Genomic DNA, 72089 nt, shown 5'->3' with positions numbered 1-72089 from the left:
ATCAAGTAGAAAACATACAAACTGAACAAAACCATACAAACTGAATAAAACCCCATCCAAAATTCACCTCACTAATTCATTAGCACTTTACTGATAAGGATTAAGAGAAACCAGTCACCCAATAAATGTCAGAAGTAACACTTTTAGCTGAAAAAAAGAAAATGGCAGAACTTGTGATTATTTCATCTGAAGATTGAGATTCTTAGAACTCACAGACTGAAAAAAACCCCCCAACAACCAAAAAAAGTTGCTGCCTAAAGGAATCCAAGTTAGAATGTAAACAACTGAAGAGTACAAAAAACCATTGCATAGCCTCTTCTATTATCTTCCATTATCATGCTAGTGCACTGGCCTTGTCTGAAGATCTAATCTTTTGGATAGGCTTTCAATTCTGACTCTTTAGTTGACCAGAATTTATGAAGACCAATCATCTGGAAGGCAGGATAGTAAACTAGGGATTTGAATATATCAAAAAAATAAAGGGGAAGAGCAGGAAACTTCAAAACCTGTAGCTTCCCAGCAGTTCCTCTAGATTCATTGGCACTGATACAAGGGAAGGGTAATATCAGGTAATGACAAGCTGGCCTCACACACTCAGAGCTATTAACATCAAACAAACCTGATGCTCAATGTAAAGCACAACACATTTCTAGCAGAGCACTTCTTGGTTGATATTGATTGCACTAGAAATGAGGAACAGGGAGACTAAAAGGAAAAAAATATTAAGTTCAAGGGTAGTGACAGTCAATGAATAAAGAACCAGATTCACATTTGCATGCATTTGTCGTATTTCAGCTTGATAAGTACTTACCAGGCCTGCTACATCATCAGTCCGTCACAGTGTGCTACAGTCAATATTAAAATGGTGCTTTTTTTTCTTTCATCTAGTACAGCAAAGTCCTTCACCGCCCCAGCTATTCACTAAAATAGATCACATAGAATTTCATGCCCTAGAACAAGTCCTCACTTGCTTAAAAACCCAAAAGTACCTGGAAATATCAGGTTAAAATACTTTTAACAGACCTTTTCCCCACCAGTTTGTCTAATTTTCCTTTGAAATAATTTGAATTCTTTATCACTTTCTAATTGGATAACTTTTCAGGACCTTCGTATCATTTTGGTAAGACAGATATAATCAAAAGAAAACAATCCATGACCCCACGACTAACCTGGGTGTTTGCTCTTTAGAAGAACAAAAATCAGGTCTGATCATTTGTTTCCCAAGGGATTTCAACCTGAATACTTATTCTCTGCTTACACAAAATCAATGCATTTTCCTGCAGGAATTGTTATCTTATATCAAGCAAAGCAGGAGGAGAGTAAATACAATTACAACGAATCTGTAAAGCATAAACCCCAGATTATGCTCTGGGAACGATGTTATCATTTCCTTGTCATATGGAATATGAGTTCTCCCCTCACTCACCACTCATGCTGTATTTGTCAGGAGCACAAGAATAGCTTCCAAAAAAATAGAACTGAAGACCTAAAAACTGTCTTAATTATGGTGACTGAGTTTCAATGAACAGAAGCACCTGCCTTTTGGCACACAGCGTGCATGGGAGCTGTATGTGTGGATACAATGCATTGCATCAAAAGGGACAAGTGTCTCAATCAGCTGTTTGCTGAGACCACAGGAGCATTTTGACAAGCTGTGCTAACACACTGATAGGCTGGGCTAGGGACACTGGCGCAGAACAGGCCAAATCCATGACAAGCAAACTCAATTAGGGAGCATTTAATTGCCAGGGTCTTGTTTGAGCAGTGAGCACTGACTGTCTATCCTGTCACTGGATGTGGTAGGGCCCAGCACTGCCAGAGAGAAGCCAGGTCACATCACACCATGCTGAGCAGAGGGCTGGTGGGGTCTAGGGGGACTGCTGGTAGGGGTTCTCCAGGGAATCAAAACTGAGAGGAAGCAAACCACAAACCCCCTCTGCCCTTTGAGATATTCCTGCCTAAAGTGTCTCTTTCTTAACTCCACCAGCCAAAAGACCCATGCCCATGGGCAGCTCTGGCCCTCTGAGATGGAGGTCTCACCTGTCCCCATCCCTACATCCCAGCCCTGCCATCCTGGGGCTGTGTCGGACACCGGTTCCCCACAGCAGGGTCTCATCCAGACCCCCCACCCTGGGCAGGTCTCAGGCAGGAGCTGTCATGAGAAGCCTGGTTTTCTGTCCAGCCCCCCCCTGCCGAGCACAGACCTGTGGGGACAGGCCATGGCACATACCCTGCTCCCCTGAGGGGCCAGCTCACGGTTGGATTCCAGAGGAGTTGCCTGGTGCTCCCCAAAAGTTTGGCAGCCATGAGGGGGGAGCAGGGCCTGTGTGTGGAGCTGAGAGTAGCACCCTGCTTTGGGGCTGCTGTGGGGGCCAGGCTGCATCCCTGTCCTACAGCAGGAGCAACAAAATGCCCTCTCACTGGAGTGGCCTGAAATCCCTGCTTATACAGCAGCCTTTTGACTCGGGCAAACAGTTTTGTGTTGAGTTGCAAGGAGCCAAATGCCATTTTCACCACAAACCACCGGCCACACATTCCGTGCCTGGTAGCAATGCCATTTATCCTGCCCTTACACACTCCAAAAAGGTGTTTGGAAAAAACTCTGATACGTTTCCTAAAGTCTGCAGGATTGTACTGTTAAGTAAGTAGCCATTTTGGTCAGTGCTACCTGAAAAAAAGAATTAATCCACACACATATGATAACATTGCTGTCTTTTATTGAATAGAAAAATAGCGATATCTTAATTTTTAAATAACTTACAAACCATTTCTGGGCAAGAAAATTAATGGATTGCATGTTATTAATACTCCCATAGTTTCTTCTTTGTAGGACATAAATTTGGTGATGATACTGCTTTTATAGGGTCAGATTTTATACTTCCTTATTACTTTCAGCATGCTGCACCAGTCTTTCTAATAGGTGGTTAATAACAATATCTCCCAATGAGAAAGTGTCATCAAATGAATAGGTAATTCAAGAAATAGTGGGAAAATCACTTTGAAAGACTTGAATTTCATAAAATGTGAGTTTTGAATTATATGTTATCACAGTTGCCTATCTTTGTGAAACATTAGCATAATCCTTGATGCTAAGCTTATGTACCAATTCCCAATCTGTACAAAAAGCAAACTGATGTTAAAGTAGAATAAGATGATGGAATATAACATATAAAATGCCACCTAAAAGATTCATACATCTGTATATATTAGCCATACTAGTATTCATGTCCTCACAGGTCTTTTTATTGTAAATGTCAGGTTACACTGTAGCCCTACTACTATACTAACTGCTGCAAGAATCAGAAATGTGGGCACCCCAGATGGCTTTGGGGAGAGCAGCCCACAGTGTCAAAGGCCAAATTCTTCTTTGGTGTACATCTGTTAGTTCACCCCCATCTCCAAAATCTGCTCGTGTAACTGCTTCACTCTTAAACAGTTCACACCATTTACCAATGTTGGAAATGAACTTGGTAGCTTGCATCTGTTTGTTACAAACTTGTTGCCTTTCTGAGCATTCGTCAGCAGAGTAGCAAACCTTTAAACCTATGATATGATTGTAATATATAAACATATATTTTGCTTTTTCAATAAATATTCTGTTATGGGATCCATATTGCTTGTTGCACAGATATGTTGCTAGAGTAAATTTACTTTGCTTGTGCATTTGAGCTTTAGTAACCCAGGAAAAATGCTTGGGATAGCTGCAGAGGTTTATTGGTTTGGGTACAAATCCTTAAGGTCAATTTTTAAAGTGAAAAAATTCATATGTACTTTTTATTAAAAATTATATTTTGCAGGAGCAGGCAAATTTTTTTTTAAACATCATCTGGCTGGAAGAATGAAATTCAGCAGTGTTATTTTAATCAGATAGCACAATTATTGTTTATGCTATTATAAAAATTCTGTTGCATTTTTTATGTGATTATTGTACTCCTTTAACTAAACATAATCTTAAAAGTGCACTCCCCCCCCTTTTATTTGCTTTTTTTTGGTCTTTTTTTCCCCCCAACTTAATCCTTTAAAATGTTTTCAATGGACATAAACAAATATTAGATATTTATCTGCTCTGTTCCTTTTATTCTACAAGAGGTAATTTGGTTATTCTGCTGGACACCCTGGGACTTGAGTGAGACACGTGAGCCTTACTTCTGTTGCACCTGCACGGGAGGGAATAGCTGCCCTCCTGAGCACCCGGCACAGCTCCTGCTGAAGGACTGGCTTTTCTCAGTCATGCCCTCTGTTCCTTGTTTTTCCTCTTCCTTCCAGCCACGGTGTAAGCAAGACTCACACTTATTTAATGACCCAGATTTGCAAATAGTCCTATAGTTTTTCTATGTATGTACCTTGGAAGTAAGCATTTAGGGACCTCAGATTTGGATTTTTTTAATTGCTTTTCTTTGGCCTTTATTTTTTTACTTTCATGACCATTTTTTGTCAAGCTATTAAAATAATAACTAGGATAATGAAATATATAATATCTAGATATTACAATAACACATCTTCTTAATGCACTATAACTTGTTTTTTCTTTTTTGTTTACTTTGCATCTTGAGCAGATGTCATCATTCTCCTGTCTTTGGAAATACAGACAATAGCTTTTTGCTTGCCTCTATAAATATAATTCAGAACCTATCTCATGCAATTTAATGTTTTCCCTTTAAAACAGGATATACTCAAGTGGCTTGTAGTATTACATTTGCTAATACCAGTGTTTCTGGAGTGCCCCAGAATTTTCTCTAGTTCCATAAATGTGAAACACTATTCTTTGTTCAGATTTTCCACTGTCCCTGAAATATTCTGATATTCTACCTTGAAATACTCTGATTCTAATTAGTTTTTAGACTATTTGTCCTGGCAGTTGGACTGAGTCAGATGCAGATTCCTTTCTCCCATCACAATACCTACTTAGTATTAGAGACATGTCATGGTTGCTGCCTCCTGCTTGCAATTGTTGGTGGTAATGAGCTGGGAATGCAACTGTTTGGGCTTTTTTCAAGCATTTGAACCTCTTGGTTATTTTCAAAGACATTATATGCAGAGGTAGAAATGTGAAAGGTACTAAATTTCCACAAATTTTGTGAAGATAAGTGCGTGGAAGAGAAGTGTGCCTCAGGAGGGAAGGGCCAGCTGTTCCCTGGCCTTTTAGCAGCCTGTCCAGCCACTGCCAGCTTAGGGTGCTCTGGACAGGGGGGAAGGGGCAGTGCAGGAGAAGGGCATATTAAAAATGTGGAAAACGGGATTTCACAGTGGCCTTGCTATGGTTAAAGAAAGGAGTTGAGACTATCTGAATGCTGAATATTGGTTTAGGCTGTCATTGTGAAGAAGGGGGATGGAGTACCTGCCCCTGGAACTAGCAGGGGGTCTGGGCAACCCAACTGCTGGCTGGACAGCGAAATCTCTGCAGAGACTGGGCAGACAGACCAAGGCACAGCCTTTTCTGCTACTGTGGTGCATGAACTGTGGATGGCTGGCTAGGGACCTTGAGATGTGGTACCTGGAAAGCACACAGGATGCCTAGTTGGAGAGCCCACTCCCAGGGAAAATCAGAGCTGGATAACCATAAAAACAAGTCATAAGAGTGGGGAAATTCCTTGCTACTGCAAACACAGCAGCCCTCATGGGATAGGGCTGTGCATGCCTTTGAATCCTCCAGGCATGAAGGGGCCCCAGCTGCGTGTGCGGAGAGGGAAGCGTGTGGTGACTGTGTTCATGTCAAAGAAGGCATTTGGGGTGACGTGGGCACATTGCCCACTTTCTGTGGAGCTGTGGTATAAGGGGACTATTGAAGTGGGCTGGCGTTGGAAACACAGCTGCTGGTTTAAAGTGATCCGTGGAACTTGGTTGAAAATAATTCTAATTTCAAATTCAGGCAGCTAAATAATCTGGATATTTTGGAAATTTTATCTAGGAGGAACCTAGGCTGTTTAAGATACTTGAGTACTTTTCTTCCCTTCAGAAGAATACTCTATTCCTACAATAACAACTCATACACTTTGACTATCACATATTCTCCTACTGCAGTTTACCATGACAATAGGATTATCATGATGCTGCATGCATTTGCTTACACATTTCTTGAAAAATCAGCCTTAAAAATTTCCACTTTACCATGCATCTGAAAGGAGACCAGTGCTTCCCTTTTAAAAGTCCCAACCTACATCCAGTCTTTGACATGCAGTGTCCCTTCCTCTCTGTGGTCCTGTTCTACATTGTCTCTGCTTCCAGAGGCCCCATTTAGCTCTGTGCTGGAAACAGCTTACTACAGTTATTACTGTTGCCAAACAGCCGTGATACAACTCCTCTCATGAGCTCATTTGAAGTTTATCAAGATCAAGAGAGTGATGGCTTTACTGTATTGACCTACTTCCTACAGAGCCGATGTTGTATATTTAATGTGTAACTCTCCAGGGTTCAGAGAGAGAGCAGCATGACTTCCCTCCAGCAAATCTTAGCTCAAGCCAGCTTCCCTGCAAGAAAGATTTGCTTATGATGGGTACTTGGTGGGAACACAAAGTACATTTAATACCTTTTTTTTCTGTCAGACAAACATTTGCTTGGACCATAAGCCAAGATGACTTAGACAAATGAATAATGCAGTCCTTCACATTCAACATTAAATCCACAAGATTTGTTTGGGTGTTGAAGTAAGGAAGTTTCTAACATCTGCTGGTCGCATGGTTCTATTCCTGCTGTCCTCAAGGGTAAGAATGTTTCAAAAAAGATAATGAACAGGCAGACACATCAAGGGAAGAATGTTCTTGAAAAACCTTTTTATCACACACAACAAAATAGTTATTCCATGTTTGGGCACTTTTAGCCGATTAGGTTACATATAAATTAAAATAATATGTATAGAAAAATATTCCATGATGATGTTTCACTTTTTTAAATGTATTTTAATCTGTAGAACAGAAATACATGTTGTGGAGGAAAAAACCCAGCTCAAGTTCTTCCATATATTGCCAAAGCACGTTTATATTTTTCAGACTGAATTCTTCCATGTGATCTTTCTATTAGTTTCATCTACTTCTGTAGCTCTGGGTACACAATTATTTTATAATATGTAACTGTAAAAGAAGAGAGTGACGTTTTATGTTGGAGACCTGGCAAATCAAGATTTACTTTTGTCTGATTTTAAATTTTAACCATTTTTCCTGCAACTAATCAGTTGTGCAAATTCTATCAGGATCTGAAAGTTAAATCTATTCTAGCTCATATCTGAACATCAGGAATAACAATATTGCAATTGCAGCTTACTGTCATTTACACTTGATATAATTAACACAACATGAGGGTAAAATTGATTGGGAAACAATGTTTGGACAACAGTATGTATAGAGCAGTAGTTTAGTTTCAAATTGGAAGAAGGTTTTGCAAAACTTGCTCTGGGTCCATATTTTTATTACTAACTTGGATGATAGGATAGAGAACACAGTTTCAAGTCTGCAGATGACCCCAGACAGTCAGTTATGGCAAAGATGCTGAAGGACTAGAATTCAAACAAAAATGGATATGGGAAAGGGGTCTGAAAAAATAGAAACAATTCAGCAACAATACATGAAATGGTACATAGGCACTAACTGGAAGCACTACAGTTTGGGTAACAATTTTGCAAGAATAGAATTTGGCATTGATGGCACATGAAAAACTGAAGATGAATCTACAGTGTTTTAAAATGGTAAGCAAGCACCAACCCAGAAACTAAAGGAACGGGATGTGTAGATAAGATATGGAAAATAATCATGCTGCTCCATGCTCTATTAACAACATATTTTCTGTGTCACTGTATCTGATTTTGAGCACCATACTTGAAAGGAAAATAAAAAGTGGACCAAGGATCAAGCACAGTCTGGAGCATGGTAGAGCAACTACTGAAAGTGTCACATATGGAAGGGTATTTTTCTAGTCTGGGATAGCAAAGACTGAGATTTGCTACTGTAAAAAATACCTCCCTTTCAAAAAGAAAGGGAATATTCTGTTCTCCATATTCAGCATGTCTCAAATGCAAACAATGTGCCTCAGCTGTAGCAAGGGAGAATTAAATTAAGCATCTGGGAATATGTTTAAAATTAAAATGTTCTTCAATAGGTTGACTGGGACAACTGTAAAATCTAACACTTGAAATTCATTAAAGCTTGACAAAGTTCTCCATTTGCTTATCATCATGGGCTGTGGTTTGGGGATTATAATTCTTGTTATTGCACAGACCTATTACATGGTGTCAAAAAAGGACAAGGTCTTCCACAAATTAGGTGAAATATTTCTGTAGTTTTGGTTATTTATGCAAATTTATTAAGCCTTAGACATCCAAGAAGGTAGAAGAGCTAAGGGCAGGGATAGAGCTGTGAATAAAGAAGTTAAAATCCTGACAGAATAAAGGGATCTTTTTTTTCTTAGAGGTGCTAAAATATCACAACACTTGCTGTTTACCCTTTGGATCTATGCTGCAAGTCTGAGGAGGTGTAAACTCTGACACCTTCTCAGCTGATGGAACATTCAGAACATCAGTCTCTCTCTGTGCCTCACTTTCTTTACCTCCTGACTTGCTTTGTGTGGCTTTTCTTGTGTCTAACAGGTTGCGAGCCTGCCTCTCAGACCTTTTCTTAGGTAGGGTGCCAACATTTATCAAAAGGGGTAGGATGTTGATTCTGTGTGAGATGTCCTCCCTTTTGGCAATTTTTTTGGAAACTGGCCAATGTGTAAAAGAGAGCAGAGACATATGGACACATATGTGCAGTCTGAACCTTTGCACTTTTCTTCCATAATACATCAAAAATGCTTTAAGAACATCTTATCACTGCCTCTGATACTGATGTAAAAAATTTCACTCAAATGCCTATGAATAAAAAATAATAAAACCACATCTTTATCATTCCATTTAGCAAATGAGGTATGGCTCTGATTTTTTTTTGACAGAGACCACTTCCCAGTGCAATGTTCAGCAGAGACAAACCCCATGGTATATTTGGCTAGCAGAAGGATTTGATGAACTGAGATAAAGATAAATGGAAAGAAAAAAAGGAGGGAGAAGGATCTTGTAGGTGTGGACTGAGAGAAGAAAGCTGAGGGAAAGAATGAGCTGACACAAACAGTCAGCACAGAACAAAATCTACCCTTGTAGAACAGAATGAATTTTCATGGAAAACATGTTATTTGTCACAGTTTTTTCAGCAGAGAAAATGATTCTTAGAGACAATAATCTGGATACTTTCAATTTTAAGCAGGTCTTCATCAGAAGTAGGTTATTATTTTGTAGACCAAATAATGGTCCCTGGGCAATAACTTAGCACAGAACACGGTACTGCATGAGTAGAATTAGCATTTGCACAGCTGGTGGTAAAAGCAAAGTAAAAGGCTAGTATCATTTCTTTGGATTATTTTGTGAAGTGGAATTAATTCTTGTGAAAAATGCCAGATAAAGAATCCAGAAGCAAAGTCTTAATTGATTTCAGTGGATCAGAATCCACTCCTGAGTGAGAACTCTCCAATGTGCAGAGCCAAGCCACAGTGCCATAAGTTGCTTGCTAAAAGGGTAATGACCCTGCCTCGGAGCCTAGGGCAGACAGACTGACCTTTTCAGTCCTTGCCATCTCAATTAAGAGTGCCAACAATAATGATACCTAGGGATCAAAATACCCATCTGCTATGTATTAGATTGAGAAAAGCAGCTACCTGAATGCTATTTATGAAGAAATGTGTTTATCATAGAGCTAAGTACTTGCCTAAATAAAATAGCTCAGAGAAGGGGCTGTGACTTTCTCTTGGTACAGGGTGCTGGTCAGTATTTCATATGAGAAGGGCACTTTCAGTACACTGTGAACAGATTGCTACATGCAGAAGCAGCATTACCCGGCAAATGACAGATATTTGCACAGAGAAGGGCAGGAATTAGCTAGGCCTGCTTTGGAAAAGGGCTTGGAGACTAGATGGCACCCACAGGCTCACTGCAGCATTTAGAACAGATGAACAAATATAACTTTAGAGTTCTTGGTTTTGAGCTGTGACTATTCACTAGTAAGACCAAACCTCTTTGGTGAGCTGGAGAAATTAAACTCTGATGTAAACTTCAAGTTAGGATAAAGAGGAGGATTTCAGCAGCTCCAAGAGATACATATAAAGGTTATGTAAGGTTATTTTCATTTTTTTTCATGAGCATCTGTTTCTTCTAAATATATCAAAAAGCAGGGTTAAGTTTTCTCAGATAAGACTACAAAAAGTAAACACTGACAGTGTTCTATGGCTTTAAAAGGGGAATAGCTTTGAAAGACATTTCAAAAGATAATGTTTGAAAACTAGGCCATCTTGCCTCTCTGTGAGCTTCTGCATGTACACCTAACAGGAAATCCATTTGAATCCAGAAACTGTACCCTTGCTTGGAAAGAGTTGATTCTGCCTTTCATCAAAGTTGCCCTTTATAAAAAGCTAGGCAACCTGAGGAAAAAAGTATTTAATTTAAAACATATCTGACTATCATGCCTCTCAAAATCTTTGCAGATTTATATTATTTATTCTATTATTGCAAATAATTTCAAATAATAAAAACTGCAGGCAAATATTAGAGTGAAACTGTAGAAAACCAGAATATAACTTAGGGCATCTATTCCACAAGGTTGTTTTTACATTTACTAACACCCTTAAAAGTCTGTAGTGACAGGGTTTTTCTCTGGTTTGACATGAAACAGCTCTTTAAACACAGGTCACATCAAAAAGCTTCTGACTACTTGGACCTGAAGTGCCATTCTTTGTGTTCACACTGTGTTTCTCTTAAATCTAATAAAAAATAAGACTGTGTTGGTCCACAATGATGAGCAATGGCTTTAATTTTCCTAGTGAATTGTGACCTTGTAAGCAATAAGCAGAGTATTGTGTAGGCATTGTTGCTCGTAGATGTTTGGAAAATACAGAACAGGGAAGGGATTGCATTCTTATTTCCTGGATTAAGCAAAAAACTACTCTGAACATTCTCAAATAGGCACATTGTACTTGGCAGTATTTTCTACCCAGGGGAAAGAAAACACTTGGTGATTCTCCACAGCTTGTACATGAAATTGGACAAAATAACTTCACTACTTCTTGAAGAATCTAAGAAATTACTATATCAGCCGAGTGTTAGTAATCTAAATCAAAACAACAAGAGATGCCAACTGTATTACTTGAAATGCTGACCCTTCTCTCAGCTAAGGCTCACTGAGCTTCTGTTCCCAGAGTGGGGACATCAGCGGGTCACACAAACAGCTCCACTTCCACAGTTGTTGGAAAGGAGTCACCCAAACGACTTAATACCCTCCATCTCCAGAGAAACTTTATTCAAATATAATGTTAATCAAGAAGCTTTTTTCCAAACCTGACCTCTTTCTCTTGATTAATTCAGTCTGCGAAATGGAGCTGCTTTGGTTTTCATGTCCAGCCCTACCTTCTCTTTGTTCTCTAATTTATAAATGTGTCAAATATAATTAAATCTGTCAAAGGCCAAGATTAAATCAAACAAACTGTAAACATTGCTTGTGTTATTTGGTTGATGCAAAGCTTTAACCATAAAAGGCTTTTAGATAAATGAATTCAGCTATTAGAGTGCTGCAGCACTGAAACTTTGCTCCAAGTGTTTGAACTTTTCAGGGACACTGTCAGGTCAGCTTAGATTCAAAACTTAATATATGGCTGGGATTCTGAAATTGCCTAAGGGAATCAGGTACCTGACTTCTACTGAAAGTCAATGTGTGGTGGGAAGTGAATTGACTTTCAGCAGGAATTAAATGCCTTTAAAAAGTCTATTCATGTCCTTGCAAAAAGAGATCCATGTCCTTCATGGAGATAAATTAATGTAGCTGCTTTGACATCTACATACCCAGCAAAGCATCTGATGCACAAATGTTACAAAACCTAAACTAGGCAGAAAATCCTAAGAGCTATCTTTACTTATTTGATTGTATTTTGGTTAGCAGTAGATATTTCCTTCCAATGTGTAATAATTATATTGTTCAATAATGATATTATTAAGTTGTGGCATAACTAAGGCTAACTTCCAGTAGATTACTCCTTTAAGGACTTTGAGCTTCAATCTGCCAGGTTCCAACCTGCAGATTAACCCACTGATTTTAGCGGTACTCTTCAAGTGCTGACCTCTTAAGTGCAGATTCAGAGGCTCAATACATCCAAGGTTTCCACCAAAGCATTTTTGCCTTAAAACCCCACACCCATATCACATTAGCCATCATGCAAATTCATAGCAGGCAATAGGGAAACTCATTAATTGTGAAAGTAGGTTTCTGTTGTTGACTGAGATTTTAGTGTTAAACAATATGGCATTAAAATTTACACAGCTTTGAAATAAGATCTCTTTCCTTTAATTCCTCATTGCTACTTTAAAAAGTAATGCAAGAAATGCGATGTTGTCTGTATTTTTGCTGTAACTTATTTTTCACACAGGATGGGCATTTGTCATTCCTATGCTAAATTCTGCTCTTTTTTGGCACATTTAAGTTTATATCTCCACATGTTTTATGAATTTAATAACATGATGCTACATTATGCACGGAGCTTTTCAGGATTTCTCTGTCCAATGCCTTTAGAAAAAAACACTGTAGTAGTACCATGGGACTGGAGTTAGAAATTTCCCTCTCTGATCTTAAAAGTCTTATTATTTATCCCCAAATATTCTCTAAGAATATTGGTCTCCTTGGTAAAGCTACCTCATTTAATGTATAGTGTGGCTGCTATAAGACAAACTCAATGGCAAAATCAGAGGTCTTTTAGGGACAGGATGACATCATTATACAAGATGGCACAGGGACAGAATATGCCAGTCCTTCGTCTCTGGAACAGCAATTCACATCTGAATAGAGGTGATCAGTGCAGTTATTCCCTCATTATCTTCAGTGGACATGAAATCCAACCACAAAACCAGTGCAAAGATCCTTTCAGCTGGCAGGCTTGTGTCATGAGGAAGGCACTGCTTGAGAGAGCAGAAGGTCAGGACTCAATGAAAGTAGAGTTAGTGTACAACAGTGATCTCAGACAGCCTTGCCAAATCTCTTTGATCAAGACTATTTATTAGTCCCTTGCTTTTGCAACCATAGATGCTTTCAGATCTGTTGAAAATAGCTGATAAGATTCCTCTGTGATGATGAATAACCAAGGCTTGGTACCACAAAGAATGAAACAGAGCAACATAACTGTCTCATATCTTGAGAGCAGTTGAAACCATCTAAAGACCATCTTAATGATTGCTCAAGCAATGGGTCAAGTCCTAAACTATTTCTGCTAGTTGGCAGCATGAGGAATACATCAGTAACAATTAGATCTTAGTATTACAGGCAGTGAACAGAGGCACTGCTGGATGAATTTGAAAAGAAGGCTTCAGAGTAGTACTTTTCTCTTTTTATATCCAAGTATTTTTATTCAGTGAGGTTGAGACAAAGAACGTCTTGGGATGAAAAAAAAGTGTAACAATGTAATGGATCTTGGGTATTATAATACCATCTAAATTAACTCTGTGGCAATTTTTGCTAATACGTAACTCCACAAAAAACCAAATAAGACTGCTTTTCTCACCAAAGTTAGGGTTTGGGAGCTGGTTCAGATTTTACATGGATGCAAATATGAAGGGATACTGCTAGGGCTATTCCACTGCTGCACAGCTGAGTTGATAAATATCAGAATTTGGACTAATGACTTCAGCTTTAAGCTTTCCTTGTAACTAAGGACAGTAGGATGTGACTTTAAATTAGGATTTTACCTCTAATAAAGTCAAAAGAGACTGCAATTCTTTTCACTGGTTAAGTACATTTGTTGAATATCTGGGGTTAGTTTATTATATGAAAGAATTCCAAGCTTTTGTTTTCAAATTCAAATATTGCTTTAAATGCTCAAAATGTTATTCTACAGTATTAGAAACCTAAATAAAAGAACTTTTGGCCAGAATGAAGAAATAGGATATGTTATTAATTCCCAACAGAAATTAAACTGAAGAGGCTATTTGCATTGTTCTGTATGAGAGAAAATGAGAACTGCATATGGTGTTTTAAATTCCCTAAAATTGTAGTATTCTGAAAGTCTTTCTGGCTGTGAGGCAACATTTAGTCCTGATGCATGTACTATTCCTTTCCAGTCCTTTGTGACCAACTCCGCTTATTTACTCTCTCATATACTATTTAGCTTTAATGCATTGCATGGATAAAGGAGAATCAGGAATTCAGCCCAGTCTGCCTTAAATTCTTTCCAGACTTTATGTTAATTTGATCCCTTATTTCTCCAGTTACCTATTAAAAAGGATGATTTCACTGTCATTAAAGATCACCTCTTTTCCTGTTTGCATGTTCTTCTCACTGTAATTACTCTTCTCATTGAAATTTCTTTTCTAGTCATAATGAACACTCAGAACATTTCATTGAGAAAAATGAGGAGTTAAACATTTTCTACCTCCCTAATCAGGACCCTGTCATTATCATCACCAAAAGCCAGAGAAACAGGGGAAGAATTACAGAATTACATGAAAGAGAAAAAGGACACTGCCAAAGTGATTCTGTGATCACAGTCATTTATAATAATACCTGGATGCTGACATGACAATCTAATTGCATACTAAAGCCTGTTGCATAAACTCAGTTACTGGTTGCACTACACAATGCTGATACTCAATTGCTTCAGTCACAATTGAGCCAAATATGAACAGAAAGTTGAAAAGTCTCAGATTGCTACTGTCGAATAATTCATACACTCATAAATACATCAGTTTTTAATTTAATTTGATATTTTTGAAACAGAAAGCCACAGTGATTCAATTCTAGAAGAAAAAGTAGCCTTGGAAAAAAAATCATGTTTTGCAAATGAAGAGAAGAAAACAAAAGTAGGATAAATTTTTATTCTATCACTTTTGACAGTATCCTCTTAAAGGAAAGACTAAATTAAATTCTAAGGCCAAAATTCTCTCCTCATTCGCATCACAATAACCCCAAAATATACCTACCAACTTTCATACTATTTTTCATTAAATTAGATCTGCAATATCATAGAGAAAGGCTTATTCCTCTTTTGGTCTCAGATGAACTACTTTCAGGAAACAGGTATGATGAGAATAAGACAGAAAGCTCAAAAAAAATCTTTGAATTAAGGATGTGTTCAGTAGACACACTTGGTTTCTTCCCATCCCACATATTTCTTATCCTGAAATCTGTGTTTCACATAAATGGAAAAGAACAGGACATGGAAATTTGATCTGGAGGCTAAATTAAATTCCTTCTGCAGTGACCTGCTTGAGAAGCAGAGGGATGGGAAATAAGGAAGGCTGGGACTGGTGCAATTCAAAAACATTAAGTGACAGCCCCAAAAAAGTGTCAGAGGTCTTCCATCAGGAGGTACGCCCTTCACATTCATCCCAGCCTCTGCTGGCACTCTCTCCCTAGCTACTTCCACTTGATTCACATTGTTTCAATACTTGTTGAAATGGCTCACACTGTTTCACTGTTATTACTGTTACAATTTTACCTATCCACACTTGTCTCTGCCAGTCTGTTATTCATAATTGCCAGGGCTCCAACCCCACCAGAGAATCCGTTTTGCTTTGAATTACAGCTCATTTGCCTTGGATACCCATTAGCAGTTTCTGACAGCTGTTTCTGCATGATGGCCAATGAGACTTTATTTGAGGCCAGGAAGTCTTTCATGGAGATCATCTCTCCTGACAGACGGCGTCCGTCTGTGTCACTCTCATTGACAACATCAGTCTCGATGGAGATGTTTCTCTGGCTGCGCACATTTCCAGGCATTACCACGTTCCTCCTTGAACGAAATAATCTTCTTTGGCATCTGTGGCAGCACTTGCAGGACAACTTCTTTAATATCCAGTTTATGGATTGTTTGATCACAATAGAGATCACATTGAATAAGGAATAGATGCAGCACACCCCCATGAGTATGAAGACAAAATTGCCAAAGCGGTAAAGGCCTTGGTTTTCATACTTGATGTTCTGGCTACTGACCAGGTCACCAAAACCTATGGTGCTGAAGGCCACGAAGCAGAAGTAAAGTGAGTCAAAGTAACTCCACCCTTCAATTGGTGTATACATTGCAGAGGCACAGCAGGAAATGATGAGTGATGCTACACATAAAATCAGCATGACATAGTACACAGAGGGCTTCCAGCCCACGAGGCTGTCCACCTCAGACGTCCCTGAGCCCCGACGGCCGTTGTGAGGGAGAACGCCTTTCCTCCTCAGCTGTCTTTCGTGGCAGGACTTCATGACATAAGCTATGACTGTGATCAAGCGTTCCAGGAACAGGTTAAAGAACAAAATGGTCCCTGCACATCCTATAAGGCCGTAAAATATCAGAAAAATTTTGCCTCCAACGGTGGCTGGGGTGGTCATACCAAACCCTGGAAGATAAAGCAGAACAGTTGAAAAAAAATAAACCTATAGTTACCATGTCAGGAGTTTCATCCCATGCAAGATCGACAAACTGGCAGCAAATCCCTGTAGTACAGCTCAGCTCTGCAAAAAAGTGAGGACACTCTCCCCAGGTGTAACCCACTTGTGCCTGACCTTGTCCCAGCCATAAGGGGAAGGAATGCATGCCACTATTTCCTCCACAATCAGAATTAAACAAAAAGCAGAAGAAAACATGGGAAAGAAAAGAGAGTTTAGTGGAGAGTTTTGGTTCACTCTTTCTCTCCTTGTGCCTCAGATCGCTTCCAGGCTTTGGAGTTATCACACCTGCTTTCTTCTCTCAGGTGCTGTTCTGCACCAGGGGTCTGTCCTGGGGGTGGCTCTTGACTTCCAGGGGTCTATCCCTACCAAATCTTTGTAACACAAGGTGAAATTTTTCTGAGGTTCACCTGGCTCCTGCGGTAAGTGCAAGTGGTGCACCACCCAGCACTCAGTACCCACTGTAGCCTTGCTGTGTATGCCTAGGCTGGGGGCACACACCAGCCCCCAACAGAATCAGCAGACCCTCAGGAAGGTCCCCAGTAGGCGTTAAAGATGCCCTGCACATGACTCTGGTGTCTGTCGCCCATTACCAGCCCCTTTTTAAATCAGCTTTGCTGAATTTTTCCTATTTCTCTGTGTCCCACTCCACAGTTCAAGCCTGTATGTGAGTCTTATCAGAAATCTCTCTGGTCTGATTCCCTGTAATGGCCAGAGGTGCTTCAGTCTTCTCTCAAATCCTTCCCACCCTAAAGCCTGAAAATAGTAATTTTGTTTCAGTTAAAGCTGTTGATAAGACAACCTTGTTTTGATAAGATATTGCTACAGAATGAAAAGTATGTTCAGAACACCATTGAGCAAATTGGAGTAACACTCATGATAAATCTTTGCTGCTGTTTTAATAGGATTAATAAGAGATTACATAACTGAACAACTAAGCCAAAACAATCTTGCTGAGAGGACAGAAAAATCATACAGGACATGAGACATTATTTGTTTCTTTCTCTTTGTAACTATGAGATGCTAATTATGAAATAAAGATTTAAGGTTCTTGGAAATAAAGGAAATTGTATTTAATGTGATACACTTGTGCTTGGAAGACAAGATAAATGCAGTGTGAAAAGACCATGTTTCCATCAGTGCTGAACTATTTTCCTCTTCCCTTCACTGGAGACCTGCTACCAACACAGATTCCTTTCTAACAATGGTCCTCACACTGTTAAGTGACAGCCCTCAGCTTCACCCCTCCAGCACAATCCCTGCTAATAACAGCTCCAAATGTGGGTTCCCAAGGGTCACTGCACTTTTGCCTGATCCACAATCAAACTGCAGCATCAAGTAGTCCTACAGGAGTCTCCAGCCTCCTCATTAAATTTCTGTGCTAGAGAGAGCTGGACTGCAGCTCTGTGTGGGTGGCACATAACAAGAGACAAACCACAAAGGCAAAATGTTCTTTGTGACAAGATGATCTTTTAGCTGTTGTTCCCCTTGGTACACAAATATTTCCAATTGCTTTCCACCTTCCCATTCTGCTCCATGATCTGATGCCTCTATAATCCTAGCTTTGATGCTTATTTTCTGTGCAGGCTGGCTTATACGCAAGTCATGACCTCCACCCTGTGGACAGAGGCGTAAGGACCAATGGACAAGAGGAATCTCTGCAGCCTGGTGGAATCTGCCCAAAGCAGCAGTGGGAAGGGCAGTGAGGGGCTGCCACATCCCGGCCCCCCCTTTTCCTTGAAGAAGAGAAGCAGATGAAGGCTGGGCAGAGATGGAAAGGTGGGGACCCTCTGGCACAGGCTTTTGGCCTCCTCCCACAGATTCCTCTCAGGATCCTGCCGCTGGCATCATGGCCAGAGTCTGAGCTCCTCATGTTTGTTTGTTTAGTTAACTGGATTTCACTGCTGAGTTCAGTTCTGTGTGGGTAAAAAAATCACTAGCAAAGACTTTACAAAGGAACTCAACAGGCATCGGGAAATCATGGTGAACCATGAATAGCAAAAGATGCAGGACATTGATCCAAAGAAGCAGTGAGTCTCAAGGTGACTGTCCCTTGTCATCTCCTCCTCTTCAGGGCATCACTCTTTTTTACCTTCTGGATTAAATGTAAAACTTTAATTCGTTTTTCTATTTACAGACCTCTATATGATAGCAATCGATACTAACATTTCCAAAGAAGTGCTATAATAGAAAACCTGAAAGCAGTATAAAGATATTAGCTTAACAAATTTTCCTTTAAAGATAATGAGCTGTAAACTTTTAGTCCCAGAAATTATTTCATTTCCTGAAATGCCTTGTATTTCAATGTATTGGGCCACATTATGCCTGGTTAACTTTGACCATCACCATATTACAACTGGGATTAATTTGTGATGCCATATTATAGATCAGTATTTGTTTGACAGTAAATGCATTTTTCCCCAAATGGACTTCTGAGGTGTCTGAAACACATATAAATCCAAGTAAATCTAGTGAATTGCTTCAGCCAAGAAATGCAAGACGGAAAAACTGTAAAAGGTTGACACAGTTGAAATTAAATTAAATCTATTCTTTTGGAATTTTTATGATAAAACTTTTCATTTCAAAATATCTAAACCACAAACTCCCTATTTTTCTTATAAAATGCCTTTTTTTTCTTTTGTTGTAGAAAAGAAGAATGGAGTGTGGGTTGCCACTGAAATATTGTGGAATTTAATTTTTTTTTCCAAAATGTAATGTGAGTAAATGTCTGGCAGGTTTCTGCATAGCAGCTGAGGCTCTCTCTGACATGTCACTTGGGATGCTGAGTACCTTACAAACTGAACCAGGGATGAACAGGCCTTCCATGTTTCATTACAATCAGGTTTATAGTTGACTATCCTAAGGAAATGTTGTTATGTATTTATCTCTTTTCTTATATTTTTTATGACTGTTAAAATGTGCAGTTGTCAGCAAAGAACCTCAGAGACTTTGCTGTTTATCTGCCTTCATTTTGAAAACTGACTATTGATACCTAGACTTTTCTGCTATTCTTTTTAAACAATTCTTTATCAACAGTAGAACTCCACCTTTCATCCCATTAGTTTTATTTCTTGATTTCTTTAGAGGCTTTGGTGAAGACATTTGTGTAAAAGCTTTTTGAAAGTCCAGATACACTGTAATTTTTGTGAGATGTGACTTCCCTCTGCAAAAGCTGCAACACCTTTTTAAATGTCCTGACCTATTATATTCTTGTTTACACTTCCCTAATGTGCCTCTATTGAAGACAGACTTACTGACCCATGGTTTCCAGGAACATCTTTGCAACCTGTTCTACAAATGGTTGTCACACTTGCTACCTTTTCTTTTCTGTGTACCAGACCTGATTTTAGGCTATAAAGCACACTCTGTTATGCAGCATTTTCATGTTTGAGTTCTTTTGAAAGTCCTTCACAAAAAGCTTTGGTCCTGCCAGTTTGAAAGAGACTACTCAAGTACAAGGAATAGAAGAGAAACCAACAGTCAAATGTATCAAAGGTAAATGACTTAGTGAACAATGTCAGTACCAGCCTGACCCATAGAGCAAAACAGTGAAAGAGAAAGAAGTTACATTGCAGACTGGGAAGCAAATACAGAATGAAATGATGAAATTGTATAAAAGAGGAAATAAAACCAGTGGCTGATACTTGGAGACTCTTTGAAAATACAAAATTGCTTCTCGTGATGAAGAAATAAAAACAGGAAGCAACTTCAGGAAAAAAATGCTGATGATTTTATGGTATGAGAGAATGCTGATCAAACTTAGTGAATTTCATTTTACAAGTTGGGTGACATTTCTTGAAAGAGTTATTTTGAGTAACAATTGAGATTACAGTTAACCAAGTGGGAATCAGATCCTTCTGAGTTGGAAAAATTGAATGTTTTTAAGGTACTAAAAAGTGTTTCAATCAATTTGTTAGACACATCTGCAGACATGGCATTGTAATACCACCATTGATAGAAATGTATGACAAATCCTAACTTTACCAGCCCAGCAATGAAGGCAGCCTTCTTAGCAAAAATTTCAGGTTCCTATTTTGAAATCAGTATGATACTGATTTGCCTGTGTCCCATGATTCACTGACCACTATAAACGGTTTTATCTTTCCTAATATTCAGCTGAACTGAGCAAGTACATTCCTTGTACCTTCAATTTTCTTTCAAGTTGGAAGGAATTTACACTCCAAGTAGAGTCAGTAAAAGTTTTCTAAACACACCTCCTATGGAAAATAAATTTTCAGATTTTATTTTGGCAGCGAAATTTCTATTATGAAGTCTGTTAGTGCAAACCATTATAAAATCCACCTGTGTGTTCAGTCTATATTGTGTGGACATTCCAAAACGATACACTGATACAAAAGAAAAATTAAAAAGTGAAATCACATCGATAGTATCATATAATCATCCTTTATGATTTCCTGAAGTAGGTACTGGGTATAAATGGAGAAAAGCAAGCAGCTGTAATTCTTATCAATAGCCAGTTCGATAAGAAGGACTGAGGCCCAACAGGAAATTCTCCTAAAGCAGAATCCTCCAACAGAGAGCAAACAGTGAAAAATGTTAAGTAGATATCAGTCTGAATCTAACAGTAAAATGATTATATTGAAATCTAACAAAAGGAAACAGGCATCAACTTTTTATAATTAATCAATTCTACAAAAAAAAAAAATCTGGTTTCTCTATTTTCTTTCCTCAATACCTTGATCTACCAGCCCCTGAAAATCTAGAAAAGGTGAATTAAAACACCTCCCTCCTCCAACAGCCATCCCTCTGCTATGAGGCTGTGCAGTATTCCCATCCAGCCCTTCTCACTCTGCCCAGGTCCCCCAGACCCATCACATCCCATTACCCAGACACAGCCAGGGTGCACAGCTCAGGGGACTCACACCACCCACATCCTGGCATGTCACGCACACAGCACTCAGCTCAGAGAATCCAACTGCCGATTTCAGGCCAATCTCAGGTCATTTCATCTTTTCTGTTCTGTAAACTGTTTCAGTGCTACCAACCACTGGTATTTTTCCTGGATCATTACCCACACTTATCTCTCTCTGCCTGGTGATACATGGTTGGACATTTTGTGTTTTAATTCTGTATGTCCTGACATTCACAGGTTGCATTAACTAAAACTTGAGTTTTCATTTCCCGGTGCACTTGGTGCCATGAAAGGGTATGAGAAACAGTTCATCAAACCTAATCCCTCATGAATGAAGCTTGGAGCACCTCATATAGTGTGCATGTGTAGGAAGACTAGGACAGACATATAGATTTCACAGCTAATTTTAGATCACGAGATTGGGTCTTTCCATTGTTCTGCAAAATATCTCTCTTTTCTGAGAGTTTTCATTTCCTTTTTGAATGTGTGCAGTTTGCTACTCCTGCTCTTCGCACAAAGAGGAAGTGGGTAGAAAGAGGGGGCAATGCTATAGCAACAATAATGAATCATTGTGAAGTCAGAAATATAAATATCATCAGAAAACAGCATTCCAAACAATCAGAGCTCTTTGTGATATTGTGTCTGTATTCCTAATGTATTTTATGTTTATTTGTTTATCAGCTCTACTTTGGAAGTGATTCACCAGGGAAATTATGAATTTCACCAGTGGAACAGAAACACAAGAAAATGATTGAGGATCATGACAGTTGTGAACAAAACTAAACAGGATCAAGACTTTCAACTGCAGTGAAAAAATCATCAAGAAAATAGTAATTAGGAAAGAGAAATATAGGAAGTCTTAGATACCTGCAAAGATACTGATCCTCCTTCCCTCAGACACATTCTGCAGAGAACTACGTACATAAGGATGTTTTGTGCTTCTAAAACAGAGACAGAAGAAATGACTCTAACAGAAGCTATGCTTCAAAGACTTGAGAAAATGTCCTGTACTGTGCACAGTTCTGACAGTGTGCAGACACTAATAATTTGGCAAAATTCACTTCTGCCATAATAGCCTAAGTCTGCTCTCTGAGCAGAATAGGTTGTCCTAGCAAAACTAGTTCTACTGGAGTAATTCTCATCTGTAGAGACTCTAGAAGGAACAGCTAAAGTACGCCCAAATATTGTCACATCACTGCCCTTATGACATTGCTGTATCAGCAAGCTTGTAACAGTGTCCTGTTCCAGAAAGGAATGAGGACATTAAGTCCTTTTTTCCAGGAAGAGAAGAAAAAGATTCATTTCTGTGAGACTTCCACTGTGTAAGAGGACACAACCACGGAAGCAGGTGCAGTGCTGTCACAAATAACAGCAGCTAAAAGCTAAAAGTTTGTTGATGACAGCAACAAACCTGCACTTGGGTCCAATTTCTGATATGAAAAAAAATCTCGTGTCATTTATTTTGCTAAATCGATGCAGAAACACACACACACACACATCTGCACACAGACACCTCTCTGATTTCCCATCAGTGGAAGATCAGCATCTGAACTGCATGGCTGGTGAGACACATCCATACATGTTGTCACAACCATTAATTTCAACACCTTGATCCTCTCTCTGATAAGGAGGGGAGGATGAGCTAGCCATGAAACTTTCCTTTAATGCAACAATTATTTGACAAAACAATATTTTCCTGGGGACAGCCTGGTGTGTGGTAGCATTTATTTAATTAGCAATGCAATTTTTTGTGCAGATGGCTACGTGGGGAAGAAAGGCTCAGCCTGTCCAGGGAGGCAGGGATACATGGCTATAACAGCACTTCTATGTGCTGTATGCTCTTCTGTTTCCAGATCTACCCGCCTGAGTGAGCTCTGCACCTCCTGCCTGGGCATCTCCAGCACTCCAGAGCTGTAAAAGCTGGAAATGTCTCCAGGGCTATTACAGCTGAGTCATATCTGCAAACAGATTGCTATGATGAGTGCTCAGCTGCTTGGTGACCTGGGACCTCTGCTGAGTACTGTGGCTTCCATCTCTGCCAGTCTGCACCTGCAATGTCATGCAGAGGCAGGATGAGAGATGTAACCTTCTGCAGAGCTCCTAGCGGGGTTCAGTCCGTTCCTAAAGGACAATACTGATGCTGAAACTAAAGGTATAAGGTATAGATGAAACAATAAATGCAGTTACCCAAATACAAGCTACACTTTCTCATATGTATTGAGATCTTTTTCACTCTCTAACTTGTTTGAAGACTTGTCACAGCTGACAGACAGCAGTCTTGCCAGTTTCAATGAGGCTGAAGGACTGGAGAGAGATAATCCTCCAAGGACTGCATGAGTTGTGTGCTCAGTCTGTGCCAGTATGGGGGTAGAGGACTTGTGTAAGAGATTGTGCGTAACAGAAGAGGTTGTGCACACCCTATGAGTACAGGCTTTTGTAAATGCAACCCTGTGACACAAATGTAGGCTAGTGTTACACCAAGTGTGAATGGGACTTCAAGGTTAGAAATAGCAAAACCTTGGGCTTTCACTGATTTGTTCTGGAAAACATCAGAAAAGCTGGTTTTGTGTTCGTGTGTGCGATAACACCTGTATTTAACACAGCAAAGTTCAGCTCACAGTGAGTCACTGTTAAAACCTGTCTGGAGAGCTGGGTACCTGTTACTGCCCTTCTTCTCTCACTTCACATATAGAAACTGTATGTTCTGCCTTGAACAGAAACCTAGCTTAGGAAAAGCTTCCAATGTTAAGAAATCTAAAAGACTTAAGTAGAAAAAATGCTAAAGGGACAACATTAAATGAAAAATATAATAAAAAATCAATTTTAATAGACGTCTTGATGGGTCTGTTGACACCACCGTCATAATGTCTGTGTGGCCCTTAATAATACATGACTCTTTGGGAGTCTGTAATTTTCATCATTGCAAGTTTTTCACATAAAATAATTTATGGAACCTTGTCATTCTGCTTTATATGATTAAGGTTATATTTTATTTCAGGTTCACTCCAGGTCTTCTGTAAGAGATGTACACAGCCTTGTTACAGCTCCTGTGTGATAATAAATTCAATGTATAAATGTTTTACGCCTACCTTTGGGTTTCCATTTATAATTTTTATGTAGTTTTTGATGCCAGAGGTGCTATGCCTAGTGTCTTTCCATCAGCCCTAGATAGATTTGTAAGTCTGTACATCTTTTGTGTTCCTATAGGGATAGAACAGGGCTCAGTTTTGAAGTATCTTATTGCTATTTTCAAATTTCCTTGTAACAGTCATTTAAAGGTTTGTGTAGTTTTTATTTAGCCTCAAAACATAGAAACATTTGTCTAATTAAATCATATACATTTTATTAACATTTCTATTTAATATTTAACCACATCTTAATTTTAATATGTTGTATGAAAAGGTACTTGTGCCTGCATGTGTCTGAAACCAAGACAACCTGAAACCCTGTGCTGAAACATCCTTAACAGCTGCTGCCTCGGTAAGGGTACAGTAATACTGATGAGTGTTAGTTCTGTGGACAAGATTCATATATATGCAAAAACTGGAAAATACATATAATTACATCTGAATCAAACTGATATACATGTATAGAAACCTTTTTTTCCCGTGGAATAGTGTACCTTACTAACAAATAACAGTAACTTCAAGCCATTATTCATTGTGGCAGGATAATAATTTATCTGAATTGTGCATGTAATTAATGCTGTTCCAAGGGTTTGTTTGCAGTCAATCAGTCTGTATAAATAAATAACTCCAACTATCAAGGCAAAGGAACATAATGGTGTGTACTAATTGAGCTATAGGTTCATCTACTCTAAAATTTTCCTTTTAAATAGAACAAAGTTGTTGTATTTTAAGAATTTTCAAAGGTCTGTTTAAATTTGCTTATTGTGAGTTTTATTGTTGGTATATACAGCTTTTCTCTAGAGTAAAGCTTTAGCATGTCTTCTCATTTAGGGGTAAAACTATGGGAAATAATGCAGGCTTTTTGGTTCCCCTCTGATGAAAAAAACCATATGGAGTCTTTTTGAATCCTCTTCCCTGGCTTTAAATACCAACAACTTTATGCAACAATGTCCTTTGTGGTTCAGCTACAGCAAAAAGACCTCAGCTGTGAGTGTTAAGCTCAAAAAAGTAAAGGAAAAAAATCTGCAGCGCTACAGGCTGTAAGGAAGCTGGACACAGATAAGAAAATTACATTTTCAGTAGGAGAAGGAATAGTAAATGTACAGGTGTGTTTGTGTGTGATTACATTTTCCTAAGCAATTTCAAGTCTTATCTTGAGGATAAGAGGAAGGTTGGTAGCCATTGCTACCAGAACCACCATGTGCCAAGGGCCTCAGCCTTGCTACCTCCAAGGAAATGAAAACCTCACCCAGAAAATTAGATTGGCCTAATGCTTGGATACATCAAACTGAAGGATTGATCAAAGAAGCATAGCATAAAAGACAGCACAAACACTGCTTTAGTTCCTTGGAGACTGACAGAAAGCCCCAAAAAGCTAAGAATAAAGGCAAAAAAATTCACAGTTTCCAAGCAGGTGCTGCAGGAACTACAAATATAAAGCAAGGCCCACGAGCTTACACCATATAGAAAAGGCTATTGGCACGGTGTATAGTAATGATTTAGAATATTCCATATAAAAGCAGAAGCAGATATTAATATTGTGATTAAAATTACAAAAACTGGCAGACAATGATGACAGCCAACATTATCAGAGATTTCAGTGAATATTCATCACTGAATATATATCACTGAGAACTGTCAATTCTGCAAGTGCTTGCGATGAGCATATGATGATGAACTTCTGTTTGATCATCTCTGAGTTTCTTACCCATTGACCTGTGTCTCAAAAGCTAGGACTTATAAAAGGGGCAAAGGCAATTTCTCACCTTTTTGACATTTTGAAAGAAAAAACTTATGCTGAGGGGGCTGATGGATGGACATAGGAATAAAATCTGAGTTTGTCAAGTAATCATAGAACGCTCTCGGTTGGGAAGGACCTTCAAAGATCATCTCATCCAATCTCCCTGTCATGGGCAGGGACTAGAGTAGGCTGCTCAACCTGAGTAATGTCTGGCTACTCCAAAGACTATAATAGCTACCATCTATTATTTTTCACATTCTGCTTATGAAAATAGTGAAGCTGAGAAAGATTTGACTAAAAATGTTCGTCCCAAAGTTGCAGTATCACCTATTTAATTAATTACATATTCTTTCAGAGGAAGAAGAAATGCACAGATAACTCCAAATACGGTAGACTTGATTCATATTAAAACCCTTGAAAAATTGACAAAGTAAAGTCCTGGCTTTTTCTAGAAGTTTTAAAGATGCCACCTGTTTAAATGCTTCTAACCTCATCATTCACAGTACTTATTCCCCATCTGAGCAGCATGTTTTGCTCTGGAAAAAAAGCACATAATTAAATAACAGGATTTCTTAGGACTGTAAGTGTCTGGTTGCTACCTGTGTGAAAAGAAATCTGAACATTTTGAAGCTATTTATCAAGTTCTTTCTGCACTAAACCGACTCTGTGACATCTTTTGTCTCTCTGTAATGTTCAAAACAGTTTGCCATACATGAAAAGGCAATAGTGCTTTGATACAGCATATAATGCACATGCTGAAAAACAGGTGCAAAATCCTGTGTCACGAAGGACTCTATTTTAAAATAAAAAGCCTGTTAGTGAAGTAGCTGAAGAGACAGAGTCTATTAGACTTCCATTAGAACCTTGTTTCCTTCTGAAAACAAGGTTTGTGAACTACATAGAAAAAAAAAATAAATTCACCCATCCAGGAGCTGAAGAAATCAATGGTTTCAAAGTCACAGAAACTTTCTTAACAAGTAGAAAAATAAGTCACATTCTGCAAAAGACAGTTTTAAACGTTGTGTTTTCAAAAAATTCTCAACACATATGATGCAGAACGGTGTGGACTGAGAAAAATTAACCCTGTTTCAACAGCATATACAGATCATAACTGCCAAACTCCCACAAGGGCAAAATATAGAAGAAAAAAACAAAAACCCAGCCACCACCAGGCTATTGTTAGGAGTATAGTCTGACTTAAACATGTACTAATATTAAAATGTTGAATGACCAAATTTGCTGGTCCAGTGCAAAAATATTTTTTGAAATAACCAGGGGAATTGTAGACCAAAAATTGTCTACTAATTATTCCAAAGCACTTGGCTTCATCAAGGTTATAAGAGTTCCTATGGTGCTGATACTTCAATGAAAACTATGGCTGACCTGGTGATGCCATATTTCACTGTGTCCTAAGTGTTGCTGCCTTCCAGGATTTCTGGGAACACCAGAAAAATCTGTATCACACACACTGGATTTGACGAAACTCACAACTGTCCCTTCCTCTCTGGCCTCCTATAAAGTGAAAATTGGCTAAAGTACTTATTGAGAGATATATATACATTTTTATCTTTTATATATATTTTAAAGATGGGATTTTAAAGTTTGAATAAAATTCTGTTTTTAAAATATCACAATTTATGCTTTCTTAGGAGTGGTTTAAGACAAACTAGTAAAAAAAAAAATAAACCAGTAGTTGTCTTGCAGTCCCAAGAGTGATGTTTTGTTTACAAATATGACAATAATATTCTTTACCAGATGTGTGTCTGGGCTTGTTAAAACATGTTTTTATATAATCATGACATGTTTATGGTTTTATGATTTATGTTTTTCAAAATGGACCACTAATAATTCTCTTAACAGAAGAACTGGAATAATAAGCTTTAAGTAATTCAAATGACCACTTGAGGGGTGGGCCTGTGTGAATCTCATGAAGTTCAACAAGGCCAAATATAAGGTCCTGCACCTGGGTCAGGGCCATTCCGAACACAAATTCAGGCTGGGCAGAGAATGGATCGAGATTAATCCCGAGGAGAAAGACTTGGCAGTGTTTGTGGATGAAAAGCTCAACATGACCCAGCAATGGGTGCTTGCAGTCCTGAAGGCCACCCATATCCTGGGCTACATCAAAAGAGGCATGACCAACAGATGAAGGGAGTTGACTTTCCCTCTCTACTCTGCTCTTGTGACATCCCACCTGGACTACTGTGTCCAGCTCTGGGGTCCCCACACAAGAAAGATGTGGACTTTGTGGAATGAGTCCAGAGGAGAGCCATTAAGTTGATCCCAGTGCTGAAGCACCTCTCCTATGAAGACAGGATGAGAAAGTTGGGGCTGTTCAGCCTGGAGAAATGAAGCCTCCAGCAAGACTTCAGAGCACCTTCAGTACCTAAAGGGGGCTTACAAGAAAGCTGGAGAGGGACTTTTCACAAGGGCATGTAGGGATAGGACAAGGGAGGATGGCCTAAAGCTGAAGGAGGGTAGATTTAGATTAGATATTAGGAAGAAATTCTTTACTATAAGGGTGGTGAGACACTGGAACTGTTTGGTGGGCTTCCCATCCCTGGAGGTGTTCAAGACCAGGCTGGATGGGGCTCTGAGTAGCCAGAGTAACCCAGCTTAGAGAAATACCTCAAGAATTGTACTGTTAGTAACCAGTCCAGCTGCTTGACCATCTGTAAGTCATTACTGCGTACCCCATGCAGTATTTGTGAGTGCAGAAGGCCTAGCAATATCTTTACCTCCTTGTTGAATCCTGGTGTGGGTGCAGTCTGTAGGTTATCATGTTTTGTTAGATCTTCACTAACTGAGCTTATTGAAAATCATATTAATTTTTGCTTCCATGTCATTAGTAAATTTGTCTTGTAAAAGATCTGGTTGTTGCTCAGGTTACTCAGAAACTCTGTTTATTCACTCTGGCAATAAGTTCTACTTATTTCTTAAATCCTGTTTCCTACTGATGTTAAGCATCAGTCTTTGCATGCAAACAGTAATGGCCACAGAAAAGTTTCAGGAAAGGAATTAGAAGAAAGCTCATTGTGAGATCCCCAGGTTTGTGGATGATACTATGTTTGTTTGGGTGATCAAATGCCACTGATAGCAGGAAGGATTACACAGAATGGAGTGAGTTTGCAGAAAGCTAGCAGGTAAACTTCAGTGTAGAAATGTAGGGAAACATAGTAAGGGAAAAATAATCTAAATAATCTAAACCATGCCTGTATAATGCTGAAGTCAGACCTGGCCATTTCACCATAGGAAGATCAAGAAAGAAGTAAGAAAGGAAGGATGAAAGGAGGAGAAAGAAAGAAAGGAAGGAAAAATGGAAGGAAGGAAGGAAGGAAGGAAAAGAAAGAAAGAAAGAGAAAGAAAGAAAAGAAAGAAAGAAAGAAGGAAAGAAAGAAAGAAAAAAAGAGAAAAAAGGGCACAAAATAGAAACAAGGCATCATTTGGCTGCTTTGTAAGCATCCTTATGAAAACATCTTGAACTGCATTCAGCTCTGGTCTCTACAGCTCATGGAGATACTGGAGTTCAAGAAGGAACAAAGAAGGATGACCGAAGTGATTAAGGGAATTGAGTAGCTTTTTAGTGAGGACAGAGCTTCTCTATCTAGAGAGTAATGAGTTAAGGCTGGATTTGATTAAGAGTTGCAAAATCCATGCAGCAGAAAAGTTGAATTGGGGTATGGTATTGCCCAGATTCTGAAATACAAGAACTAGAACATCATTCAATGAAACAAATAAGAAACTGGTTTAAAACTTATGGAAAGTTATTTTTTTTGCATAAAGAGTTTTGAATGTCTAGAATTTGCTTCCAAAGATCATACAGTCAGACAATAAGAGCAAACTCAAAAAAGAATTGGACACATTCTTAGACAAAGGGTCCAATAGAGTCACAAGTTACCTTCTAACATCCACAGCCAATGATTTTGGATGCTGAGGGAGTACAGTGAGAATGGACCTGTGACTTTGACCAGGCTCTCATCTCCAAATGGCATCACTTCCTGCTGCTGTTGGAACATAACAGGGGACCAAAGGATTTGCATGTTACTCCAATTCTGCTGAAAATTCTATCCTTCCTTCCTCACATCTTCTCCTTTTGTCTCAGCTTAGATGTTATATTTCTGCTGTGTTCCTTTGCAAAAGTATTAATTCAAGCTCAGAAAATCCTTTTTACCTTCATTACTTAATAAAGCATATATCTAAGAAAATACCTACTATGAAAACATCTCAGAAACAACTATTTACTACGCTTCCAGCATGACACACTTACTGACACAGTAAAAAACAAAGAGATGAGGGAGGCTGGGCTGACTGACATCATCCACAGGATTGAATTTTGGGTATCTCCTCCCCAAAAAAATTTTCAAGTGAGAACCAATATGTTCTCATTAAATTATTAAGAGATATTATCAAAGCAGGATTACTTTACTTCATGTCAATTTAAATTGGAGAACAAGATTCTATGACTAAAAATATATAGTTTGAATTGCAAATCATTGTATTATCTCCACATACATTATTAGGGTACATATTTCCTTTCAACACATTATAATCATGACTACATGTATTTCAGTTTTTGTTCACAACTCATTTATGAAAACACACAGTGTGTAGATAACCTTCTACATCTCTTGCCAGAGTTGAGGTCTTGGAGCTTGTGGGGAAGAGGATGTGCAATTCTCCCACTCTTGTCTTTCTACAGAACATGCACAATTTCAGTTGAAGACTTTGCCATTTTTCCCTTGGAACAACTGAGTCTGAGGAGATCTCAGAGTCTTTATTATGGTATACTCCGATTAATTCTATTTTAAATAGGTTGAAATGACTGTTTTTAATCTTGGCAGCGTGAGGGCAGTGATTCAGCATTGTCACAACTTAAGGATGTGAGCAGGTGTGAGGAAATGACAGATTTATTCCAGTGCTGTGCAAGTAGGAACATGCCAATGCAGCCTGCTAAAGGATCAGGTCTTCCACAACATAATGATACCCAACTGGTATAGATGTCATTTACTGCTTTGGCTTCTAAAATGTTAGAACATAATTTAAAAACTTCTGTATTACCCATTTTACACAACCCTTTGGTTCAGCAGTGCTCTCTTTGGACTGATGCTTACACTCCAAATCACACAGCAAACAGCACTGCCTGTACTGATCCCTCGAGAGCTGGATCAGGCATACAATTTGACAAGTTGAACAAATTTAAAACCTTAAACCATGGGTGGACTGCTTTGAGTAGGAAGGTATCTGTGACTATTTAAAATTTTCTACCCACTGTACTGGCTAAGAAAAAAATCTAGGTTCCCACTACTGTTTCTGTAAGCTTCTCTTCCAAGACTTACACACCTACTATGTATTTTCCCGGTGTCTTTAAACCCCATGCTCTACATGACAAATAGATATTCAGTTTGAAAAGCCATAATATACTTCTATTTCATCATGTTTATTAGAGATCCGACACACACACTTCTTTTCTAATTTGTAATTGGACATGAGAACAGCCATAGCTGTAAGAACAGAGATAATATAACTCTCTCCTATTAAGACAAATTAAGTGCAATGCACACCAAACGAGAAAATGAAGGCATTACTAACAATGATGAGGGGCGGGCTCGAGGACTTTGAAGCTCCAGTGCCCAGTTTTGAGCTGCACCACTCTTCTGAGTTACAACATACCAACTACAGCAGTTCTTGCTCAGAGACCTCACCACATCGAGCCTTGCTAAATACTTTGCAGTTCTGCTTGGTTAAACGGAATTTGTATAATGTGATGGGTCAAAAGCTACAGATCCATGATTTCACAGAAATGGCAAGTGATGGCATATGTTGAGGATAAAGGAAGGAAAGAAAGAGGATGCAGAAGGAGCTATGCATAATGATAAATGACCTAATGTAAAAAACGTATGTAGACCTGACTCCAAACATCCTAACATTAATGTCGGAAAAGACTGGGACTTGGATCTCCAGGAACACAGACTTGACAGATGTTGGCTCCATATCAGCAATGTGCATCTTTTACCAAATCATTTATACTTTCAGGTGATAGCAAATTTGAGTGCAGGACTCCAAATTAAGTGGATCCCACCTACTAAGTTCTGCTTGAGCCCTGTTGCTGCAATTACACCATCAATGCCACACAAACATAGAAGTTGTCAGCTATACTGACAAAAAAATGTAGCTTTCTTGATTTCCACTGAAATATGATAAGCATTTATCTCAGTGGCAATGGCAGCAGAAGCAGCTCTTGTGCACTTAAACCCTGGCACTGGCTTTCTTGTTGTGCCAGTGCAACTGTCTGTGACCTCACACTGATCCAGAGGAGAGATTAAAAATCACAGAATCATAGAATGACTTAGGTTGGAAAGGATCTTAAAGATCATCTAATACCAAGCCCCGTGCCATGGGCAGGGGCATCTTTCAGTAGACCAGGTTAGGATTACTCATAGCCCCTTTCAACCTGGCCTTAAACACTTCCAGAGATGGGACATCCACAACTCCTCTGGGCAACCTGTGCCAGTGCCTCACCACCCTCAGTAAAGAATTGCTTCCTAATATCTAATCTAAACCTACTCTCTTTCAATTTTATAATAACCCTTTTGTCAGACTATTTTTAACCAGGTGAGTCTCTCGATCCAGCTAATCGCACAATCCCACAAGAAGCAGGTAGGTGGGAGAGGGGGGTGCTTCTAGATGTGGAACGGGTTCAGGGCTATGGGGTGCAGCACTGCCTCTGAAGAACATCAGGGATGTGGCGTTTCCACCAGACCAGCTTCTAGCAGGCTTGATTCACCAAATGCTTCTGGTGTTGGATATGCTGTCCTCTCATTCCTGGAAACTGCTGTTTTCTGGAGGTACCAGAAAACAACAGTCCCAGCTCACCAGGGGAGGCTCAGAGAGCTGAGGTCTGCAAGTGCTGCCGCTGGCTCTGGCAGAGCTCCCCTCCGGAGGATGGGGGAGATGATAGCACCTGGGGCCTTTTCCAATGGGTGTTGCTATGGGCAACTGTATGTAGGAGAACATAGGCAGAGGCTGAGAAAGCCAGGGGGATGGAGCAGAGTAGAAACAACAGCCTAGCAGGAAAGCTCTCAGAGGGGGTACAAATGCGGATAAAGCGGCATCTCAAACAGTCTGCTAGCAATTGCAAAAAATCACAGCCAATGTGCCAGTGGAATTGTTTATCGCTTCTGGAAGCAGATGTGAGTTTTTTTCCTTCTTAAAATGAGGGTGCTGAGGTGCCTGTTCCTCTGAGGACAGGGAGCAGACAGAGAGGTGCAGAGACACAGCAAAGCAGTCAGCACTGCACCTTCCTCTCCTGTCTTCTCTCCTCCTGTGAAAGATGAGGAAAAGCTGACAACTGGAGAGGTAGAGTTGTCCATCATGACTAATCTAATACCTTCCTCCTTTCTAGCTGGGCACAATTTTCTGGGTTTTGTTGTTTTTGGTTTGTTTTTTTTTTTTCTTTGGAACCATCATTACTCAGTTTTTTTTTTAGAGAAATTCAGTTTCTCTAAAGACACTTGCAGAGTGTCTGACAGGCATTTGTACAAGCCAGTTTAACCTGAGCAGGTCAGCTGTCCAGCAAAAGAGCAGGTTACCTTCTGTGCAACCCTCCATTGAAGAAAAATGTTCTTTCTTTCTATTAACACAAAAAGTAGCAGAAACAGCTATTACACACCTGCATTTAAAAGATCACTTTCACTTCCAGTTGTTTTGCAACTGTATTTAGGAGTGCAAGATGGACAACTCCATGTGTACCACCGTACCTCAGCTTTGGTAACTTTCCTATGACTGTATAGCATCGAGCCAGAAAGCACAGTGAAAGTGAGATATCAGCTATGCCAATACTACTGCTGGAAACCTGTGACAGTGTTTTTCCTCTCTGTCCTCCAGTTTGCCTTTTCCTGCTGTCCTGGTCTCTCCCTTGGATACAGGCACAGGGGAACCAGGAGTTCAATACTGCTGCTCCTATCTCAAAGGCCACGTGGACAACGTAGTAATTGATTTTTCTTATTTTAATATTCCATCCCATTGCTGTTTCCTTTCTCTTCCCAGATCAAGATAAAGCATTAGCTTGTTTGCCTGTCAGTCAGTTCAGGAGGAGAGGGACAAACTGGGATGTTACACAACCAGGCTCCTTTGGGACACACTTGTCCAGATTAGACTCCAGCCACCTCTGTTTTATATGATGGCAGCTCAGCTAAATCAAGCTTTTTTTTCAAGTATGGTAAATTACTCACTTTTTAACACAAACCCAAGTGAGACTAAAGACTCCTGGGATCTTTTTCAGCCAAACATTATGCATGTGCAGTTTTATCTTTCCTGCTTTATGGTATTTCTTTTTAAGGCAAGAAATTGGCTGCAAAAATAAACAAGAACTTATCCTGAAATTTGCAAGGAGGTCTTTAATATACTATAATTTATTTTAGTCTTCTATTTCCCAGAGAACAGAAGCAAGCTCTCTGAAGAAGTAATAGTGAAACAGTCAATGACAGTTTATATTTCATTGCCATTTTTTCAATGAAAGATGACTTTATCCAAGCCAAACTTTAATAAATTGAACTAGGTCATGTCAGGAACTGTCACATCTTCAGGTCTCCAAATATTTTCTAGTATCATTAAACAGGATCGGTAAGAGTCTGCCAGCACCTCATAGAAAAATCTGAGACATCTTCTAACTAGGGGTGGTTCTACCTAAAGACAGCATTCAGCTTTCTTGCCCATTTTACTCCTTCTTGCATTTGATACAGGCATAATCTGCTAGAAATGAACAACCTCACTTTCTTAAGATTTTAAGCTTCTCTTCCCCGCTATTATGTGCACGCAAACTCACCGGAACATTGCAAAAGAGAATTATGGCTTTATATACAAAATACAGAACAGGACAAGATTTCACTTCAAAGCAGCACATGCACATCCAGAGATGAAGCACCATTTTTAGCACACTGGATAAAATGAAATTGTTCACACCAATAATTAAGAAATAATTTCTAACATTTTCCACTGTAGAACAAGTGAACAGTTCCATCAATACAAGTTGGGTCTATTTAAAGTAACAAGATGCAGGAAATTGCCATATTTGTTCTTCCTGGAAAGTTAAGTATATCTTCATGGGCTGTGGACACTTTTGAGTCCTGTTCACACAGCTTAAAACTTCTCTTTTTCTGACAAAATTTTCTCCTGCCTTCCAGGATGAATCCCACTGAATGTCAGTGAGCAATACTGAACTGCTGTGAAGAGATTCTTCCTTTTAGCTTGACAGATAGAAATTAGAGCCTTTCAATGGAATGTGCACAGATGGTGTGGGGCATATGAAAAAAGTGAAGACATGAAATGTGACCTTCAACTCTTTCAGAAAGAAAAGCAGTTGCTGATGGCATATGCAGATAAGAAGCAAGTGTGCAATGTGTACAGCAAGGCTGAGTCTCAAACACACAGCCTTCCCCTTGAGCTTCTCACCAAAACGTGAATGACTGAAAATACTGTCACAGCTTTCAAAAACTTACACATTTGCTCAGTTTATCCTATGGTGAGAAATTACCAGCTTGAAGCCATGACAAATTGCAGTGCATGGGTACATCTTTGAGAAATGAATAAATCAATGGATGGCCATTCACTCCCACAATGCTCTTTCAATTACAATAGATGGATCTGAAATTTTCTTTCAGTGACACAAAAATCTTATTTTTTAATGGTTTAAACTGATGCTGATAAAGTTACAATCAGTTCTCCCAGAGAAATTTTTTTTTCTCTACAATTCAAATCAAAACCAACTCAAAAGTCAAGTTAGTTTTCTTCTTCAATGTGAATTACACAGTCACAGACTAATGAAAGTGAGAAAAACAACAACCCAAAGCATTTCATTAACTGTCATCTGTGGCCCTTCTGAGGGGTTTTTCAGTGAGTTTGCAGTTAGTGAAAACAAGTAGGAGTTCTGCTATATCTGGAAAAAAGCAAGCAGTGAAGCAGGATATTAAAGAGAGTTTGTGATTAGAAATTACTATCAGTGCTCTCATATTACTTATTCTCAAACCAGGTAAGGCACAGAATTTACAAAATGTTTCCCAGTAATTTTAAACCTGTATGGGGTGACTAAACAACCCATTTCATTGGGTTAAATGTACAAAACTCCCTGCATTTGGAGTAAAATCCTGACTTGGCTGAAATCAGTGGCAAAGCACCACTTGAAAAACTGCAGAAGTTAATGAAAATGATGACTCACAAGGCTTTAACACTGGTATTTGCTTGTACTTTTCATAATTCATAAACTCAAATATTATATTCCATTATATATGTGATTAAACTGAATCTCGCTGCGGTTGTATTAGATAATTAAGCATTTTGCCTAATTTGGCAGATGTTTAAAACTAAGACATAGGAGAAACAAAGTCTATCAGTTAGTGGCAAAATTTCAAGTAGATGCTAAAAGCTTTTTGACTCCCACTTCTTTAATCAGCCTACAGCACTAATTCCTTGACTACGCAGATGTACTATGAGTATAAAATGAGTGCTAATCAGGAAAGCATATTAAAGTGCTAAACACAACAAAAAGACACTGCAACTCATAGCATGTAACTACATGATTAACCATACTGGCATAAGACAATTGCATGGCTGACCCCTAACTGACTTCCCATGGACAAGCTCCTCTACATTTGAATCCATGTACACTTCCATAGCTAAAGCTTCAGTACACTGTTGCTGTGGGGGCAGAAAGGTTGTACTGCAAAAGGCCAGGAACAGCAATGGCTTCACATCCTTCTGGTCTTTCCCACATTTCCAGCCTCCCTAACAAGGCAGTATGTTAACCCTGCAGCACAGCCAAGATTTTCACCTGTCCAGGTTTGGAGGCCAGTTTCAGTGGCTGCCCTCACCCTTGTGTGCTGTTCTCCATGTCAGCATCACCTAATTACTTCTGCACTGGTAAAAGAGACCCAGGCATTGACATTGATATACTCTGTTTGCTACACAGTACGAGGTAATAGGCTTAGCATGGGAGCCCTGCACTGGGTTGTAGGCTGGAAAACACTGTAAATGGTATGAAACAAAGGCAAAAGCATGTTTTTAAAGCTGCATTCATTTCACCACTGTTGTGTTAGTGTTTCATTTCCCAAGGAATATAGATATAGCATTATGGTGTCTGCATGCCCAGAATGCCTCTGAAAATAAACAGATAACTAGTCTATGTAAAGAGAAAGGCTGTTGCCAGTTGCCTATATGACAATCTGTCTATGTTAGTTAGAGAGCAGTTTGACCCCGAAGCATAACTACACAGCTTATAAAAAAACTGTATCTATTTATGCATATTCTCAATAGCCATGCACAGATTTTCACAAAGGAAAATGTTACACTAGCCCAAGAGTTTGGTCTACTGCTATGTTACTTCTTTCTTATGCCTTTTTAATTCCATTACAAAAAATTTTTTTACACTGAGGAAACACAGCGATGAGTCAGACACCAAGACAGCAAATTCAGTGACATATAAATGTCCTGTAAACAACAGATGTAAAACTTTGCACAAATGACTCAGTATCTAGCAAACAAAACAAATATTATCTGATAAGGAAGAAAAAAAATTGGGGGGAAAACCATCAAAATCCCCAAATCATTTCAATAGCCTAGTTGAGTAATAAGCTATATACAATTTCAGCTACATTACTTTTAGATTACATAGAAAAAATATGAAGAGATTTAATATTCTGAAAGCTACACATTGGGCATAGCTTTTCCACTGAAATAAAGTTACATGGTATTCCTGAATTTAAAGTAGGATTCTTATTTTTTCAAGATTTCTAACTCATTGAAGTTATTAAATTGGCTAAAATACATTGTACACTAGGATCTGCATAACTTCTAACCAAATATCCCTCATTGACTCATAACATAATAAAAAATCTTTTCCTGTGCAAGAATCACATCTTACTAGAAGAGCTGTTTCATAGGTGCCTCTTCTGCTTATGATTGAGCATGTCCATTCCCTCAGCATTTGCAATTGTAGTCCATCTCATGCTGAGCTTAACACAATTAAAAACTTGTAAGGAAATAATAAGAAAATATCCACAAAAATTTTAATTGACTTGAAAATAACAGATAATCCATGTAGCTACAACACTTAAGAGCAAGCATCCTCTAGACCACTGCTGATTCAAAACCACAATCTGAGAGCTAGTGATTAATAAAATTTCCAGTTTTTTCCTGGTATTTCTCTCAAAGTTGTTCTTGCTTAATATTAGTCCATTACTATTAATCATGCTCTTTTGCATGTTAAGTAAATCCACTCCTCCCATAAGGTTACATTTTCAAATACTTGCAGATTGTTACCAGTTTATCCTGTACTATCAAATATTTATAGGCTGTTACATAACTGACTCTTACCATGTGATTACTATTTGCCTTCTTTAATTCTCTGTCATCTGTTCACACCTCAACCTGCTGGAAATTAGTGGGACTCTCCCTTAGGCTCCCTCTACTCAGTAACAATTTTGCTTACAATAGAAAAAAAAATAGTCGAAAAAACTATGTGTGTTTACCCAAAGATGTGAGTAAGGACTTTGGGGCCCCAAAAACCTCTACCACTTTGGCCAGGTGTGTGGAGGGACTGGTTCAAGTGGGGAGCTGCCACAGCTCATTGCCCATCCACTGGCACCATTTGTCTCTCCTCTGCCTGGGTGTGGACAAGGACAGTGGCAGATGACCCGTTTGCTCCACTGCCAAACCCTGTGCAGCCACTGATATCCAAATGAGTTTCTAGGAGGCTTCAAGATGCATCAACTTAAAGATTTTCCTAGAGAGGCTCTGTGCTAGAGAGGCAGTACAAGAGCTGGTACTACCCTGCTACCTAAATGAGGGAGGCAGAGCTCCCGACTGCAGCCTTCTGCAGAGAAGGAGGACATTTTCCTCTAGTTCCTTGTTGCCTCCACAAAACTCAGTGAACTGACTAAGCAATAACTGAGTTTTCTGGTTTCTTGAAGTTCAATGGAAATACATAATCTGACTTGCAAAAACCAATTGTATTTTCCTTGCCACTAAAGCATTTATCATGAGGACATGCTATTAGTGCTTTTAAGTGCTTGTGACTCAGAGAGGGAAGAAAACTGTTGGGTTGTTTTTTAAAGAAAATACTTTCTTAGAAAAGTGAGACTATTATAAACTGTAAAAGTCACTTTGATTCCTCAGAGTTCTTTCAAAATTACTAGGATGTGTGATCTATTCATACTTACAACAATCATATGAAGATATACTAGGAAACTCATGCTGTCTGCAGCCTAATATTGTTACTTTCTCTAAAACTCAATTTCCACTGATGTTCATGATCTGAACAATGACATATTAGAGTTAACTCAGGGCAGCTCTAATGAGCACTTTAAGAGAAAAGTCTGTATGTAGGTTCCTGTTAAAGCTTGTGGTGACTCTGCAAAATCCAAACACAGCTTCAGTGGTAAAATGTACAGGTAGCAGTAAATGTATGATTTCAAGTATCCTGTGTTTTAGATTGAATGGCATTTTTTCAAGTTTTTTTTCTGATGGAGATAGACTGAATTAAAACTTGTTTTCCAAGAATCAATTTTAAACCATCATTCACATGTATGGGCTACCGCCACCACCAAGGGTTACTTTAATAGACTGTAGCCTTTCTGATTGCATTATATATTCTGGCCTTGGGCAAAGTTAAAAAGCATACCAAGTGCTAAAATGGCAATCATACAAAGTATACAGAGGATGAGTTAATTTTATCACTAGCAATTTTGCTGTTACTATGGCAAGTGTGAAAGCATTCCTGTTATTTAAGGCAGGATTTTACAGTGCTGCAAGTCCTCACCTCAGAGGTACTTGAACCCTTTTTTCATATATGAATTACTTCTACATTCACCCTGACTTTTCCCTCGTGGAAAAACATTGCAAGACCATGGCCTCACATGATGGTCACAGCTCTGAGATTTCAGGACAGCTTCAACACAGCATTTGGATCTTAAACCTGTCTGAAACTGCACACATGAACTGGCTCTCATCCTGATTTTATCCTTGGCCAGGAAGACCACAACTGGACCTTGAATTTTGCCAAGGGAGTAGTTCAGTAAAGAATCTCCCCAAGAAACAGAAAACATCATCAGACTGTGAAAAAAAAAAAAAAGGAAATTATATGTGGAAGAAGTATAAACTAAAATAACTATTTTGATGAAATAAATTAATGTAATATGAACCTGTTTAATACTAGAGAAATACGTGCCGCTGGAGAGAATGACAAAAAAGGACAGAGCCTTCCACAATAAAAAGAGATGCTGATTTGCCACACCAAACTATTTTATCATTAAAAAGACACAGAGCTGAGTAACAACCAAAATAGTTAACAAATGCTAGAACAAAAATAACAGGAGAAAAGAGTTATCTGAAATACGGTGCAGGGTAAGGTACTATATATAATTTTGCTAGAGTAGAGGGTCAGAGTGCGCAGCTCGGTAAAGCCCTAGTCTACATCACTGGTGTGATCCCATTACAGTTATCTTCAGCTGTGGTTTCTCAGTGTAGGAGAAAGAGGATTAGGAATAATAAAAAAAATTATGAAAAGCACTGGAAAACTCCTGAATGTAGAGAGATTGAAAAGGCTCTGGCTGTTAAATATGAAGGGAAGATATACTATGATAAAAATAAAAAAAATACTTAATAAAGAAAGTGAACCATTCTTGCTTATATTTTTCTAATCCAAGAACAAGAGGGCATTTCTTTAAACACTATACAAATACTGAGGAAGAAGAAAATATTTTCACACTATATAAATCACCAGAGATGGGGACTGCACTTTACCACACACTTACACAAAGCCACCCAGAAGTGGGCATGAGAACTCTACACACTCCTGAAATTTAAATATGAATAAACTCCAAAGGTCATCTCATCTATTACTCCACCCAGAGCAAGGCTAAGTGAGGTTGTCTAATTGCTTAGTAAGATCCAAAAGGCACTGAAATACATTGCTGCTAACATCTAGTCCAAAACTTTCTCCGTTCCCCTGGCACATCCTGCCCTGTTCTTCAGACAGAGAGCAAACTGCTCCCTCTGCCTTTCCAGGTTTCTTTTATGTAGTGAAAGATTCTTATCCCATTTTCCCTTCCTCTTTCTTTCTTCAGCACAACATGAGGTCTTCAGTTTTTACTAACAGATGACCCTTTAAGGCTCTGATCATTCTCAGCCATCTGCTCGGGACTCTCTTCAATGTAGTTCCACTTTTTTCTTGTGCTGCAGCACCCAGAATTGGGGAGTGCTCCAGTAATGGCAAACAGGGTCTGAACAGACAGCATTGCTTGCTTTAGATGATTTACATGAATATTCTTGCTTATACACCACAGAGGGAGACCTTCCTTTCTTTTCCTTTCTCCTCATGTTTAGTTTGTGATCCTCCACAATGCCAGGTGTTGTTGATGAAGAATTTCTATGTAACGCGTTGTTCAGGTCCTATACTTGCCTACTTGGTCATTCTCCAATGCAGGATTTTGCATTCCCATGTATTAGATCTCACCCCCTTCTTGCAGATCTTGCCTCCAATTCGAATTCTCATTCTACCATTACAAAGGCTTGCACCCCTCCCACCATTAAGGCAGCCATGAGTTCAGTAAGGAAATCATCTCCTTTTTCATTGAAAGACTTCCAACAAAAATATTGAATAATTGTACTGGGACCAGATTACCCAGCTGAGGATCACCATCTGATCTATGTGCACACACTCACGAGGATGACTTCTGTGTGCACAGAGTTCTGCAACCAGATTATACTCACTTTACAGTAAGGTACTCTGTGTTTGCATGAAAAGCCATGTGAGACAGTGTCAAAATTTATGCTGAAATGATGACTGGTATATGTTCCTACTGAAAAGGCTGAGTGCCTTGTCTAGAAATAAATTAATTCATGCAGGCCATCCCTCATACACTTTCATGGTTTTGCCCATTATTTTCTTTCTACTCATGTTTTCTCATCTTATATAGTCCCTGTAAATCCAGCGATCCAAACATCAGACTTCCCTTTTCCCTGACTTAGCAATTATATTGGGGTAGAAACTGGCAACACACATCAGTAAACTTGTTTTTTTTCTTGAAATGGTATAAAAATGGAATTATCTAAAATTAAAAATAGTGAAGGCAGGAATTTCCAGTGAGGAAAAAGTTCAGAGAAGTAAGAGACAACCATTCACAGAAAGCAAACAAACCCCCCCCAAAATGGTTAACTTGATGAATTGTTACCTAGCATGCCCAACCTCACCTGTCTGATTCTCAGACCTGTTCTTTCTTCTTCCTACTTGAGATTCATTTCTTATAAAAAAACCCCCAAACAAACGAGCAACTTTTTTCAACAGAAGAAACTTATTTTTCAAAAGAATATTTTCTAATTATTTCTATGGAACATTCTCCCCTACCCCAAATCTAATACCAGCAATAAACAGTTGTAACTTTTAAATAGCTCTGACCAAGCTATTTGAATGCTCCAATTTATTCCAGATATCTTTTCAATCAATAAAAAAAGTTTCAGAAAATTTGGGATTTTTAAAAAAAATATTTTTGTTGTTATTTGGAAAATGTGCTTTTTACTTAATTTGTTTCTTTTTATTACAAAGAGATAATACAAATTTGAGGATTTTTTTCAAAAAATAATCCATATCTGGCAAAATTATCAAATATATATGAATATACATTGTTACATACAAGTTATATACTATGAAATAGTATATATTACACCATAGCATAACATAGTATATAACACCTCCTGAACTAGGTATGTAATTATTTATGTTATAAAATTATCACAATTCAATTAAGAACATTTTCTTTTCATAAATAGAAGTTGGTCAATTGACAAAACTGCATTTGTCACAGCTTAATTTGTCCAGATATTGCACAATTTTTCCAACATTTTTTTTTTTTTAGGGAAGTTACTATCTGATCTGTAACTGGTTGCTGCATTTTAGTGCTCAGATAGCAGTGACTCTCTGGCTGTCTGTCACCACAGCAGTCACTGGCCCACTTCAAATCTGTTTTTGAAGCTGTTACTAATATTTTGGCATTTTCTTTCTTTATAACTCCCACTATGTATTTACCTATTGTATGTCTAGTGCTTATTGCATGTCTCTTAACTAGCTAATGATTTCTTCAGCAAACTATGCCCAGCTGTTCCCTGACAATTTAAGTCAAATTCCGTCCTTCCTCTTCAGGAAAGCGATCACAAAATATTTTTCCCCTAGTTTACTGGTGCACTTCTAAACTTCTACCTGCTCATTTTCAGTGGATAACTTCACACTCTTTTATTGTCTTTCCATCTTCTTTAGGTTCCAAGTGAGTAAGTGGTTATTTCATACACAGTAAGAAGAAAAGCCATCACAAGAGGCAATAAATATTGGTAAGTCGAAAACCTCCAGATGGTCCAATTTGTCTGCCTGCCTGTCATTTAAGCTTATACTGTGAAACAAAATGCTTCATCACTGCATGGGGAGATGTGTGATGGCAACCTCATGAAGACGAACATTTTTTCCTGACTGCCTTTTACCCTGGCAGAATATCACAAATTATTTCTTTTTGGTTAGATAGCTTTTTAAGGAAGCAGGGAAAGCTAGACCATTAACCCTACTGTTGGAAAGGCCAGGGGCTCAAATCAACAGCGTTCATGCATGTTGCAAAACAACAAGAAGAACTGATGTATAACACCAATGTTTTCACCCCTCACAAATATTTCATAAACACCATATACACACATATATGTGTACATATCTTATGTATCTCTTATATTATTTCTTAAAAGTATACAAGCATTTTTTAGTTTGTACTTGCACTGTGTACTTTGTTGATTCATATAATATATTCTCTGACAGCCTCTGATTGCTTGGAACAACACCTCAGGCGTGCTCAGGTCTTGCCCCCACATGGAGCTGGACCTGGACCCATGGGCAGGAATCACTGCCCAGCGCAGTTCAGCTCCATCCAGATGAACTAACACAATTCCCCCAGTCCAGTCCAGATGGACAGTCCATTACTGTTGGGATGGTGGGCCATTATCAACACCAGAAAGACAACTACTGTCTTCATTTTTAGTGGAGATAAGGGGGAAAAAAAAACAAACAGAAAAATACCCACCAAATCCAACAAACAAACCCCAAACCAAACCAATCTGTGAATGGTTCCGCTTTTTCACTTCTAGCAAATCATCCCGTTATGTCTGCCTAAGTTTCTATGTCATCTCGTTTTGCCAACTCATCTTTGCCTCCCACTGACAGTGGACTTTGTACTTCCTTCTCCTTAGTTTACTTAACCCTTTAAGATCCTACATTTGCCAAATTTTGCATTGAAAATTTTGTTTTGGTGGTATTAATAAAATAAAATTACCGAATGCTTTGCATCTGTCATAATTCGTATTGTTGTATTATAATTGAAGTATTATTTTATTAGCAAACTCAGATTTCTTCAGCTGCATGCCAGCCCACAAAATATGAGCTAAACTTAGCCTTTTTCTTTTCAACAATATTATTGCACAGAAGGAATTCAATCTTCTTTCCTTTTCCTGCTCACATAGGTGGGGACAGATTGCATGGTGCAACATGCAAGATCTCTATGGCATGGCCAGTTGACATTATATAGTAGTAAAGACAGCGATTTCTGAGCTCGAACGATATAACAGGCTTTTTATGTGATAGAATTAACAACAATTTCCTATTGAAATAACAACAAATACATATAGTATTATTAACGAGGGCATGATCTGGCAAGCTTTAACTGAAGTAGTGATGCAAAGTACAGTGTAGTAAGTTATCTGTGACAGGGAGTAAATGTTTCTCTTGCAGAATCTAATTGTTCTGTTCAGCTGACATACGGGAAGAGAAAGACATTAGAAAAATCTTGGGTTTGAGTGGCATTGGCATAAACTTTCCTACATGATGCAGGTATATATGGGTCTTGGTTCTTTGCCAAGAAATCTTTAGACAAACAAGAGATGTTCTTCCAGTGAAGTCAGTCTAACTCTGTTTCTACTTTTAATTACTCCTGTAAGGAGAGATGAGCAGTACTTATCAATTGCCAGAAGGCAATAAATGCTTCTCCTCATGCTGAGACATTAACCCAGTGTTTCTTCTATTCAAGCCTGGATGCTGTGGAGGTGAGATGTAAATACCCCACATCATTTAAAAGGCATGGGAAAGTCCTTCAGTCCTAGCCATACTCCCCCATTCCTGCCTGCCAAGGCATTTATCACTTTAACTCTGAGAAAGGGAAGCCCCAAATATCACTGTAGTATGAGATCAAATTTGGAAAGATGGAAAGATCTGCAGGAAAACATCACTTCAGAGCTAACGAAACACTGATTTTCAGCCCCTTGCAAATCATCCCTGACTTTATATAAATGGGAACTCTGAGGTATGTGAAGCTCAGATCACAGCATAGTCCACTTCAATTTTAATGTTCAAGACCATCTGCAACAAATTGACAGCAATGTCTTTGCTGTCACATCTGCTCAAGTGTGAAAACTAATTTCAGGGTCTAGCCCATTGCATGAAGATAATGAAGTCCATATAGTTCAAGAGGAAAATTTTATTCTAATTTTCTACTTAAAATATGTTGTCAAGGCACCTATGCAAGATGACACTCTTTGCAGTATTGTAAATACCTCGGTCAAGTCATACCTTTGAGCACTACCTGGCAAGTGTAGCTTGCTGATTTCTTGACACATTTCCCATGCTAAAGCACTGAGTCAATCTTAAGATATTTCAGGATTAAACACAAACCACTACAATTAACACAACTGGATGTATCATCATGAAAACATTAAATGATCCATTCCTTACAGACATTTCTTTCCATCCAGATCACATGGTAACTTTTAAGAACAAAGCATCACTTCTCAAGGAATATATACAGTAATATAGAGTTCAGAATAAAGAAAAAATATGGAATCCAAAGTTGTGTAGGTGAGAAACTGTGATATCATTTCCTTTTCTCCTTCCCTATTATGAACTGACTACCAAAAAATAAAAGTGCTGCTGAGTTTCCAAATTCAGGACTTTCTAGACTTAGGAAATGCCCACCTGTCTCTAATCTAAGGCAGAAGACCTGTGGCTCAAAACACATTAAGTTCCCAGCAATAATCAACGTCACTGCCTCTATCGGTGAAAAACTAAAATCACAATTGGCAGCAAGTTTCATCTCCCAGTGCGCTAAGCAAGAACATTAGCATTGTAAAATGCACAATCACCATTTTTTTTTCCCAATGGCAGAGCTATTAATTTCATTGTTATATGGTTCCTGAAGTGAGGATAAAAGTCTTAGGATGACTTGCATTTCAATATGGAAATCAGGAGAACCTGAGCGCTGCAAACTCATCTTCACCCACTTATATTTTCATGGGTACAGGACCACATTAGCAATGACATTTTCCTAGGAACTAACAAAGTTATAAGAACAGCAGGCTTTCTTGCCTATGCCTGCAATACTATTCTTTCTAGTTGGTACTTTATGTTGGTTCTAAATGGTGGTTCCATATTTTTAAAATTATAAATATCTGGATAAATCAGTGAATTTTTTCCATTCTTTACATTTCAAGGTCGATTATTTATCCTAGATTTTCCCTACTGGGTACTGAAAGCTCCAATAATTTATGAGCCCCGGGATTAAATTGGGGGATGGAAGACTGAAAATCTCCTCCGCAGAATTTCCCTCAACTGTCTCAAAGGCTGCTTTCTCCAGTAACTCTTTTCTTACAATTGCTGAGAAAAATCCATTGTGTTCTTGATTTTTACCCAGCAAGTTTTTTCACAGTCCCATAACAATGAGAAGAAATGGCACAGGTAACAATAATGATGTCAGATTATAGTGTCTGAAAGATGAAAGTAAAGTTTTATCTCACTCATTTTCATAAAAGATTTCAGTTTTGTCTTACCCACTTTCATTTGCTGGTCAGAAGTTGATCAAGTTTTAATTCAAGTATGCATGAATATCCACATTCTTCCTGCTTATCCTTTGCATTCTTGTTAATTTAGATTATGATTTACAAAGCAAACCCATTTTTAGACAAAGATCATGGTTTTCCTGCCTAATTCTGTCATGAGAAGCCCTCTACACCTCTGTTAAGCCTATTAATGTACATTTACACAAAATATGTAAATGCAAAAAACTTTTCTTGCCATGGCTAGCCAGGAACTAACAACAAAGCGATTACACCCACAAATACACTTTGAAGCTCAAGGCTTTCAGAAATCTAAAGAAAAGCTTGGCAGAGGAAAGCCCTGTAGTGATAGCAACTGGGAGGGGGAAAAATATATATATACAGTATTAGTTGGGCTTCGCAATAAAACAGACTTTATGGCACAACCTGCCTATCTCTCTGATTATTGCTCAGTCATATTCAGCTTGACTAATTTTTGGAGCTGGTGATCAGTCTCTGTCACATCTGAAACTGGGCTAGAAGTCTCCAAGATATTTATGATCCTACAGATTTTCTGACAATAAGAGTTTGAGTAACAGACAGAGATGCTATTTCATTTTATTCTAAAACAAGAGCAGCCTGATAAAACTTCTGTATATTATGTTTGACAGAGATCAGCATATTCACATTGCCAAGCATTTAGCAATGTAGCTCTTGACAAGGTCATGTAGCTCTTAAGTCAGCATGTGCTGACTTTTGTGAAATGAAGGGGATCAGAAGACACTCAATGTTTCCTGGAGCAAGAGTTGGCTGAAGGAATAAAAGGAATAAATTAAAGGAAATTGAGTTCAGGTAAAAAATTAAAATTAAAAAGAAATCTCATAGAATTGATAGAATCTTAATTTTCAATAAATCCTTGGAAACATCTAGGCCATTTGGGATGTGACATACCCACAGTTCAGTTGAAAACTAAGTTACAACCTCTGCTTTGTTTCCTGAGGTTATTACCAGATATGTCAGTGCACCTGGTACAACTAGAACCATCTTCAAAAACACCCCTAAAATCAGTTCCTCTACATGGACTACCCAGTCATCACTGGTCATCATGTCCCTATGACTTTAATCAGATACACACATTTTGGTGTTCAATACAGGAGTATTACTCCTGCCTTTTGATTACCTACCAAACACAGAAGTCACCTAAAGGATGCATATTGCTTCTACATGAAAACATGCTATCTGCAAACAGGAAAATCCCATATCAAAAACAATGATAAATTTGAGGAAAATTTTGCAGATTTGGTTCATTTCTATTTACTACTTCACTTGTGTGTAGGTGTGTAAATGAATGCAGGTTGTCTATGCCGTGGTGTGTGTCAAATACACGTTCACACAGGTGTCACAACAGCCTGGGCAGCCCTCCTCTGTAACTTCTGCAAAGGAAGGAATCTGTAAGATTAGAAATCTTCATTTCTAAGTGCTGATGCACTGAAAAAAGCAATTTCTACCCAAGTCTAAGCTAATATCACAGCCCAGCACCTGCAGATTAGCACAGCCTGTAGGCGTGATGGCCCTGGCAGCACGTCAAGGAAGTCGCTGGCAGTGCAGCCCATGAGCCAAGACCTTGTGATATAAGGGCAGGAAGCCACACAGTTTACACTTCACACTTCAGGCACACAGTTGAATAATGACCATGAAACTGTTACTGCCATGGTTCATCATGCCATATCAAAATGGACAATGATTGTTTTTTCAACAAAATACTCTTAATTTAATGAAACTGAACTGATATCCATTATAATCCAGAAAGGTTCAAAGGAGATAATAATGTCTGAAATGCTGCATGGTTGTTGCTTTTATTGCTGATCTGTGCATGTTTTGACCGTAATCACTGACCCCTTGGATGGTTCCAGAGGTTCCCATGGTGCTGCTATGAGAAGTTTTGGCAGATTTTGCAGTCCTCAGATCAACAGCAGGAGGATTTACTCAACAGCAAGTATTGGGTTTATTCTTTTACGTCACACATCAGAGCTTCAAGCCTATATATTTTTGTCATAATACTTTAAAAAGAAAATTTTAAAAGTAAAATTAAATGGACACTAAAAACTTGAAATCTAATCAATCTAAAAAATAGCTACTTTTTTCTCCTGAGGTTTGTTGTGGTTTTACAGAATACTTCACTTGTTTCACCTCACTTTAAGAAATGACACTATCAAGAAAACTAGCTATACTTCACTCTCCTGTGAAGAAATAAATGTAGAAAAAAAGCAAAAAAGAAGTTTCAAGTACATTTATTATATGTTTTGTGTGTCATTGCAGAAGAAAAAATTAAAACTCGTTTCTGCAGAGATCTGTTTGCATTTTTTGCTTGACCCTAGTAAGAAAGTAAGTAGTTCTGTTACTTCAGGGTCATTACAGAGGATGTGTAAAATTAAGCACTTGCGTAAATTTGGACTGTATTTCAGATTGTATTGCATTGTTTCTCCACAAAATAGCCAAAGCACCTAAATATGAGTTGCCATGAATACCCTACAGCAATTCAGCCTGACTATCCAACCCTTGTGTTCTAGAAGTCATGCAATGAAATCCAGAGTCACAGAATATTCTGAGTTGGAAGGGATGATGCCTAAACTCTCTCTGCATCCTTGACTTACATTTGTTGACTTTATTAGGCACTGGCAATTATGAATTCTGTTCAGAATCACTAGTAGTGGTGCCTAATTTTATTGCATGTAGCAGGCAAGGAGTGAAGTAACCAATCGTCTGGGAAGTCAGAAGTTTCAACTCTAAGTCCTACTTGGCCACAGGGAGGTTTCAAGCATTGCTTTCGTTCCCCAGAGCAGTATTTTAACCACCAACTTGAACACAAGGTTGGGACCAAGCCTTTTCTGTCCCTTAGGGACCTGGGCCAAAATGGCGACTATAATAGGAAGAGGAACGGAGCGTGGACACAGAGCTGCCAGGGAAGATGATTGTGTCACCTCTACTCTTTAATTTTACCAGTATAATAAAGTCCTGACACCAAGTGTCACCACTTATGACTGCTGTTAAAGGAATCATTTTTCATCCCTGCCCTAGGAAAATGAGGTTCTTCACATGAATCTGCTCCTGGAAAAACCACTTCTGTTAGTTCCTTAGCTTATCCCACAGGATAGCTGGCTCAGGCAAAAGCCCCAGAGAGCTTCTGCAGAGCTCTTTTCTAGAGAAGCACTCTTCAGAGAAGCCAACACAGTCCAAAAGCCTCAGTCACGCCTCTGTTGCCATCAGGGGCAGTGTAATGGTCAGGAACAAATGAACAAGTAGACAACAAGGAAAGAAAATGGGGCAGGAAAGGAAGATTGGGTGCAAAGTCTGTGGCTGTTGAAAGTGATTACATATAAAGGGCAAAAACCATTCCTAGCAGTGCCTGTTGGACTCCTACTGACTTTAGACCCCACAGCTTTACTGAGTCCTGAAATAAAAAACAAGACCCAGGGAGGCTCTGAGAGGAATATTCTTCTCTGCACGAACTAGTTGCAAATACTACACTCTCCATTTTAGAAATAAACCTCTGAAATGAAAAACCCTACAGCTACTGCTTTGATTTGATCAAAACTGAATTCATTATTTTAGAAAACAAAACCTAATCAGTTCATGGTATTTCATGGTCTGACCCAGTGTTTAATTATGCATCTACTCTGCTGAGTATTTTATTCTTCTATACCTTAGTTTTCTGGGATCTTGCATAGGTTTACTTTTTGGAAGTCTTCTGAAAAGGCAAGTACTAAAGACAGTACATTGCTAGAAAATTAGTAGTCTATTGTTCAGCTGTATTTGCCATTCTTTCAAAATGGCTGTTACTCCAAGTACTTAAAAGTTGTTATTTATGCAATTGAGGCTTTTGCTTCTCTCTATAGGTCTTTGATCACCTCTTAATTAAAGAAGTAATGACAATCAATTCTGTTTACATCTAACACAAAGCATGTTATTAAAGTTTGTCATTACCCGTTTTCCTTTCTTACATGAACATTTTCTGCATCACTGCTGCTGCGAGCATCAACCAGTATAGTTATTCCACTTAAATATTTTTATTAAGTGGCAATTATATATGAAGAGCTGAAATGCCTGCAGAACTCATGACTCTCAGGATGCTTCATTAAAGCGAAGTTAGCAAAATACTTAAAATGCACCAGGATCCTGTTGTTTTGCTCTGGATAAAGTCTCATTAAAACAATGAAAGGAAACTACACACCTCTCATGGTCTACATCCATGTCTGATCACTGGTTTGAGTTATCTGTTCTCTGAGTCAGAGCCCTGCAAGAGCACAAGCCCCAGAAATAGTGGGGAGGGCCAACTTCACTTTCTTATGTTTCTGTTGATCAGCACTGTTGGGTTTTTTGCCAAGGAGAATTTGAATTTAGTTCTGTGGTTAAAACAGAGTCTTCTGACATCCTCTGTGGAACAGAAAATTTGTTTTCTCTGTATTCAAGTAAGATTCTGTTGGCCACCACAGATGAACTTCACCAGGCAGAACACACTGCCTTCTTACCAAGTCCCATAATAGTTACTTGAGTTGAAGAAAAGCCCTTGTTGCCAGAGGCTTGATTAGTTTCTAATTTTAAAAAAAGGGTATCTTTTAAAAGTGAAAAACAATAGTGGAACAAAGAAAGAAAATTACTTATATTGTAATTGTTTCTGTGTAGTAGAATTAACTAGGAATTTTCTAACAAAACATGTATTCATGGAGTATAACAAAGCTTCAAACCCAAGTGATTCACGGAAACATTTTGGTTTTGAGATATTTTTCCCGAAACAGAAACAGGATTCTGACAATTGAGAAGCCATATTCCTTAGTGGTCTGCTAAAACCCTCTGTTTTCTTGTGTGTGTCTCAGAGACAGCCCTGCTCTGTGTGCTGTCTGGTGACAAGTAAGAGCCCAAGCACGAGTTTGTCGCAGAGCCAGAGGTTCATGACAGCCCAGCTGTGCTGGCAGCTCTCAGACACACGGCACTCCTTAGGCTCCTCTTGACATGGGGAGAAACTAACCTTATTCCAGGAAAAGTCTCCGACTGTCCCAATACCAGAAACGTTCCAAAACCCACTCTTTTTCAGATTCAGCGAGTGGAGTCCTTGGGGCACTTGGCAGCATGCAAAACCCCTGACCCTACATATCTGTCTGCTCCATGTTACTCTGGAAAATGAGGACAAAATGAAGTATTCCTGCAGATAACTTTTGTATATGATCTGTAGAAACTTTTGGACTCCCAGTGCTAATATTGTCTTGAGCCTGAACAGCTCCACTAGGTCACCTGCTCCCTGTAACTCCTTTGAACATGGTGCTAATTGCAAACTGTCCTCTTGCACTCTGAGCACCAATGCTGTGCCCCAGGACAGTTGCAGAGTTAAGGGGTTTACTGGGCCAATTACTGACTACCACCCAGCTCCTTTCTCAAAGAGTATCTGCTTTGTAAACAGTTCTGCTAACAAACACATTTTCATTTTATACGTTAGTCTGTATTAAGCAGTAGCATTGCAGAAATGAAGTCACAGATATTCTGCAGCCTAATTTACCATTAAAGAGCAGACAAAATGATGACGAAACGTTTGGATTTACAAGAGGAATAAGAGGAATACTCATTATTCCAGGTCAGAAGATGAAATTCAGCTGCTGTCAGGAGGAGGCTTAATACCCACCTCTGTGTAGCTGGTTATCTGGACACCATAATTTTAGCATTACAGTAGAATAAAGGGCCAGGGCCCACTAGATATTGCATGGAAAATAAGACAGAATAGAACTGAAGAATGAGGAAAAAAATATTTTTGTCAGAAACAAGTCCTTCCTCAGCTACAAGAGGCGTAATTCCAAGGTAGTGGGGGACTAGTGGACTGGATACTGAGAAGCAGTAAGACATATCCCCCATCCCTGGTTACAGGAGACTCTTACAGTAGCCAGTATTAGCAAAGAACTTCTACATACTGCTTTGAAGAGAGCATCTTCCATCTCACAAATCACAGGCATCAACCACGGCATGAGGGTTCAGTTTTCCCAGTTATATAGTTTGGGCATAGCTCCAGTTAGTAGATAGGATAAGAATCAGAACAGCAGGGGGTGGGGAGAAAAAGGGACTGTATTTTTAACCAAGATGCAATTAAGATGAAAGGTTAATAAATGATGTGATTTTAATGCTTCAGCCCAACCAGACGAGTCTCCCCTGCCGTGCATAGTCATTGTTTGCCTGTAAATTCATAGCCCTTTACATTTATTTCTTTCTTCCACAGCTATTTTAACTTACAGTTTAGTCACTTGACCTTTCTAATATCATAGCAAGGCAAAATGTGGCTTCTGACACCCAGAGTCTCCTTGCTGCAGACCTGCACTTGGAGCATATGTTGGGAAGTGCTTATGGAAGTTAGGGCAGTGTTTCTGTTTATCCATATTTCTTGCTTTCATTTCTCTCTCTGCTGACCAGGTCCTAATTCTCTGTCACCTCTAAGATACCTCAAACTAATACTTTAATGTGTTTCATGCTTTTTTTTTTTTTAATTATTCATTTTATCATAAGTTGACATGATTTTGTCAGGATTGCAAACACTAGCCAATGCTCCCCCTTTAATCTGCTGGGGAGGTAATTCTAGGTATGAGACTGTTGTATCTCACAGCTATAGAAGCAAATAAACATGTAGAAAAATGAGCCGATATTTTTGTATGCTTTTAGATACTCATTTTCCTGCTTGATTTAGGCTACTTCCTATTACTTTGTTCTTATGAAACATGCTCTGTCATGGAAAAAATAATCCATTTGCAACTGAAAGTGACGCTGATATAATGCATTGCTTTAGGAAAAGAAAAAAAAAGAGATGAAAACCCACTACTTTTGTTAATTTATTCTAACCAGCATTACCCTAGTGTGCTCAGAATTACACCCCAGATGATCAGAGAGATTGCTCTACTGCAAGAGAATTTTCTCCTGAGCAACTGGGTGGGGTGTGGGTATGAGTGGGTATGGGTGCATGTGGGTGTGTGCGAATGGATCATCCCAGGGACCCCACTGAATCAGCGCAGTTTTGAATTCCAGCTAGGATTGCACAAGAGACTCTGACAAAGGATGCCCCAAAAGTATGCAGAGTCGGTGGTAGTTATTGCACTTGTTGAGCCCTTTCCTCATCAACTTTGGTGGCTGCTTAAATACCAATCTGGCTGTTTCAGAGCAAAGTGACTCCTTATGCTGGAGGAGAATTTTCTGCCATCAAGATTGGTCCTGTCAGAAGAACTCACGGTGCAGCTGCAACAACATGATCTACATCCCCATGACAAGAACTGTGCAGAAATCTGCATAATTTTTTTAATCCTTGGGACGGTTTCCAGCATGCTTGGGACAGCCTGGGAGAAGGTTCCAAGCAGGAATGCCAGGCTGAAGCTGAGACAAGACAGAAGCGATGTATACAGAGAGGCCATTTTTACCTGAAATATGTTCCTGGTTCACATTAGTTCCTTGTTCACGAAATTCTTACAAAGGCCATAGGATGGGTCCCATCCCTATCCATACATGTTGAAGATGAAGTTTTAAGTTCACAGTTCTTGTTTACAAAGAAATTATGTAAATTTTAAGCCTTTACCACAGTTAAAGAAAACACTAACTGTACCTACTCCAAGTGACAATATTTTCTACATATGCTCTAAGTGATTAAAATGTTTCCCATTGAAATGGTGAGAAGAATAGCATTCCCTGTGTGAAATAAATGGAGAGACATTGTTAATGAATGGATTCTTTCATTATATTACAGGTATTTCATCTTCAGGAACTACAGATACACCAGTTAGCAACAAAGCCTCAATATGTAAGTCAATCTAAAGAAATTAAATGTTGTAGGAACAAGTACCTCTGTGATGCTCTAATTGTCATGTGTAAGGGACAAAATCTATCTTAGGACTGGTTATAGAATAATGGAATTATTTTGGTTTGAAAAGACCTTTCTGATCATTGAGTCCAATTGCTAACCTGACACTGCCGAGTGCACCATTAAATCAAGCAGTTCAGGAACATGCAAGCCAGAAAATTTTGGAGCACAGCATCATTGTTGAAAGGCAAGTGTATATACTGAAAACACTCTATCCAAACCTATGCCTTCAAAATACCTGAAGTACCTGCGAATGAAGGACAAAGGCATTTAGCCTGGAAAATATTCAGTGGCACTAAAATACAGCTGGATCACTTCAGTTTGAGCAAGGCACAGTGAGTACCTGAGCTACTGGTGAAGCTCAGCAGGTGACTCTAAGCTTGTGATCCTCATCCTAAACCCTTGCTTGCCTACTAGCCCATTACAAGGGGCTTTTTTTCTGAAGTTGCCTTGATCACTACTGGCCAACCCCTCCTCATTTCTGCCAGCTCGCTGCCCAGGCATCTTCTTTAAAAAGAGTGGTGATACCCAGATGACTGCAGCTCTGCCTTTAAGCATGGATAGAAGGTTAAAAGTAGGATTTACATGTCCTTTTCTAGGACATGTTTAGGTTAATGAGCCTCAGAGATAACGGGAAAGAACTTTGGGAAGAACAAATACATAACCTAATATTAATGGATAATATTTGATGGGTTTTATTCAATAGAAACAAAATCTGATTTTAAAAGTGCAAGTCTGTTATGAAACATAACTGTAAAATCACCTAGTAAACAAAGTAGATCTGTTCTGTGTGTATTTTGAGGTATACCAATGTTTTCCTTAGGGAGAGAAGGCTCTGCAGCAGGTTGTATGAAACATAGTATTTATTCCTTTGAATGCTGGTAAGATTAAAAAAAAAACAACTTTAAATTATTTGCAATTTCATCAGTGCAACAGCCGTCCAAGATAAGACATAAACCTGTAGACTAAATAAAATCTTATTTCCAAAACTAGTATTTTGTCATTGATTTGGGCAGCAAAACACTTCACTATCTATATAGAAGTACAGTGCAAAAGACGGCTTTCAAACTGATTGGAAACTCACCCATCTTGTTATTTACATGCTCAATTTTAAACACATCAGAAAAACAGTTCAAAAGTTTCTTCAATAAAATCTTATCCAGTTAATTTCTTTTCCCAGTACTCTCCTGAATTAGCTCTTGAAGGAGGAGATAACTCATTCAGGGGGAGGAACAGAGAAAAGCCATCACTAATAGGAGCATTTCTCCTTATAAAAGGACAATTCGAAAAGGTGGTTTGTTTTTTTTTAATGCAGATTCAGCTGCATAAATTACAAAATATTTAGTACTTTGTTATGATAAGCCTGTTACATGCTACCTCCTATTGTTCTGCTCTTTTGGATTCTAGACAAACAAATTGGAAGAAACAAATGTGGGGAACCTTGAAATTGTCATTAATGGTTTTCGAGAGTAACTAAAGGCACCCATGAGTAAATGTTTTATTTCCTTTTGCAATATTTCAATATTATAACTTCTGAAAGTTATATCCCCATGGGATATCAGAGAAAAGCCAGAATACAGTGTCCATCTGAAAACATGCGGAGAATTTATTTTCTGTACCTGTACCAGGAGCATCCAAATTAAAGTACAGGCAAGGATAAAGTTTTACCCTTAAAGAGGTGCCAGGACTGTTCTAATGTTACAAGGTTTTGGTTTCCATCTTGTCTGAAAGGTAGATCTCCTTCAGCACTAGGATATTTAAATTTGTGGTGAAAGAGGAGGGAATGGCCAGTACGGCTCCCTGGAGCACATAGGACAGTCTTAAGGACTTTCTCATTAATCCGCAATCCAAACTTGTATCTGCTGACTCGAGGAAATAGGAATATTGCAGCCTGAGACGGACAATGCAGACTCTAGTTCTTTGGGCAGATGAGAATTCCTATTTAAAGCATTATACATGAAAGATGAAAGGAAGAAGGGCAGCCTGTGTAACAAAATTAACTCCTACTTAGAAAATAAGAGAAACTGGCCATTACAAAATACTTTTCTTAGAATAAACAGCAAAATGGATTCCAGTGTACAGCATACAGGGAATGAAAAGAGATACGATGTAGGAAGACTACAAAAGGAAGGTATATTAAAAAAAGGAATTAATTTGCAATATGAAAGAAAAGTTGCATTTAAAGAGAAGATTCTACCTTAACAGCATTATTCTATTTATATTTTATAGAAATAACTTCAGGGAAAAAAAAAGTTTCTGCTTCTAATTGGATTATAACATTTTCTTATTTTCAAAACAATTCATGGAACATGGTTTCACTCTAACCAAGCTGTTTAAGATTTTTAAGCTTGACTATACAAATTACTTTATCTGTGTGCATAAGAACACAAAATTCAATATCATGCCTGTTTGGCAGGCATTGTCCTCTACCAGAGAAAATGAACAAAGCTCAGCTGTCCATACAGGCAGGCATGAATGACAGAATCACAAGCACAGATGTACACAAGGAACAGTTTATTTTAGCAAGAAGGCTGGACAGCTGTTGCTGTGAAGTTCCAACTAATTACTGCAAAAGAGTGTTGCAGAAAAGTACAAAATGGATGCAAATTTATGCTCAAAATAGAAAATATTTTTTTTAGTCTGTACATTTAGTACTTTTAAATTCAATCTTTTGATACTACTTGGGGGTTTTTTTACAATGTTACAGTTTTACTCTGAAGGAATATATACTTGCCACTTCTTTTGTTTTCTAATAACTGATGACTATCAGATTATCAGCAGAACCATTTTCTATTAAAAACTATCACACTTAAAATAGGCATGATTATTTTTGCGTGAATAAAATCACACTTAAGGTCTTATTAACATTCTCATTGTAAGAACAAAACCAGCTCAAACTCAAAATTGGTTTGAGGTTGCAAAAAGCCTGGGATATATTTGCAATCAACAGCACCTACTGATATACTGAATTTTCACAAGTCAAGAAGACTGAAACATTTTCACAAACCATATTCTGTCTTCAGGGATGGCAGTGTGAAATCAGTGGAACACTTACGTCTCACGAATGCTATAAAAATTGCCATGTTATAATCCTAAATATATCTTCTGGCAATCTAAATTACAGAACAATATTTGAAAGATATTTCACCATTCATATACAAAATTATTTTTTTCATTTTTAATATTGAAACAATTCTGTTTTGAAGTATTTTACCACACTGAAAAAGCTTCAATATATTAACTGTTAGTGTATCAGTCACCTGAACAAATGCTTCACTTTAACAGCTGAAATAATTCCACTGAGCAAACAGTGCTATCCATAAGTAAACATAAATAGCAACAAAGCCTTTATTTCCAGTATTTTATATCTTGACCAAATTATTCTAAATCAGTTAAGACAGTCAGGCTAATGCTGGGATTCAAGTTTGCAAACCTTTCCCTGGCATTTATGATTTAATTTAGGACAAATTTCTCCTTCTTTGTATACATGGCTTAATCCAAGTCAAAATAATTATTTTATATTAATAACTATAATATAAATCATTACTTGAACTGACTAGTTATTAATCACTTAAGTCAATATAGTTTCTCTCTTTTTTTTTAACAACATCACTATTCAGCATACCCAGACCATCTTTATTCCTAGAATTCATTCACTGGACAAACTAAGACTGCTCCTATAACCAGCCAGTAATTTGTTTAAATTAGTGTTTTTCTTTTCTTCATCCAACTTATCCCACTTCATGGTGCGTCTACTGTTCTCAGCCCTGATTCCGCTTCTGCTTTCGATTAAAAGAGCAATTTTTCCTCCAGGAAATAGGAAAACTTAGCATTGCACGTGTCACCGCTCCAGTCAGAAAACCTCACTTGCTGAGTGCTGCAGTACATAAAACTATCTCCAGTTCAGCCTGCAGCATATGCTCCTCAGGGAACTTCTGGCTGGGAAAATTATAGATGCCTTAGAAGTAAGTATTAGGCAGACAAAGTAGAATTTTAGCAGCAATATCAGTTCACAATGTGCATAGGTTGAGAGCAGCCTGGCTGGAGAATGGATGCATTCTCCAGTTGGCCCATCTGGAGAAATCCAACACCTACTGGAGCTTTCCTTGGCCCAGTGTTTGTATGCTCAGTTTGCCAGGGAGCTGCAAAGGCAGTCATGAGCACGATGTGCTCCTCATCTCCTCCCCTCTCTGCAAAGGGTTGCAGTGGAATAGCCTGGGGATGGAGACTCCTTCCAATTGTCCACCCAGTGAACTGGCAACATTTCCTTCAGGCACACAGAGCTCCTACAAAGGTCCCTGCTGCGTGCCAACCGAAGGACTATGTTCCATTTTCAGCAGTGTTTTATGCAAAAAAAGGACAATAGGAGTACTTTCCTCATGCTCTTTGTCTCCAAAACATACCACTGTATGAAACACAAGCAGAGGGAGGTACAGCTAATTACATCTGCCAAAACACAGACTTCCAGCAAAGTACGTAGCTCCTTGCAGGACTAAGTTCTTTAAAGTAACATTCTGTTTATTTTTAGCTACTTTTTTGATGACTATTTTTCTATCCAGGTTTTTTTTTCCTTCCAGTAGCAGTTATTGTTATATCTGATCTCATTGCTTTAATTAAGTAAGTGCTTCTCAGTCCATGATCAGTTCTATTTTGGGTTGGTTTAAGGTTTATTTAATTTGAGATGTATACTAAACAGGGCAGCATAATTGAACATTGTAATTCTTTTGGGGTGCCTGATTAACCTGAGCGTAAGCGACTCTGGATAAAGTCTCTATGGCAGTCCTAGGGAGACTGTACAATTGCTTCACTTCACTTAGGAAACTTTTTTTCTTATACAGCCTGAATCTTGTTTATTGCAATTTAAGCCTATTCTTTGAAAATTCCTTCCTTCCATCATCCATTTTCCAAAGACTGGCAAAATGCTTGTCATTTTAAGTCACCCAGAATTTCAGCCCCTTCCATAAGTTGTCAAGGTGCTCCTTATTGTTTTAGTAATTTCTTTGAATACTGTAGAATGCAGTTGATTTGGCCTAAATGATTTGAAAAGGTCTGACAGATTTAGGGATTCTAACCTGTTCTTTTACTTTCCTCTTTCTCACAAGTGTTAATTGTACCACACATTACTTCAGAGTTGACCTTTTCAGAAGACTGATGCAGAAAAAGCCATTAAACATTTCAGCCTCCTTGGAATCATTTGTTGAGAGCTCTTCCTCTTTTCTATACAGCAAACCAATATTTTTCTTGGTCTTTTTCACCAGTATTGTGCTGATGAATCAGTTCACATAACCCTTGACACCCCTTGCCGATAGCATCATTTTGTATTTGTTCCCTGTATTTCCATATAATGCCTTTTATTTGTCTTCACTGATTTAATTTTCTACCCATTCTCTATATGCTTCCTTCTTGTGACAGAAAACAACAACTAACTTAAAATTTAGACACGTGTGTCTTTTATTACATCTCCTGTCCTTTTACATTTCACATTTGGATCCCATGAGCCAGTATGAGCAGTTGTCCAGAAAACTGATGGCCTGCCTTCTTTAGTTTTGGTTCCTCTGAGATTCCAAATTGCAAATTTCTCTTTATTGACAGTTGTGTTCTCAAAATCCCCTGTTTTCCTGTACTTTCTCCTTTAAAGACTAATGAACTCTGCCACTCTGTGGTCACAGAAGTTGCCTTCTACACTTCTTAGGTTAAATTCAAATCCAGAAAGCTTTTTCTAAAGTTTCAAAAACTTGGTAGAGAACTTGTGCTCCGCTCCCAGCACATACACCTGTAAACAGAGAAATGCCCTATTATGATAAAATCATGCCCTGGAGAATGCCAGCTCCTCACAAAAAGAACTAATTCCAATCTTCTTGAGATGGTGTAACCACTAACATTATTTCCTTTACAGAGCACAGATCTCATTTAAGAGAGAGAGAGAACCTGTGGCAGAGACGTTAGACTTGTGTTGTCAGCAGTGGTGTGTGGATCTGGTTCTGCTACTGCCTGGGTGCCCATCTGTAGGTTGGTAAGGTGGGATTTATTTCACCTAAATTTCAACACTAAATTTCAACACTAGTATAAATATCAACCTTTGCACTCAGCATATCAGTTGTTTTATTCCAGTCGGGGAAGAGGAATAGGCACATTAGAACATATTAATTCATCTCACTTACTTCAGATCATCATCATCATGGCTTGGTTTCGCGAACGAAGATTTGGGAAGGGCTCTACCCACGTTTGTCACAAGCACGCTGGTGGTTAAAAAGGCCAATACGAGATAGACATGTCCGGTTGCAAAAGGCACAGCAGAAAGACTCCTTAGGTGGTATATTCTGCAAGAGACTTATCTTTCTGCATTGTCTTTTCTCCTCGAGAGTGATCCTGCGTGCTTTCTCAAAAGCATCAGCAGCGTTATAGATGGTGTGCCTCCAGACCTCCCGATTGGAGGTCAGAGTAGACCAGTTATGTTGATCAATCTGGTCAAGGCTGAGACGTCGTTTCAAGGAGTCCTTGTATCTTCTCTTTGGGGCTCCTCTCATGCGGCAGCTGGTGGCAAGTTCACCATAAAGCAAGATCTTAGGGAGGCGGTGGTCCTTCATCCTGGAGACGTGCCCTGCCCAGCACAACTGTGTTCTCATCAACATGGCCTCAGCACTTGTGACTGCTGCTTGTTCTAGAACAGATGTATTGGTCACATAATCTGACCAGTGGATGTTTAGGATTGTGCAAAGACAGCATTGATGGAAGCGTTCTAGGAGTCGCAGGCAGTGGCAGTAGATGACCCATGATTCGGAACCATATAAGAGAGTAGACAGCACAATGGCTCTGTAAACACTGATCTTTGTACTTTTCTTCAAGTGTTTATTTCGCCAAACCCTTTTATGAAGCCTTCCGAAGGCACTATATGCCTTTGCTAACCTGTTGTCTCTCTCTCCGTCAATCTTGCTGTCTGAGGAGATGAGGCTACCTAGGTAATTAAACTGCTGGACTGATTTGAGCTCTGATTCACCAATGGTGATATGGGGATGATGGAAGACTTCCTGAGGTGCAGGTTGATAGAGAACTTCTGTCTTCTTTAAGCTGACTTCCAGCCCAAAGAGCTCATCAGTGTCTGCAAAGCAGGATGTTAAACGCTGCAGAGCTGCTTCTGTGTGGGCAACAATGGCGGCGTCATCAGCATAGAGCAGCTCCCGGACAAGATGGTTTAAGGTCTTGGTGTGGGCCTTCAGTCGCCTGAGGTTGAAAAGGCTTCCATCAGTACAGTATCGGATGTAGATACCGTCCTGATCATCAAGGTCTGCCGTGGCCCTTTGGAGCATCATGCTGAAAAAGATTGTGAATAGGGCAGGAGCGAGAACACAGCCTTGTTTCACGCCATTTGTTTTTAGAAAGTGGTCAGAAAGTGCATTGCCATATCTGACTTGGCCGTGCTGATCCTCATGGAGTGAGATGATCATTTTAAGGAACTTGGGGGGACAACCTAAATGTTCCAAAATCTGCCATAGAACTTTTCTGCTCACAGTATCGAAAGCCTTGGTAAGGTCAACAAAGGTTACATAGAGACCTTTGTTCTGTTCCCTACACTTCTCTTGCAGTTGTCTGAGAACAAATACCATGTCTGTGGTGCTCCTGTTGGCTCTGAAACCACATTGGCTTTCAGGTAGAATTCCTTCTGCTATAGCAGGTATTAGTCTGTTCAAGAGTATTCTTGCCAGGATTTTGCCAGCAATGGAGAGCAGAGTAATATCATGGTAATTTGAATAGTCTGATTTAATTCCTTTCTTCTTATACAAGGTGATGATGACTGCATCTCAAAGGTCTGATGGTAGTACACCTTGTTCCCAATAGTGCACCACAAACTCATGAAATTTGGCATGGAGTGCAAGGCCCCCATGTTTCCAGACTTCAGGTGGAATTCCATCAACCCCAGCTGCCTTGCCGATTTTTACCTGCTGTATGGCCTTGAGGGTTTCTCCTAAAGTGGGGGCAGTATCCAATTTGTATTTCACCAGTTGTTGTGTGATGGACTGAATAGCTGAGTCTTGGACTACACAGCTAGTGCTGAAAAGAGTCTGAAAGTGTTCAGACCATCGATTCAGAATGGAGGTTTTATCTGTCAGAAGCGTTTGACCGTCTGCGCTGAGTAGAGGGCTTTGGACTTGGTATGTAGGCCCGTATGCTGTTTCCAGGGCTTCATAGAATCCTCTGTGATCACCCATATTTGTGCCCCTACTTCAGATACCTTCTGTAAAATTGGATGACTTAAAGACTCTGACACAAGTAGAAGTAAGAAAATTTCTGTGTGAGAACTGACCTGGCCTTTCCCCTAACCTTGTGGGTTACAACCATGTGGTTTAACTTGTATTTTAACCAGTGTCCGAGAGAGAACATGCTAGGATATCACACCTGTACCTTTTTTAGATCTTGCTTCTAAAAGCAAGATTTCCAGGTTGATTTAGTTTTATACTTCCTTTTTATTACATGGTTTGCTTTATTTAAGATTTCTACTCTGTTCTGCATATAGCAGAGACTGGTGACAACCCTGTCATTATAACCAATGTTCCCTTTTTCACGTTTTCCGTACATCTTCGCTTTATACAGATCTGTCATATATTACAGAAAGCTTTCAGTAAATTTAAGAGTGAACCATTCAGTTAAGCTTGTCTTTCAAGGGTGGGGAATGTTCTAGTTTATTAACAGATGCAGTCCTAGGCTGATGGCAATTACAATTTGAGTTGACAACTACTTGTTAGTCTCTGTAAGGAAAGTAAATGGCCTCAGTTTACCTGTAACTTCCCTAAAAAGCCTTTTGCTCTAGAGATACCTCTCCTGAGGCACCTTCCCAAGCACAGGACCATCCCCAAGAGTCACACCATGTGCCCAAGAGTATTGTCCCAATCCTTGAACTCTGTCAGCCTTGGTGCTGTGACCACTTCCCTGGGGAGCCTGTTCCAGTGCCCAACCACCCTCTGGGTGAGGAACCTTTTTCTAATATCTAACCCAAACTTTCCCCGACACAACTTCAGGCCATTTCCTTGGGTCCTGTGTGCAATGACACTGAGTGGATTAAGAAAGAATGATGCAATTCATAAAACACATTGAGAAAGTGCCACCATTGATAAGACTTAGAAAAGCAATGTCAGGTAAAAAGAAGGGAAAGGGTGTAAATTGCCAAAGGCTACAGACCATATAGAGTCTGAAGGAAAAAGGAGTCTTGAGGACTTTTCTGCAGAAACACTGATGGAGCTGTAAAATGGGGACAATGGAAATCAGCAAGCCAGAGAAATTACCAAAAAGTGTGAGTGGATAAATGGATACTTGTGTTTGTGAGCAACTACAGTTAGTAATACCACAGATACACTTCTCTCCTTACCAATCTCATTTACAGAAGACATATATTAATGTAGAACTATTAACATCAGCTAATACATGTGAGAAACAACTGCATCACTGGAAAAGGGGGTTACAACACTGTGGTTTTCTGAATTGAGAGAAGACTGAAGGGACACATTGACAATGGTCTTTCAGTACCTAAGAGGCCATTCTCTGGGTATGAAGGAGGGCAAGACAAAAATACCGCAAGTCACTGAACTGCAGTAAGGTAGACATCAGGAAAACCTCAGAGTAATAATGAACAAGGCTGAATTCCTTGTGGAAGCCGTGGAATTTCCAGCAGTGCAGGTACGAAATGGCAGTTTGGACAACAGCTATCACAAAAAAGAAGTCACATATAACTGACCTCTTCTAGGAACACAGGCAAACAAGGTGGACTTTTGAGATCTGATCCTGGCTCTTTATACGATTTTATGGCTGTAGCAAAGGCCAGTATAAGCATTTTATTTTGATCATACAAGAAGAATGTTTTAAGGGAGATGTTACAGTGGCAAACAAATTAAAGACATTCACAAAAACGGGCTTAACAATGTTATAAGTTACTCTAATTCACCAGTTCAGCAGAACAGTGAAGCATAGTTCTTGCGTCCTATAGACTTTAGGTCTAAAAACACAAAACACCCAATCTTGAGGCCCTGAGGAAATATTAAACCAAATCAATGACACCTTTAACAACAGAATAACCCCAGACCTAAAAAAGTCAGTATTAGGGAGGAGTGTGCTGCAGGACAGCACAAACTCTCACACATACCACAAAAAGCAAGGCATCTCTAAACTGCTCTTCAGGAAAAAACTGTTAATAGAGATTTCCTGAAGAATTGCTGTTGGGGATTAAACATTCACACTTCAGTGTGCGTTTCACATGTGGAGGGAGTCTAATGTGAATTGGATATACCATTACTAAGATTTAGTGACCCCATTTGTCACAGTGGTAACTGCACACAGACTGCCTGTTTTTAACTAAAGCAAGCTCCATTTTAACAAGGCTTTTAGCTGTCTGCAGCTGCTTGAATGAAGCCTTTCTGTTGACACCCATGGGCTCCCTGGGGTGCTTATGTCAGTTCCTGATGCTATCCCTTTTAATCTTAATGTACACCTGTCAGACCCCTCGGAATTTCTATTCAATATCACCTTCCCCTGAAGGCTCCTTCAGCCAGAATAAACTTGGGTTTATTTATTTATTATTACAGCAAAATAAGCTGTGCCCACTGACTTGATGGTTCTGCCTCAGAGAGCCTGAAGAGCAAAAAGCCAAGTGGTTTGAAACCCAGCCTTTCCAAGTTGCACGCTTTGCAGCTGGACACCATAAAATCTGTTTCATGGTTCTTGTTAGAACCAGATAATCCTCAGAAAGGGTTCTTCTGATCTTACAGCCTATGAAACAACCTACGTCCAGATCTAAGATTTGCTATAAGATTTCCCAGAATTTAAAGACATACAGCGATCGTTTAGAGCTTTCAGCTTTGGATGTGCTGATCTCTCACAAAGTCTGCCACCGCATCCCGAACAAGTTGTTCCGCGCAGGGAAGTGACGGGCGAGGGGAGTAGTGTGGTGTCCGCTGCCCTGCCCACCCGGAGCACGACCCCCAGCGCCAGCCGGGGCTGCCCGGGGCTCCGGGGGCGCTCCCAGAGGCGAGCGCTTCCCGCAAGCGTGGTGCGACCGCGGCAGTGCCTCTTTGACAGGAGAAGGCAAAAAAAGGAGCAACGAGGAGACAGAAACATGCCCGGCACCGGCAGGAGCCCGCTGTGAGCCCGGGAGCTGGGGAGGAGGAAAGGGGCTGCGCATCCCCGGCCCCCCCGCCCTGGCCTCGCCACCGCCGCCCCGGTCCCCGCCCGTCCCACCGCTGCCGCCAGCGCGTCCCGCCGCTCACCGATAGTGGAAACGACGGTGCCCACGAAGTAGAAAGCGCCGGTGAAATCCCATCGGGGCCGGATGTCATCGACACGGATGCCGGCCACGTTGGCCTCCTCGTACTCCCGGAGAAAGAGCCGGAGCTCGGCGCGGCTGAGGTTGTGGCGCCGGGTAAAGTTCTCCAGCCGTTCCTCCCAGCGCTCCTTGGCCTCCCGCTCCGTGGGCAGCTCGATGGCCGAGAAGACGGCGGCGCCGCACAGCATGTAAAGCAGGATCAGCACCGCCAGCAGGAGGAACCGCGCGTTGTCCGCGTTCAGGCGACCCGCGCTGGAGCAGCAGCAGCCGCCGCCACACGCCATCCTCCGCCCTGCGGGACCGGGCTCCGCGCCGCCACGCTACGTCGGGGCCCCGCTGCCGCCGCCGGGCATCACGGCACCGCCCGCCCGCCGTGCGCGGGGCTGTGGGGCTCAGGGCGCCGGGGAGCCCGGCGGCGGCGAGCAGCGCTCCGGGGAGCCGGCCGGCACCTTCGCCCCGGGGGCAGGGCGCGGCGGACGCGCTTCGGGTTCCAGCGCATCCTGCGGGCGAGGGAACCGCCCGTCCCCGTCCCGTCCCGTCCCGCAGAGCCTCTCAGCCCCACCGCCCGCCGCGCCGGGCTCCCGTGCCCGCCAGTTTCATATCCCCTTCCTGCCCCCGCCCCGAGCACGTCGGAGCGGGGCGCAGGGACAGGCATCGCCAGGCGCCTCCTGCCTGGTGGCGGGGGCGAGGCGGGATCCGCGCCAGCTCGCCCCGCCGCCCTCCCCCGCCGCGGGGCTTCTCCGCCCGGGTCGCGGCCCCTCCGCCCGGGTCGCGGCCCCGACGGTGTCCTCCGCCCCCCCCGAGGGTCGCTCCCCGCGGCAGAGGCGCGGCCGCCGTCCCCGAGGGTGTCCCCGGAGCTCCAGGAGAGCAGCTGGCAGGGCAGGCCGCCCCGCTGCCTCCACCTCTCACAGGGACAAGGGGCTCCCCCTTCCCTCCCGGCCTGTCCTCAGCCCCGGCCGTGGGGCCGAGGAGCGCCCCAGGCAACGAGGCCTCTTAGAGAGATCGGGAGTGAAACCCTTCGGTCAGTGATATGCCTCTAGTATCAAAGCCATAAAAATTACCGCCCTTTGCCAAAAGAGGGCACCTCTTTCTCCACAGATCTGGTTATCCATCGCCTTCCCGACAAGGTGTTACATCTTCATCCTGCAGCACTGGGCAGTCAAAGGGAAGTCGTGAAGGGAAGACAGAGGCAGCTCTCCAGCTGCAATGTGGTTTAAAAAAGGCGTTATTTGCAGGTTCAAAGGGCTCTTGATCCAAATCTTCTGGAAATATTCTTACTACAAGAAGAAAAAGCTAAACTCAGCAATATCTGGCAGTTAGTACAATGCTGAATTCTACTTTAAAATAACTGGAGGCTAGAATTCAGCTCTGTTAAACATATTAGTATATATACACTTTCCAGTGAAAGACAACCTACATATATTTTTAAATCAGGTTAATGAGTTATTACTGTAACAGCTACCCCCCATCACCTCTTTTCTATTTATTTTCTAATTATGTTGCAGTCAAAATGCAATGGGAATGAACTCTTAAGGTCTTAGCAATTAGAAATCTCACACAATGGTAGATAATGGTTGTAAGAGCCATTGATGATCTCATAGTCTGATATATATTTGGGTATTGGTCTGAGCCCTGAGGGTGCACTGTGGGCAGTTCTCTGCCAGTGTTTGGGATAGGATCACCAGCTGCGTGGCAGCAGCTGCTTGGGCAGCACAGATGGAGAAAAGCCACGTCCTTTCCTCATGTTGCACAGTAAACCAACAGCCAAGGATGAATAGGATTCATGCATCCTCATCATTTTTTTCCTAGTTGTTATACATATGTACATCATGTTGCAAGTTTTTATTCCCTCATCATTAGTCTTCAGTATAGACTAACATACGGCAATCAAAATTAGCAGCGATGCTGGAAGACACTAAATAGTGAAAAATAGAAAAACGAGATGCCAGTCAAATTAACCAGACTCTATGACAAGTGCTAAAGGTAACCACATGCTTCCATAAAAAGTGCTGGTATATCTTTAAAATTATTAATAGTTCCTATTAGAGTAAAAAACCTCCAACCTATACTTCCCTGCTTTGCCAGTCTTTGCCATCCAGAAAGAAGACAGAACTCAATGTGCTCCCAGCCAGCATAGGCAGCAGAACTGAGTGAGCACCCTCAGTCCACATTGAAATCTCCACCCATGAAAGCTGTTCTAGGGTGGCTTGGATTAGCACAGTGGGAAAAGCAGCCTTTAACTGTTTGCAACCATGACATCAATGTGATTGCCCAAAGGAATGTGAATAACAATCACACTACCCTAAGGATTATCCAAAGAAAATTATTCAAAGTTATTAAGTTCCTCCTTATTTACATATTATTTTGTTAGTGTGGAATAGTTATTTTGGTGTTGGTCTTGGGTATAGAGGGAGTTATCACATTAATGCAGGTAAAACCATCTGGCACAGTTTTGAAAGACAATGAAGTTTACTACTGTCACTGGTCATCAAAAGTTGCAAGTTCCCTTAATTTGTCAAATTTGATCTTCACCAAACTAAAACACTATGAAGGATATGCAGTGATTTAATCATCTTTCAAAAAAGTGGCTTTTTAAGCAATAGACCAAGAGTGAGTTAATATTGACTGGAATCCTGAAGAAGAAAATGAGAAGAGGTTGGCAAATATCAAAGGTGTGGCACCTTTTGTTGTTTTAAGCTCCATTTCTTCCTTTATTCCCCTGTTTTAATTAAGGTACTTACTCTAAAGAACACTTTCTTGTAACAAAGGTCACCATTTCCATTGCTCTTGGGTAGGTACCTGGAAAAACTGGAGTGTGTGGAGAGCACAAATAGTGTAATGATGCAGTCACCCATTCACAATGTTTAAGCAAGGCTGAATAAAGACATGCAATGTGTTCACTGGTATAAGCCAAAAAATAAAATTAATCTTTTAGTTTCAGGTACAAAAAGTTGTTAAATATGTTGCTGATATTTAAATTAACCCCAAAGCTAAGTTTGCATCTTGAGAGCCTGAGCCCTGAAAGCATTGCCATTAACCTCAGTACAGCCACTTGTGGCATCATTACCAGGAAACCTGCTATGTCTGTCCTACCCCTCAGCACCACAAGCTCACAGCTCCCCGGTGTCTGTGTGTGCGGGCATTTAGTGACAACAGATTGATGGTGGTGAATCTTAGCACCATTATAAAATAATAGGAAAAAAAATCAATGTACTTACTCATTCTGTTGATAATATTGAATGACAACCCTGTAATTAGGAAAACTACAGTCACTAGTAATGATTACCAACAAATGTCTGGTCAGAATAGAATTATTATTAATGCATCATCAAATTATTTGGAAGACTCATGCAGGGATTTAGTTACTCTCACTCTTTCATAGGGTCAGTACTTTTTAATTAGAGATCTCCTTTGGAAGTGATTAGCTGGTACACTTAACCAAAAATCACTCATTATCTTGGGAGGAGCTATGGGAGAGCTGAAATATACTCCTGAGCAAACTTTATACATAATGAAACATTCTGCTAGAGGAGCAGGAATGTGAAATAGGGAATTATGGAATTATTTAGCTTGGAGAAGACCTTGAGATCATTTAGTCCAAGCCACAATCATTAACCTAACACTACCAAGTCCACCAGTAAACCATATCCCAAGGGCTACATCTACACATCTTCTAATACCTCCAGGGATGTTAACTCTATCACTTCCCTGAGCAGTTTGTTCCAGTGCCTGACAACCCTCTGTGAAGATTTTTTCCTAATATCCAATCTAAACCTCACCTGGTGCAACTTAAGGCCATTTCCTCTTGTCCTGTCACTTGTTACGTGGGAAAAGAGACCAACTCCTACCTTGCTACAACCTCCTTTCAGGTAGTTGCAGACAGTGATAAGTTTCCCCCTGAGCCTCCTTTTCTCCAGACTAAACACCCCCAGCTCCCTCACCTGCTCCTCATAAGATTTTTGCTCCAGACCCTTCACCAGCTCTGTTGTCCTTCTCTGGACATACTCCAGCACCTCAAGGTCTGTCTTGCAGTGAGGGGCCCAGAACTGGACACTGGGTTCGAGGTGTGGCCTCACCAGTGCTGAGTACAGGGGGACAATCACTGCCCTGGTCCTGCTGGCCACACTATTTCTGGTACAAGCCAGGATGCCACTGGCTTTCCTGGCCACCCGGGCACACTGTTGCTCATGTTCAGCTGGAATGCTGCTCCTTGCCTTCACAAACCAGAAGGCACTTAGCAGATGAGATGGCTGAACCTGGCTATATAAAACAGATTTTCAAAAAATGAGAAATGTGAAAACTTTTTCCATCTCTTTTACTTCAGTTGCTGAAAAGTGGCATTTTAGCCCTCTTGGGGAAGACAATAGTTCAGTTCCCTTATAGTTAGGGAACACCCTATAGGGGCACTTTTATTTGAAGGTATTTGCAAATTAATTTCTACAATTGGAAAAGTGAGGCAGAGATAGACAGGGCTTAGAAGCCCCTATAAAGGGCTCTTAAAGAGCTGTCCTCAAGAACAACTTCCACTTTTGGAAGTCACTTTGCACTTGCATACTGTTTATCTTCCATCATTTCAACAGGTAAGAAAACCACCGTGGGGCTGACAGCTTAGTTTCTCAAACTGCTGACCAACCAACCACAATTCAGAGGCAATAATTTGCAGTTAAGGGAGAACTAAGACACACAAATCAACTTGTTTAAAGACAGAACAGAGTCAGGAAAAAAGTTGGTAAAAGACTTCAGGAGCCTCCAAGCATTCCTCCATTCTAAATGGTGGAAAATACTTTCAACTAAATGATGAACTTTTACGTTGATTAATACAATGGGATCACAATACCTTGAAAGCACTACAAACATATTTAGAGAGCAGTAATCAGGAATTAGTTTGAGTAGTGATAAATTTTTGATAAACAGAGAAGCAGAAAAGTATATTACAAAAAGAAGATAAGCCAAGGATAGAAAAACTGGAGATTAACATGGGAACTTAGTTCTCTGAACTTACTCAGCTCCTTTCAGCCTCCAGTACTTTCCAGTTTCTTTCTTTGCCCTTCAGGATGCCAGTTACAGTTGCTCAGATTAAAAGAAACTCAGAGGTAAGAGAGAGGGAATGGTGTGACCACTGTCAGTGTTTGGCTAAAATTCTGACATCCTGGGGCATTGATTAATTCCACAGCTGTAGAATGTCAGCAACTTTATTGATGTCAGCAGAAATAGCTGTGGGATTAGGCAGCATCTAGCACCATAAAGAACATTACATCTCCATTCTAGCTTTTGTCAAACACACGCATTGGGTACCCAGAGTATGAAACAAAACATTTATTAGGGTGGTATGAAAAATATAATTTAAAAATACTCTGACAAGAAAAAAAATTAAAATTTGGACAATCAAGAAGTGTTTTTAAGTCTGCTCTGGCACCTGAGAGCATGCAGGTCTAGAAAGTTGTTATTAAATAACATTTTCTGGCCAAAGGTTTTCCCAAGAGCCTTCTGTCCAGCTCCAGTGTGTACTGAAGTGCAGCTCAGTTTGGGTTGCACAGGACTGGCTGCAAAAGACTGTTGCCACCTTGGAGTTTTAGTTATCTTTGGACAGGTTTTTTTTTAAAACGGGTTTTCCTTGGTTTTTTTGGAAGAGAATTGTTTAAACAGTTAAAACAGAACTACACGCATGTCATTTTCAACCAAACTCAACCTTTATTTGAACCATCAGACTCACACCACATACTGTCCAACAAAACAAACCCCTCACCTTCACTCTTCTTTCCCCTCTGCCACTCAGCACTGCCTCACTTCCAGGCTTATTCCACAAGTTGCTTATTCCAAGTTGCTTTGGGTCACGGCTCTTTGTTGGAAAAATTTCCT

At 39.7% G+C, this 72089-nt stretch overlaps 1 protein-coding gene across 1 annotated transcript; it reads right to left on the bottom strand.

The window, feature by feature from the left end:
* Positions 1-14845: 14845 nt before the first annotated feature.
* Positions 14846-66848, bottom strand: KCNK13 (potassium two pore domain channel subfamily K member 13). Its single transcript, XM_032691586.1, has 2 exons — positions 66175-66848; positions 14846-16372 (listed from the first exon to the last, which is right to left on the bottom strand). The coding sequence occupies exons 1-2, from the start codon at positions 66512-66514 to the stop codon at positions 15480-15482; spliced, it is 1233 nt and encodes a 410-aa protein (XP_032547477.1). The 5' UTR covers positions 66515-66848; the 3' UTR covers positions 14846-15479.
* Between the last annotated feature and the right edge of the window lie 5241 nt (positions 66849-72089).

This window comes from Chiroxiphia lanceolata, chromosome 6, assembly GCF_009829145.1.
Source record: "Chiroxiphia lanceolata isolate bChiLan1 chromosome 6, bChiLan1.pri, whole genome shotgun sequence".
Taxonomy (NCBI): Eukaryota; Metazoa; Chordata; class Aves; order Passeriformes; family Pipridae; genus Chiroxiphia; species Chiroxiphia lanceolata.
The sequence above is the reverse complement of the archived record's forward strand: the minus strand, read 5'-3'. Positions and strand labels throughout refer to the sequence as shown.

Coding starts and splice junctions, on each gene's coding strand:
- KCNK13 (XM_032691586.1), bottom strand. CDS start 66,514: ATGGCGTGTGGCGGCGGCTGCTGCTGCTCCAGCGCGGGTCGCCTGAAC. Junction 16,373..66,174: donor CACCGTCGTTTCCACTATCG/GTGAGCGGCGGG, acceptor TTTATCTTCCAG/GGTTTGGTATGACCACCCCA.